Below are 72,089 nucleotides of genomic sequence, written 5' to 3' on the forward strand. Positions count from 1 at the left end.
TTTGATGACTTTCTTTTTAGTGGCATTTTGTCGAACACCTTCTCAACACAACTTTAATTCAACCCACTTCTCAAAATACAAGATTATTGCAATCCACCAAACTACTACTTCACAATATTCACACTTCAACAATGTACACAATAATCCATCAACAATATTCCCAAAATCAACAGTATGCTTCACAAAATGAATAATTTCCTTCCTTAACAACAAATTTCGAATTTAGCAACAAATTTGCTAGAATTTGCTCACCTTGGGTGTGTTGAATTGTTTCTTGAAGAACAAAAACAAAGTTGTGTTCAAATTCTTGAATAAATTTTGAATCCCCTTTTTCAACCCTAGGTTGGATTTTTGAATTTGATGGAAAGAAATGAGGTATTTGATGGAATGTGTGAAGATTTGTAAGTTGTAGTGATTAATTTGTTGAAAGAAGAACAAAGATTTGGTGTATGAGTTGTGTTCGGAGTAGGGATTTTCGAAAATATGGAAGTGGGTGTTCTTGAGAGTGTGTTTCGGTAATGGAAGAGAATGCCCGATTGTTTCTTAAAAAGGTATTACCGCGGGTGCGGTAGTGTAAGCACCGCGGGTGCGGTGTCATTTCGAACAAGCAGCGCGGGTGCGGTAGTGTAGGCAGCGCGGGTGCGCTCTTGTCTCGGCAGTTTAGAGCAGGGGCGGTAGCATAGGCAGCGCGGGTGCGCTGTGTGTTCGGCAGCTACGCGCATTTCTCCATAATGCACGACCGCGGGTGCGGTAGTGCTTCGGCACTCCTAGCGCGGGGGCGCTGTCTTTGTGCTGCGGGTGCACTCCTGCTTCGAATTTTCTTGAATTTGTAATGCACCTCAAGCATAGGTGCAGTGCACATGATACTGTAAGGGCGCTCCTGTTTTATCAAAATATTTTCTTCTCAACTTTTCAGTCCTGAAAAGAAAACAATTGAAAATCATTAAATTTGGGAAGATAAAGTCACACAGTATATCTAAAAAATACAAAAACACAAATAACATGATACAAAAATAAAATCAACCCCAAAATCAAAATGCAAAATAAACAAAAAATTTGGGTTGCCTCCCAATAAGCGCTTGGTTTAACGTCATCAGCCTGACTTTCATCAGTCTACTTTGGTTCTCGCAGTGGGATGTTGTCCATGTGTCGCACTTCATTGCCAAAGTAAAGTTTGACCCTCTGACCATTGACTTTGAATGTCTCGCCATTTTTGCATTTTAGTTCAATTGCACCATGTGGGTACACTTTTTCTACTGTGAATGGGCCAGACCATCTGGATTTTAACTTACCAGGAAACAACCTCAGTCGAGAATTGAATAATAACACCTGTTGTCCTGCTTCAAATTCTCGTCGAAGAATCTGCTTGTCGTGCCATCTCTTGGTATTTTCTTTGTATATCCTGGCATTCTCGTATGCATCATTCCTGAATTCTTCCATCTCATTCAACTGCAACAGTCGTTGCTCGCTCGATGCTCCCATATCAAAATTTAGCTTTTTGATAGCCCAAAATGCCTTGTGCTCCAGTTCCAAAGGTAAATGACAAGCTTTCCCAAAGACCAACCTATAAGGTGACATCCCGATAGGTGTCTTGTATGCAGTCCTGTATGCCCATAAAGCATCATCTAGCTTGATTGCCCAGTCCTTTCGGTTTGTCTTCACTGTCTTTTCTAATATTTGCTTTATCTCCCGGTTGGATATCTCTGCTTGCCCATTAGCTTGCGGGTGGTATGCCAGTGTCACCCTGTGCTTCACATCATACTTGGCCAATAGTGAGTTAAAAATTTTGTTACAGAAATGTGTACCTTCATCACTGATAATGGCCCTAGGCGTTCCAAATCTCGTGAAGATGTTCCTGTGGACAAACTTAACAACAACTCGAGCATCATTAGTACTGGTGGCGATTGCTTCCACCCATTTTGACACATAATCGACAGCAAGTAAAATGTATGATTGACCAAACGAAGATGGGAAGGGACCCATAAAGTCAATACCCCAGACATCAAAGAGTTCCACCTCCAAAATATTTGTTAGTGGTAATTCATGTCGTCTAGAAATATTGCCAATTCTTTGGCATTTATCACATGACTTGACTAAAGTATAACTGTCTTTAAATAAATTAGGCCAATAAAAACCTGACTGTAATACTTTAGCTGATGTTCTAGATGCTCCAAAGTGTCCACCGTAGGGTGCGGAATGACATTGCTCTAGAATTATACCCGCTTCTTCCTCAGCTACACATCGTCTGATTATCTGATCAGCGCATCTCTTAAACAAGAACGGATCGTCCCACATGTAAAACTTAGCATCATGAAGAAATTTCTTCTTTTGATGATACGTTAAATCTGAAGGCAATTCTCCTGCAGCAAGAAAATTAGCTATATCTGCAAACCACGGATATGTAACACTTACCTTGAAAAGTTGCTCATCTGGGAATGACTCGTTGATAGCTCCACCTTCAGTTCGTTCTTCCAGCTCTAGTCGTGACGGTGATCAGCCACCTGGTTCTCACAACCTTTCTTATCTTTGGCTTCAAAGTCAAATTCTTGAAGTAGGAGTATCCATCGTATCAATCTGGGCTTTGCATCTTTTTTTGCAAACAAGTATCGAAGAGCTGCATGATCAGTAAAAACGGTTACTTTGGTGCCAATGAGATATGTTCTGAACTTGTCAAATGCAAACACCACTGCTAGCATCTCTTTTTCAGTAGTTGTGTAATTCTGTTGGGCTGCATTGAGTGTACGACTTGCATAGTAGATAGCTTTAAACATCTTGTCTCGTCTTTGTCCCAATGCTGCTCCTACAGCATAGTCGCTATGTAGTGACCCGTTCCAGAATCACCTACTAATCAAAAACTAAGCATGCAATTAACCTAATTAACAATAATCAGAGATAACAGCGGAAAAGTCAACAACAATACCGATTATACAACCCAATCGAAGTCTAGAATAACTCAAAATAAAATATCCAATACAACCATATCGAATCAAAACAATACCGATAAACTAAACCAACCAGATACTCAACGTCCTCCTCCTGCTCCTCCTGAGCTGTCCAACCTGAGGCCTGCCCCGAGGGAATGGGGTGTCCAAGAATAAACAAAACCGAGGACGTGAGCGATAAGAACGCCCAGTACAAAAGTATGAGTATACAGACCTATATGAAATGCACATGCTATGATCATGATACCGGGGTAGTCAAGAAACAGGAATCACAAAAGGATCTCAACAATGCTCAGTCTAGAGGCGCCAAGTGGATAGTGCCGCGCGGTACACCTCTGGGTCACTGCATCCACTACAAGACAGACGTGGACCTAAAATGTCCCGGACCACCGAAGCCCTCCCGACCCGTCGGCCACTGTGTACTCTCGGTGTCCATGCGTCCACAAGACAGGGCTGAGCGGCCCCAAGATATAGCTTATCTCGAAAGAGATACAGCTCAACAGTAAAGGCTATCTCGAAGGAGATACGGCTCAACATGAAATGCAACGTGCAGTAATAACCGTGACATAATAACATGCATCATATGACATATATCAATGCACCACATAATCATGCAACACATATAAGAATGTATACTCAACCAGGATATCTCGGATAGTACTTTCGTACCTCTATCACAGTAATCCTAATCCACTGGAACCACCAGACAACAGGTCTAATCCAAGCCTATTCATCAAGTGAAAACCATCACTAAACTTATCTACCGGACTTGACTAGATAATCCTGAGATAAATACTGATAAAATTCCAAACCTTCGTCCGTCGCTAGCCCGCTGATGCCGCTAGCTCCCAACTAGAGCACAGCTCTGCTACAAGACCAGCAGCTCCCCGCTAGTGCCCAAATCTCGGAACAAGACTAGAACCTGTCAGAAACGACTGAAATGCTATGGAATTCTCTGAATTGGCGAGTCAAAATGAGGAAATCCGACCACTATTTATAGGCCATGTTCGGATCGTCCGAACCCTCTTCGGAACGTCCGAACTCTTACGTGTCCATCGGCTCTTGACAGCTCATGATCGGATCCTCCGATCATACACTTCGGACCGTCCGAACATGCACGTGTCCAGCTGCTCTTGACACCTCATGATCGGATCCACCGAACCCACTTCGGACCTTCCGAACTCCCACGTGTCGATCAACTCTTGACACCTAATGATCGGATCCACCGAACCCACTTCGGACCTTACGAACTCTTCGGTGCTTCCGAACCATCTTCGGTCCGTCCGATCATGACTCGGTCAAAATTACACATTAAACCTTCTTAATCACCATTACTCCGTTAATTACCCAATTTGGAATTCGGGCTACTACACGCTAGCATCAGACATGAGCTCAAAGGGCTCCTTCCAATCAGGTACTATCATGATGGGTGCAGAAATCAGTGCTTTCTTGATCCTGTTAAATGCCTGCAAGCAATCATCGTCGAAAATAAATGTTGAATCTTTCTCTAACAAATTACATAAAGGTCTAGTAATTTTAGAGAAATCTTTAATATAACGACGATAAAACCCGGCATGTCCCAAGAAACTTCGAATTCCTTTCACGTTCTTCGGCGGTGGAAGATTTTCAATTGCCACAACTTTGGCCCTGTCAACTTCTATTCCTTTAGCTGAAATTTTGTGCCCAAGCACAATACCTTCTGGAACCATGAAGTGACATTTTTCCCAATTCAGAACTAGATTCTTAGCCTGACATCTCTGCAAAACAAGCATTAAATTTTGCAAACAATGATCAAAAGATGTACCAAATACAGAAATGTCATCCATAAAAACCTCCATTATTTCCTCAACCATATCAGAAAATATGGCCATCATACACCTCTGAAAAGTAGCAGGTGCATTGCATAGTCCAAATGGCATTCTCCTAAAAGCAAATGTACCGTAAGGGCAAGTGAAAGTAGTCTTCTCCTGATCCTCCGGTGCTATGACAATCTGATTGTAACCTGAATAACCATCTAGGAAACAATAATAATGATAACCACCAACTCTATCAAGCATCTGGTCAATAAATGGAAGTGGGAAATGATCTTTCCTAGTCGCATCATTCAGTTTCCTGTAGTCTATGCATACTCGCCAACCAGTCACTGGACGAGTTGAAATCAATTCATTGTTCTCATTTTTCACTACAGTTATTCCTCCCTTCTTAGGCACTACTTGTACTGGTGAAACCCATGAGCTATCAGATATAGCATAAATAACACCAGCATTTAACAATTTTAACACCTCAGCCCTCACAACCTCTTTCATTGCAGGATTAAGCCTTCTCTGATGATCAACATAAGGTGAATATGATTCCTGCATCAAAATTTTATGCATACAAACAGTAGGGCTAATTCCCCTTATATCAGCAATTGTCCATCCCAGAGCAGATTTAAATTCTCTCAACACCCTCAACAATTTTTCTTTTTCAGTACAAGTAAGAAAAGAAGAGATGATTATCGGATATGTTGAATTTTCACCTAAAAATGCATAACAGAGGTGACTTGGAAGTTCCTTCAATTCAGGGGATACTTTTGGTACCTCTATAATTGCATCTTCAAGTAGTTCTACATTATGCACATCAATCTTTTCTTTAGGCAATGTATCGAGAGCAAGTAACTCCTCTTGCACGTCCCAATCATCTTCATCCAATATAGACGCCGATTCCAACAAGCATCTTTCCAAAGAATCTTTCGTCAATCTACCTGCACCAACATGAGATACACATGAATCAATTACATCAATACTATTACAAATACTTACCTCATTTGGTTCCTTGATTGTGTTGTAGATGTTGAACATGACTTCTTCTCCACCTACTCTCAATGTAAGCTCACCCTTGTGCACATCGATCAAAGCTTTTCCAGTGGCCAAAAATGGCCTTCCAAAGATAAGTGGGGTGTCCTGATCTTCTTCCATATCTAGAATGACAAAATCAGCAGGAAATATAAATTTGTCTACCTTTACCAGAACATCCTCCACTATACCCCGTGGATATGTAAGTGATCTATCTGTCAGCTGCAAGGTAATAGAGCTAGGCTTCACCTCGCCAAGCTCCAAAGTCCTGTAAATAGAAAAAGGCATTAAATTAATACTGGCACCTAAATCACATAAAGCTTTATTTATTCTAGAACCACCAATAACACAAGGAATAGTAAAACTCCCTGGATCTTTGAGTTTCTGTGGTAGTTTCCTTTGAAGTATGGCGCTACACTCTTCTGTCAACTTCACTGTCTCAAACTCATGCAACTTCCTCTTCTTTGACATCACATCTTTGATGAACTTTGCATAGTTTGGCATTTGTTCTAACGCATCAGCAAATGGAATGTTGATGTGAATCTTCTTGAAAATTTCCAAAAATTTGGCAAATTGCTCATCCAATTTCTTCTTTTTGAACCTCTGCGGATATGGAAGAATTGGCTTGAATACCGGCAGTTGTTCAACTTCAACTTCAACTTTGGATTCCTCCGTTTCGACTTCTTCAAGAATCACCTCCTTTTCATCCTTCTCATTGGAATTTTTACCATCAAGTTCTTTTCCACTTCTCAAAGTCACAGCTTTGCATTGCTCCTTTGGATTCACTTCAGTGTTACTTGGGAACTGAACTTTATTTTGATCTTTCAATGCATTAGCTAATTGACCAATCTGTGTCTCCAATGACTTCATTGTAGCTCCCATATTTCCCATGTGAGTTTCCATGCCATCAAGACGAGATTCAGTCCTAGCCATTCTTTTACTCCATTCTACAACAAATGTCCCAACTAAATCCTCAAGCGAAGGTTTTCCTTCCCCCTTTGATGCATTGAACCCCGGTGGAGGATTCAAAACATTCTTATTATTAGCATATGAAAAATTCTCGTGATTTCTCAAACCCGGATGATAAGTGTTAGGGGGAGGGTTACTTCGATATCCTCCATAACCACCAAAATTCCTATTGTTGATATAATGAGCCTCATCAGGAATATGTGGTTCCTCAGTGACAACAGATGCATTTTCAACCTCTGATGTACTAGCCTTGTTCATTGCTGCAATTTGAGTTGTTAAAGCTGAAACTTGAGCTGTGAGTGATGTAATAGGATCTATGGCATAAATCCCAGCTTGCTTCTTCACTCCTGATCTTTCAGTCGGCCACTGATAACTGTTAATGGTCATCTGTTCAAGCAAATCATATGCTTGATCGGGTGATTTGGCAAATATTGTGCCACCAGCTGCTGCATCAACAGTACCTCTTGTTTGTCCATTCAAACCATTGTAAAATAATTCAATCTGTACCCAATCTTCAAAACCATGGTTTGGACATCTCCTCAACAATTCCTTATACCGTTCTCATGCCTCATATAGTTGCTCAAAATCAGTCTGCCTAAAAGTACTTATCTCGATTTTCAACTGTGCAGACTTCGCAGGTGGGAAATATTTTGCAAGAAACTTAGTTGCTAAATCCTGCCAGGTAGTGATACTCCCCAAAGGAAGCGATTGGAGCCATCCTCTTGCTTGGTCCCTAAGAGAAAAAGGAAACAAACGCAATCGAATTATATCATCAGAAACACCATTTATTTTTACCGTATCAGTAATTTCAAGGAATGTTCTGAGATGTAAATGAGGATCTGCAGTAGCGGCTCCCCCAAACTGATTCTGTTGAACCATGTTTATCAACGCAGGATTGAGCTCAAAGTTGTTTGCATTAATCGTTCCTCGTGCTATACCAGAATAATGAGCATTCAATACTGGCCTAAAATGATCTCGGATGGGTATTGCAGGGGGTGGATTTTCATTGTCTCTGTTTTCAGCCATTGCTAGAATCTCTTCTCTTCTTGCCTTTCTTAACCTTCTTGCGGTTCTTTCGATCTCAGGATCAAAGATAAGCAAATCAAGATTTTGCGATCTTCGCATGCACTGTCAAACAAAAACAATAAACAAATCAGTGTTTAATGTGGTATAATAAAAATAGCTCTAAATTAAAATCTAGACTAATTGGTAACAATACTAATATAAATTCAAATTTTACACTCCCCGGCAACGGCGCCAAAAACTTGTTGCGTGTTTTCTTTAATGCTCGCAAGCGCACGGCGTCAAGTTATAGTAAAATGTAATTATGAGTACAAGTATCGATCCCACGAGGAATGTAATTTCTAAATTTATATTAATGCTTGTAATTAGAATAGTCTCAATTTTATTTAGAATAATCAAATAACAGATTTGTTCGTATCAATGACTGAATTGTAAATAAATTTAATTTTAATACCATTTAGAGTTGAACAACAATGGAATAAAAGATCTAGAGGTCCGATTTCACGCAACTATCCACCATGTGTTATTTTGTGTAGCTATATTATAATTGTCCTTCTTATTCATTAACCAAGAATTCCATAATTATCTACTCCCTCTCTCGAGTGCTAAGTAGATACTAATTATCTAACAAAGGATTGCAACGTCTCCGTCAACAATCGATAATTAAATAACACAACAAGCGCTAAATTCTTTTAATGGATTCCATAGCAATATATGTGCTCTCGAACTATATAAATACCATCGATGTATTTTTCCCTTTCTTGATTATAAATTCCCTTTTTCAAGTGATAATTTATAAATATACAAACCATTCAAGATATGGCCAATAAAATGAAAGCATTAAGATTGGAAAAACACAAATGAACAATAAAGACAAATTATATAGCATAAATCATGAGTCTCAACACATGGTTTCTAGTTTTGTTCCATCATTCCTCTAGAATTAAGATTTAGTTCATAATAATAAAAATAAAACAACAACACATAAACATTAAACAAGACATATCAAAATAAGAGTAAAAATAAAAAAAGAACTTAGAACAAGAGTTTTGGAGTGTATGAAGTTTTTGTCCAAAGATGTGCAAGAACTTGTTGATGATGATCTTCTTGATCTTCAATCTTCTTCCTTGTAGCCTCCACCCTTTTCCTAGCTTCTCTCCATACCCTAGATGATGAAAAAGAGATCCCTTTTATAGTCTAGACAAGATATCCCACGTAGCACACCATTCTCCCCTCCTTTTCCTCAAAGTCTACAAAGTTTCACAATTTCCGGAGGAATGTTTGTGCATGACCGCGGGTGCGGTAGTGTAAGCACCGCGGGTGCGGTGTCTTTTCGCCAAAAATTCTGTTGCTGCATAGGTGACACCGCGGGTGCGGCGCTTGCATGACCGCGGGTGCGGTCATGCCTCGGCAGTTGGCGCGGGTGCGGTAGCATAGGCAGCGCGGGTGCACTGTTGCTTCGTGTATCTTTGTCCTTTGCACCTTCTAATTCATCACTATATCACTCCAAACTCTCATTTCTAAGCTTCCAAACTACAATAACAAAAACAACAACATATCAAATAAAACCTGCTCAAGAATCACAAAATTCCAAGTTAAAAACAAGTAATAAAAGTACAATAAATTGCACTTATCAAATATTTACAAATTTTTGAGAGAATTTCATCCATTTTGAAAAAAAAAGAAATGATTTTTTTTTTGTATCAGCAATTGTGGGAAACTGATTTAACCGACTATAAGAGTCACGTAGTACCGTTATCCGCCATTTAACCGGGAAAATAAAAAGATTAAGGAAACCTGAAATAAAAACAAACAAAATTAAATGCAACATAAAAATTTAAGGATCAGAAAGGGAAATAAACTCTTCTTCAAAGATTTCATTTTCCAAAAATGGTTTAAGCCTTTGTCCATTCACTTTAAAAACATCACCATTTTTAGGATTTTCAATATCCACAGCTCCATAAGGATACACATGTTTTACAACATTTGGGCCTGTCCATCTTGATCGTAATTTTCCTGGGAATATGTGAAGTCGAGAATTATAAAGCAAAACTTTTTTACCAATCTCAAAAGATTTTCTAAGAATTTTTTTATCATGAAATGATTTGATTTTTGCTTTATAAATCCTTGAATTCTCATACGCATCATTTCTGAGTTCATCAAGTTCATTAAGTTGCAATTTACGCAATTTGTTGGCATCATCCATGCTTGAATTTAAAGTTTCGATCGCCCAATAAGCTTTATGTTCCAATTCCACAGGCAAATGACAATGTTTTCCATAAACCAACCTATAGGGAGACATATTCAATGATGTTTTAAAAGCTGTTCGATATGCCCAATGTGCATCATTAAGTCACAGAGACCAATCTTTTCTATTTGAGTTAACAGTTTTTTTCAAAATTTGCTTTATCTCCCTATTAGCTAATTCAACTTGTCCATTTGTTTGAGGATGATAAGGAGTAGTTACTTTGTGAGTAATACCATATTTTTTCATTAATGAAGCAAATGGTTTATTAACAAAGTGAGTTCCCCCATTACTTATCATGGCTCGAGGAACTCCAAATCTACTAAAAATATTTTCTTTTAAAATTTGATGACGATTTTATGATCATTTATTCGACATGGAATTGCCTCTATCCATTTGGAAACGTAATCAACTGCAACTAAAATATACAAGTATCCAAACGACGGTGGAAAAGGTCCCATAAAATCAATTCCCCAACAGTCAAAAATTTCGATTTCAATGATAGGATTCAAAGGCATCATGTTTCTTTTTGAAATCGCACCCAATTTTTGACAATTTTCACAGATCTTGCAGATTTCGTGGGTGTCTTTAAACAAAGTGGGCCAATAAAATCTACACTGCAAGATTTTTGCAGTCGTTTTCTTTGAAGAAAAATGTTCTCTGCATGCTTCTGAATGACAAAATTTAATGACACTACTTACCTCATTGTCGGGTATGCAACGTCGAAAAATTTGATCCGGACAATACTTGAACAGATACGGATCATCCCAATAAAAGTTTTTTACCTCATTCAAAAATTTTCTTTTATCTTGAGAACTCCATTGCGGTGGCATTTTTCCTGTCACAAGAAAATTTACTATGTTAGCAAACCAAGGTGTAGTAGTAACTGAAAATAGATGTTCATCAGGAAAATTATCGTTAATTGGTGTCATTTCACAAGATGATCCTGTTACTAGTCTCGATAAATGATCGGCTACAACATTCTCGGTTCCTTTTTTATCTTTGATCACAATGTCAAATTCTTGGAGCAATAAAATCCATCGTATCAATCGTGGCTTTGCATCCTGTTTGGTCAACAAATATCTAATAGCAGAATGATCAGTAAACACAATAGTCGTTGATCCAATCAAATAAGAACGAAATTTATCTAATGCAAATATTACAGCAAGTAGTTCTTTTTCAGTTGTGGAGTAATTCATTTGAGCATTGGTTAAAGTTCTACTTGCATAATATATCACATAAGGCTTACCGTTTCTTCTTTGACCCAATACTGCACCGACTGCATAATCACTCGCATCACACATGATTTCAAATGGTAAAGACCAATCAGGAGGTTGCATGACAGGAGCTGATATTAAATGTCGAATGATTTTATCAAAAGCATTTTGACATTCTTGAGTCCACTCAAATGCAGTGTCTTTTGTTAAGAGGTTACAAATGGGTTTAGAGATTAAACTAAAGTCCTTTATAAACCTCCTATAAAATCCAGCATGTCCCAAAAATGAGCGAATTTCTTTAATGGTTTTTGGAGGGGGTAAATTGGCAATGACATCTACTTTTGCTTTATCAACTTCAATTCCATGAGATGACACGACATGTCCCAAAACAATTCCAGAATTAATCATGTTATGACATTTTTCCCAATTTAAAATAAGACCTTTTTCCTCGCATCTTTTTAAAACTTTTTCCAAATTTTCAAGACAATTATCAAATGTATTCCCAAATACAGTTAAATCATCCATGAAAATTTCCAAACAATTTTCAACCATGTCGCAAAAAATGCTTAGCATACATCTTTGAAATGTTGCTGGGGCATTGCATAATCCAAATGGCATCCTTCTAAATGCAAATGTTCCAAAAGGACATGTGAATGTAGTTTTATCTTGATCTTCGAGTGCAATGGGAATTTGATAATAGCCTGAATATCCGTCAAGAAAACAGTAGTAGGGATGACCAGCTACTCTTTCTAAAATTTGATCCAAAAATGGTAATGGAAAATGATCTTTTCTAGTGGCATCATTTAATTTTCTATAATCAATACACATCCACCAACTAGATGGGACTCGACTTGTTAACAATTCACCTTTTTCATTTTTTATCATTGTGATGCCAGATTTTTTCGGAACTACTTGTGTTGGGCTTACCCACTTACTATCAGAAATAGGGTAGATAATCCCAACATCAAGTAGTATGAGAACTTCAGTTTTCACAACATCTTTCATGTGTGGATTTAATCTCCTTTGTGGTTGTTGAGATGTTTTAGCATTTTCTTCTAAATGAATTTTGTGTGTGCAAATTAGTGGATTAATGCCCTTGAGATCTTTTAGTGTCCACCCAATTGCATTTTTATGTCTTTTAAGCATATCAACTAATTTACCTTCTTGATCACTTTCTAGTTTGGAAGAAATTACCACCGGATATGTTTCATCTTCTCCAAGAAATGCATACTTCAATTCTTCTGGCAAGGGTTTTAACTCCAATATTGGTGGTTCGTCTTTGTTCTCATATTTCGCATCAAATTCTTTCTCTGATCCTGGTAACGAGTGATACCTGATAAAATCATCAAGATCAATTTCAATATTTTCTTTAACAGTTTCAATTGAACAAATATCTAATTGATCACGAGTACTCCAGCAAGAGTATCTTTCAAATCTGTCATGGTTTGAGCTGTTTGAGTATTGATAGACTCTTGCTTTGCAATGAAAGAATTCAATGTATCTTCCAAATTTCTTTTAGGTGGAGGAACATAAGGTGCATAATTTTGAAAATTTTGTTGATTTTGAAAATGTGGTTGCGGAAATTGTGCAACATTATCATTCCTCCAACTAAAATTTGGATGATTTCGCCAACCTGGATTGTAATTTTGAGAAAATGGTTCAAAATTTGGCCTTTTGAAATTGTTCAAAACATTGGCTTGTTCATGGAGACATTCTTTAAAAGAGGGCAAAGTGGGACAATCTTTTGTAAAATGATCACTTGTATCACAGATGTGACACGCAATTTCTTGAACAGATTTTAATTGACCATTCTTTTTCAATTCAAGTGCCTCAACTTTTCTTGCCAAAGAGGTAAATCTAGCTTAAAGATCATGTTCATCTTTGAGAGTGTACATATCTCCATCAGATGTAGGAGATTGAATCTTGTTTGATGGTTCGATTGTACCTATAGTGTCCCAATTTTGAGCATTTTCAGCTAATGAATCGAGATACTCAATTGCCTCGTTTGGATCTTTATCTTCAAATGTTCCATTACACATAAATTCAACCATTTGCCTATCTTTAGGTGTTAAGCCTTCATAAAATTGAGAAACAACTCTCCAAATTTCAAAACCATGATGTGGACAAAGATTAAGCAATTCTTTGTATCTATCCCAACACTGATTAAAAGTTTCTCCTTGTTTTTGAGTGAAAGTGATGATTTTCCTTTTGAAAGAATTTGTTCTATGAGATGGAAAAAAGTTTTTCAAAAATTGTTGTTGCAATTCACCCAAGTTCGAATGGATCCCGATCTAAGATTTTGTAGCCAAGTTTTAGCTATATCTTTTAAAGAAAAAGGAAAAAGCTTAAGTCGAATGGTGTTCATGCTACAATTTAGATCATTATATGTGTTGCATACTTCTTCAAACTCTCGTAAATGCATGTATGGATTTTCAGAATCTAAGCCATGAAAGTTGGGTAAAAGTTGGATAATACCAGGCTTAAAATTGAAATGAGATGCATCAGGGGGAAAAACTAGACATGAAGGTGCACTAGTACGTGTAGGATTCATGTGATCTCTAAGTGTTCTTCGTCTATCATGGTCATGTTGAGATTGAATTTCATCTAGATTTTCTTGGATGGGTTCTTCCGCCATGTTTTGTAAAAATAAAGGGTTGTTTCGAATGAGTCGACCACTAAGTGTACGTGACCAAATGCTCATGCAAATACAAATGCAAATGCAAAAGAATAAAAACACACAAAAGCAATAAAAATTCAAATAAAGAAAAATAAACTATAAACAAAATTAAATAGACTTGAAATTAAATTATACTTCCCCGGCAACGGCGCCAAAAACTTGTTGCGACTTTGATTGTTGCACTCCCAAGAGCAGGTTGTCCACAAGTAATATAATTCGGTGAGTCTAAATATCGTATCCACAGGGAAGCTAAAGTAATTACAAGTCCACTACAATGTCTTTTTGTTTTGTTTTTGTTTTTGTTTCTTTTTAATTTTAATTGTTTGAATATTTAATGGGTAAATTTTAATTGTTCAAATTTTAATTTAAGTAGTTGAGATTAAAGGATCCACTCTTGGTATTTTAATAAAGTTAACATTAACGAACAATATTGAAATCCACTTAATAAAATGGTTCCAATATATTAAATAATCATATTTATATTATGTTATAAATTATTATCTCATAAATATATAATATATACCAAAACTTATAAATGTGGTCAAGTATTTATTGTGCTATATATATATTTATTAACACTAAATCAAGGTTCCCACTTTAAATGGTTGGTAAAACCAAACTAACATTTAAATGGTACCAAGAAAATATTATTATGATATATTTATATATAGTAAATCAAGGAATCCAAGTTAAATGGTTGGTAAAACCAAACTAACATTTAAATGGTTCCAAGAATTTAATATTATAATATATTTATATATAATAAATCAAGGCATCCACTTTAAATGGTTGGTAATACCAAACTAACATTTAAATGGTTCCAAGAATTTAGTGTAACATATAGCAACAATAAATCAAAACTCCCACTTATAAGTAGGGTATAAAAATGCTTAAAGAAATAAATATAACATAAACAATAAATAATGATTAAATAATATAAAATATAGATTCTTACATTTTAATAACCTTATTATCATGCCAAGAGCTTCACCTTATCATCTCAACTTTAGGAAGTTAGCTATTCATCATTCAAAGTGTAAAACTTTGAATATGAAATTAAAATGCTAATTATATTTAAATGAAGAAATAAAAGAAAAATATAGAGAGAAATATTATGAACTCAAAGGTTTGTTCATAGAATGAGGGATATCTCAATACATTACAATGCACTCCTATTTATAGCCAAATTTGGGGAGACAAGCACAAATAAAATATTATTTTTTACACATAAGTCTTCATTGGTGTTCCAAGAAATTAATATTATATTACACATCACTTTTGAAAATCTTCTTCTCTGAATTTGATTCTTCACATAAAATGAAACATGTGGATAATTGAGTTGTCTAGTAGTGGTATTTTTTTCAGAATATTTGACCAAGTAATTTGAGAGATATGGTCAAAATACTAGAGCATGGTAAAACTGCCACTCCTTTGGTAACTTTAATTGTTGCTTAATTTGATCCCACTTGTGAGAGGATTTTTATCTCATGCTTGGCAACAATATTGTAGATCTTATAATCAACTTTCTACAGGTCCAAGAATCATCTTAATCCCATTTGCAACGTCAATGTTATTCTTGTTTTATCGAACCTGTAAAAATAGTAAAAACTTATAATTACACAACAACTTATATTTTATACAATTTATTATAAAACATATAATATTTAAACATTTAATAAAACAAAAACTATATATTTGTATTATAAAAGATTTAATTAATGTACAATTTTTATGTTTATCAATAGCTCGGTAACATACGACGGTAAAACATAAATTATGTTCAATTTTCATTCTGTGTTGTACTGATGGTGTTTATGATTTGTTGACTGTTATAAGTTGTTAAATGCCTTCGTTGTGATATGTGTTTAGTATCGTGACATATTATTGCCATTTAGCATAGGACATACTGTTATGACATTCATGTTGACCCATATCGTTCTTGTTAGCCCGTTGTTGATATTCAATATTATCTGGCACTGTTGTTTATCTCGGGATCATAGTGTGGCTGATAGGCCTATACACGTGAAATCATAGTTGTGATTGAACAATCCCGTGGTTAGTGCAGTCTTTTGAGGTGAGCGTTGAGATTGTGTCATCTAGTTCGTTCTGTTGCGCCATCCTGTTATACCGTATCAGCTGTATGGAGGGCCGAGTCAGGGGTGTTATTCAGCACAGCTTGGCATACCTCACATACTTAGCAAGGCGGTTTAGCTGCATGACGATGTAGCTGTTAGAGTAGATGCCTTGCAAGCCAACGGTTGGCTAGCGAATTTATTGACTCAAGTGAAATAAACAATCTTTATTTTAATATTATTTAACTTTTTACGGTCTTGTTATACTTTATCTGTATATCCATGCAAACAACATAGATAAAGTCCTTGATTATGCTTTAATACAAATGAATCGTAATTCGATGTTGAAACTCATTTGTAAACACTGCATATTCTAAATTCGTTCCTAGTCGATTCAGCCGCCTAAAATAGGTTAAAGGCCGCTTGAGCTCGACACTAGCATCTGTGATGTTGTGTACTGCGTTTCTTGGTAAGTACATAGAGATCTCCAAACTTGCAGATGGGTAGTCATATGATGATTATACCGAACAACCCTCCCTCGGACTTTCCAAGTGGTTATCATTCATCGAGAGGATAAGTCCATGGTTATGATTGTACACCATTAGTCCTTACGACCCGGGACAACATTGAGGCTCTATATGCTAGGCCTGTGCTTTGACTCGTTTACCGGCTCCAGAAGAGTCATTAGGTGGCGATGTTGGGAAGAGTTGCGACACATATATGAGCCAGTGCATTGTAATCGGGGATTCACTGCTCACCTACGGGTGTGGATATCCTTTGTGATCTGATGAAATAATAGTGCATGGAATCTCTGGCCAGAGTATGAGATGTACGTTAGAGAAGGAGTTCTCAAAATAGTACACGCGATGCCACTATTATAGTTATCACATAGTTATCGAATTAATATGCAACCTTCGATGAACCAATGGTTGCAGATTCGATCGGGATATATGAGATGAAGGGACCGTACTGTACGTTAATCATAATCGACTGGTTCTTACAGGCACTATCAGTGATACCTAGTGGATCATGGGGCGATGGTGCAATCAGAAATGAGTTCTGACATTCTTGATCAATGTGTTGATGAAAATAATGGGGCTAACTAGGGTAAGCCCGAATAAAAGATTATGTCCTGAATCACAAATAGTTGTTAGCCCACGGCTAGCTGTATCCCTGAACCATTGAGGGTAACACAATCACTGGATCGTTTGTTCCCGTTGAGAGAATAAATTCAAGGAGTTGAATTTATATTATGATATAGTAAATTCAAGGAGTATAATTTATGATAATTAAATTTTGAGAAAATAATTCAAGGAGTTGAATTTATGATATAGTAAATTCAAGAAGATGAATTTATGAAATTTGGAGAGAATAAAATCATGGAGTTGAATTTATAAAATTTGAGAATTTAATTTATTAAATATTAAATTTTGAAGGTGATAAAATTCAAGTAGTTGAATTTATAATTTAAATATTAAATTCAAATGTTGAATTTATAATGTATTTAATTTATTAAGCTCAAAGGTTGAGTTTATAAAAATATTAAATTAAATATAGTGGGAAGTATACTTAATGAGCTTGTAGGAGTACAAGTCAAACTTATTAAATAATTAAAGTTATTAATGGACTTTGATTAATTAATTAAACTAGTTGGACTAGCTCAATTAATTAATCAAGCTCATTAATATTAATTATAGAATTTAGGTTAATGATATTGTTTTTAAGGAACAAAAAAAAATAACCTAGCCTCCACTTCTCCCAATGGTGATTCACGTAAATCACTTTAAAAATTCCTCCAGATTTTTGGCCATCTTTTTCAAGAAAAAGAGATTTGAGTTCTTTTCAAATATTCTAGTGCAATTTGAAAGAGGAACAAATCTTCTAGTCGTGGATCTAATTAGAAGGATTGAAGGAAAGATTTTTTTGAAAATCGTTCGTAGGGATTCATCAAGAGCTTGATCCGCCTACACCGGATTAGTTTGAGCCAAGTGATTTAATTCACTAAAGGTATAATTCTAACACCCTATGAATGTTTATGATAAAATCATATGAGCGTCCAAACATATTTTGATTGTCAAAATAAATAAAAAAATTTTAAACTTCCGCTACGTTTGGGCGTGCAGAAAATCGGGATCCAACAGTAGTATTAGAGCCCAGGTTTTTCTAAATCGTATGGTTTTGATATTGAATAATTTATTTCTAACCACACAAGAAAATTTTTCAGAAAATTATAGCACCATGAAAAATTATTTCAGAAAAAAAAATTAATCTGCCCGGAACTGTTCCGGGCAGTCCGTTTGCGCAGGGACGCGCACGGCAGCGCGCAGCGTGCGCGTGCTAGGCGTCTAACGTCTGCGCGCAGCATGGAAGCGTTCTCGCACGCGCGGTGTGGGGACGCCAGCGCGCAGTGCGCAAGGCGTCCTGCACGCCAGTGCGAAGCGCCGCGCGCACCTGTGCGCGCTCTGTGTGCACAGGGTCTGCCGCCACTGTCATAAACATTCGGACAGCGGGCGGGAAGCGAGGGCGGCTGTCCGGGATCATCTCGGGAAGCGTGCTGAATGTTGGGCTTGAATTGTTTGGGCCCAGTGTGCAATTTTCTGATTTTTCAACTTTTTAGGCAAAATTGATTTTTTGAAAATTGGTTCAATTTTTATTTTGGAGAATTAAAAATTTTCTTGTAAAATAAATAATTAGAATATGATTTTAATTATTTATAGTAAAATTGAGTTTTACAAGAAATCAATTATTATTGATTTAATTGGAAGTTAAATAAAGATGTTTATTTAATTTATTAAATTATTTAGTAATTGTGGTGGTTAGTGATAAAATTATTAGATATAAGATTTATCAATTAATTAAATTGATGTTAATATTTGATATTAAATCCATGAAGGATGATCGAGAGCCTTGACCAATGTGTTAGGTGTATGTTAGGATATTTTACTGTTTTATTCATTTTGTTAATATTTGATATTTTAAAGTGGGCCTGGTTTATGGCTCGTTCCCATCTCATGAGATGTATCTCTTATGTGCCATGGCTATTTAAATATAATTATTAGAAATAGTGGGAGATCAAGGCTGGAAGATGGTGGACCCGATGCTCAAGATGAAAACATGTAAAATATTGGAAGCACTTGTAATAGTTGCATTTGCATCCCTGCATTCACCTAGGTTTTGGATCTGGATCCATGTATGGCTCACATGGATCTAATAGTGTTGGCGATCGATCATCCTTATTTATTGTTGAATGTCATATTATGATATATGCAATATATTTAGATAGTATAGTTGAATGAATTCTGCAAATAAACAAACTCGTGGCACGCGTTTTTTAAATTAAAATGATGAGACAATTTTAAAATTAAAATCCTCATTTTGAATAAGATTCAAAATTTGTATCAAACCGAAAAATTAAAAATTAAAAGAGTTTAATTTTTCTTGCCTTCCATGAACCGTGGTTGCATGTTGATCGCTACCCTGCGGACAGTGTCTGGCTCATATTATTGGGGAGGCATGTACGCCGGAAAGCATGTGACTTCCACCGGACATATGATGTGAATTGAGTGGAACTCCCATGACTTCGGCTCATATTATTGGGGGAACTCATGGCGACCAGTCTACTATAATTCAATATTGATGGGTCGGTTTGACACGCAAAAATAAACGACGTCATATTATTGAGTCCTTATTAAACGTGAGGCAAAACACACAGAGGTTGCATAGGATGCAATTGGAGTCTACCTTTTAGAAATTATAATTGGTTGATATTATTCGGGATTATAATTGACTAATTAGACTCTACGTGCCCACTAAGGAAATGCGTGGAAATGTCAAAATAGTGGGAGGGAGATTTATAAAATAAAATCCATATTTTATATCTTAAAATTATTTTAAAATAATCAGCCGCTATTATTCTGTTTTCATATCAGTATGTTTTTCGATTTCGTCACATAATCCCATTTTATTATTAACAAGCTAATTTTATCTAATTTTCAAGACTGGTTGGGAAAATTGTTCTAAATTCGGAGAAAATGATATACACACTAATGTCAATCCTACTGAACTGACAAAGCATGCAAGATGGTAGGACCATAGTATGCAAGCTAAAGTGTGATGTGCTCGCTTCTATGTCAAATGAACTGTAGGTACAGTTTGAGGAAATTTTGAATGCTGCTGACATTCAAATACACGTGCAAGAGTTGCATGGTGCATGAAACTCATACGATGATGCACACTACTTTCAAGGAGCTCATGACTACACACATGCAAGATGGGGCTCTAGCCCATGAGCATGGTGTACATATAAATGTGCTTATTGAGAATGTGTTGAGCCTGGAAAATGTGATTACTAACGAGTTAATTGATAACATCAATTTATTGTCTTTCTATTCCTCATTTGATGGTGTTATGGTGAACTTCAAGTTTAATGAGATATTTGATAGCTTGAAGAGCTAGTCAATATACTTATGACTTATGAGATCACCATAAAATAAGAAAAATTGTTGTTTTTATAATGGGCCTTTCGTCGGACTAAAATTGACCCACAAGATAAAGGAAAGAAATGTTTCGTCCCTCACAAGAAAAACAATTCCAATAAGAGGAAAAATCTGAAAGACACTTAAAAGGCCTACAAAGCCCGATAAGTTAGAACATATTTATTTCACTGCAAGAAGTATGGACATAAGAAATTATATGTTCCATAAATGATAAGTGAATGTCCAAGTAAACATGATTTCAACAACAAACAAAAGAAAGTTAGATGATCCAAATCCCACACAAATATGGCACGCTAGACTATGTCACATTTCCCAAAGAAGGATGCACAAACTAGTGAGAGAAAGCATGTTTGACTTGTCAAACATAAATTCTCTACTTACTTGTGAGTTCTGTCTAAAAGGAAAAATGACCAAGACTCCATTCGATGGAAATGTGGAACGTGCGCATGGTCTATTGGATTTGATCCACAAAGACATTTGTGGCCCGCTAAGTGTTAGCACAAAATATGGGCAATCCTACTTCATTATCTTTACTGATGACCATTTGAGGTATGTGTATGTTTATTTGATAAAAAACAAATCTAAAGCATTTGAAAGGTTCAAAGAATTGAGATCTGAAGTAGAAAAACAGATAGAAAGGAGTATTAAGACACTTCGATCTGATCGAGATGGTGAATACTTAAGTGCTGAATTTTTGGGTTAAGAGAATGAGATTCTATCACAGTGGACTCCACCAGCAACACCACAATTGAATGGTGTTTCTATACGTCGAAATCAAACATTGTTGGACATGGTTCGATCTATGATGGGATTTACTGAATTGCCTACATCGTTTTGGGGCTTTGCGCTTGAAACTGTGGCACTGTTGTTGAATAATGTCCATACTAAAGCAGTGGATAAAACACCATATGAGATATGGATGGGAAAAACTCCCAAATATTCTTACGAGAGAATATGGGGATGTCCTGCTTATGTGAAGCAGACAGTGGGAGAAAAATTGGATAGTAGAGAAATGCCACCTTTTGGGAAAAGGAATTTCTATTAGATAGAAAAAGCAAGATGATAAAACTTGAAGAAATTCAAGATACTCCCTCAACTGTAGAAGTTTAACCCATTTCCCAAGAGCCAGTAGTTGAAGTACAAGCTCCTAGGAGGTCTGATAGGGTTATTAGACCACCTGCAAGATATACGCTTCTTCATGAACAAATCCACGATGAGCATTGTGTTGGATGTGGTCTAATGAATTTCAAAGAAGCAATATCTGATCATGATTCAACCAAATGGCTTGAAGCCATGCAGTCAGAAATGGACTATATGTATTCAAACCAAGTCTGGACATTGGTGGATCAACCTGAGGGAATCGTTCTATAGGGTGGAAATGGATCTACAAAAGAAAACTTGGGGCTAATGGGAAGGTAGTGACCTTCAAAGCAAGGATGGTTGCAAAAGATTATACTCAAAGGCAAAGAGTTGACTATGAGGAAAGTTTTTCACCAGTTGCTATTTTTAAGTCCATTAGAATACTACTTGCCATAGCATCATGGTATGACTATGAGATATGACAAATGGATGTAAAGACTGCATTCCTCAATGTAGATATCAAAAAAGAAATTTATATGTCTCAACCTGAGGGATACACATCAGTAGGAAGTGAGCATAAGGTATGCAAACTTCAGAGATCAATATATGGTTTCAAGCAGGAGTCAAGGAGTTGGAACCTCAGATTTGATAGCACTGTCAAAGAGTTTGGTTTTGCTAAGAATCCTGAGGAACCATGTGTGTACAAAAAAGTTAGTGGGAGTGCAGTGATATTCCTGGTACTTTATGTTGATGATATCCTGCTCATTGAGAATGATGTATGATTCTTGCAATCAACTAAAGTATGGTTAGCAAGTAAATTCTCCATAAAAGACATGGGTGAAGCATCCTATGTATTGGGAATACAAATCTATAGAGATAGATCAAAAGGATGCTGGGGCTCACCCAAGAAATTTATATCGATACCATTCTAAATAGATTCTCTATGGAAGAGTTCAAGAGAGGATACTTACCAATGTGTCATGGTATTAATCTATCTAATGCAATGTGCCCCAAGACTGATGAAGAGATAGAGATGATGACACGTATCCATATGCGTCAGCTATTGGTAGTATCATGTATGGTATGGTATCGACACGTCTTGATATTGCTTACGCTCTGAGTGTTACAAGCAGATATCAGGCGAACCCTGGTGCAATGCATTGGAAGGCCGTGAAAGATATTCTTAAGTACTTGAGAAGAACTAAGAACTTGTTCATGGTTTAAGGGGGTGGAGAAATAAAATTGGAAGACTACACTGATTCTAGCTTCCAATGTGATGTAGATGGTTCGAAATCGACCTCTGGTTTTGTATTCATGCTATATGGTGCGGATGTCTCTTGGAAAGATTCCAAGCAAGACACCGTTGCGGATTCCACCACTGAAGCTGAATACATTGCTACATCTGGTGCAGCCAAAGAGGTAGTTTGGATGGGGAATTTTGTCCAAGAGTTGGACGTTATTCCTAATGTAGTTGATCCAGTCCCGTTGTACTGGGACAACACTAGTGCTATTATGCAAGCAAAGGAATTAAGGTCTCATCAGAGATCCAAACATGTACTAAGGAAGTTCCACATCATACTGGAGATAGTGGGAAGAGGAGACATATCAGTTGAAAGAGTCCCCTCTGCAGATAATGTTGATGATCCACTTACAAACCCCTTGACAGGACCATTGTTTGAAAAGCATCGCGAAGCAATGGGATTAAGGGTAGTTGGCTCTAGGGCAAGTGGGAGATTGTTAGAGTAGATACCCTGCAAGCCAACGGTTGGCTAGGGAATTTATTGACTCAAGTGAGATAAACAATTTTTATTTTAATATAATTTAACTTTTTATGGTCTTGTTATACTTTATCTGTATACCCATGCAAACAGCATAGATAAAGGTCCTTGATTATGCTTTAATACAAATGAATCCTAATTCGATGTTGAAACTCATTTGTAAACACTGCATATTCTAAATTCGTTCCTAGTCGGTTCAGCCGCATAAAACAGGGATACAGGCCACTTGAGCTCGAGACTAGCATCTGTGATGCTGTGTACTGTGTTTCTTGGTAAGGGCATATAGATGTCCAAACATGCAGATGGGTAGTCATATGATGATTATACCGACCAACCCTCCCTCGGACTTTCCAACTGGTTATCATTCATCGAGAGGATAAGTCCGTGGTTATGATTGTACACCATTAGTCCTTACGACCCGGGACAACACTGAGGCTCTATATGTTAGGCTCTGCTTTGAATCGTTTACCGGCTCCAGGAGAGTCATCAGGTGGCGAGGTTGGATAGAGTTGCGACACATATAGGAGCCAGTGCATTGTAGTCGGGGATTCACCGCTCAACTATGTCTGTGGATATCCTGTGTGATCTGATGAAATAATAGTGCATGGAATCTCTAGCTAGAGTATGAGATGTACTTTACAGAAGGAGTTCTCAAATAGTACACGCGATGCCACTATTTAGTTATCACATTGTTATCGAATTAATATGCAACTCTCGATGAACCAATGGTTGCAGATTCGATCGGCATATATGAGATGAAAGGACCGTATTGTACGTTAATCATAATCGACTAGTTCTTGCAGGCACTATCAGTGATCCTAGGGGATCATGGGGCGATGCTACTAGACGCTCTTACCATGATCCGATGGGTGCAAATAGAAATGAGTTCTGACATTCTTGATCAAGGTGTTGATGAAAAGAATGTGGCTAACTAGTGTAAGCCCAAATAAAGGATTATGTCCTGAATCACAAAGAGTTGTGAACCCAGGGCTAGCTGTATCCCTGAACCATTGAGGGTCACACAAGCACTTGATCGTTTGTTCCCGTGGAGAGAATAAATTCAAGGAGTTGAACTTATATTATTATATAGTAAATTCAAGGAGTTGAATTTATGATAATTAAATTTTGAAAAAATAAATTCAAGGAGTTGAATTTATGATATAGTAAATTCAAGAAGTTGAATTTATGAAATTTGGAGAGAATAAATTCAAGGAGTTGAATTTATAAAATTTGAAAATTTAATTTATTAAACTCAAAAGTTGGGTTTATTAAATATTAAATTTTGGAGGTGATAAATTTCAACGAGTTGAATTTATAATTTAAATATTAAATTCAAATTTTGAATTTATAATATATTTAATTTATTATGCTCAAAGGTTGAGTTTATAAAATATTAAATTAAATATAGTGAGAAGTATATTTAATGAGCTTGTAGGAGTACAAGTCAAACTTATTAAATAATTAAATTTATTAATGGACTTTGATTAATTAATTAAACTAGTTGGCCTAGCCCAATTAATTAATCAAGTCCATTAACGTTAATTATAGAATTTGGGTTAATGATATTGTTTTTAAGGAAACAAAAAAAAAAATAACCTAGCCTCCACTTCTCCCAATGGTGATTCACGTAAATCACTTTAAAAATTCCTCCAAATTTTTGGCCATCTTTTTCAAGAAAAAGAGATTTGAGTCATCTCTCAAATTTTGGATCTCAACGTAAAACTTCTTTCAAATATTCTAGTGCTATTTGAAAGAGGAACAAATCTTCTAGTTGTGGACCTAATTAGAAGGATTGAAGGAAAGAGTTTTTTGAAGATCGTTCGTAGGGATTCATCAAGAACTAGATCCGCCTATACTGGATTAGTTGGAGCCAAGTGATTTAATTCACTAAAGATATAATTCTAACACCCTACGAATGTTTATGATAAAATCATACGAGCGTCCAAACATATTTTTATTGTCAAAATAAATAAAAAAAATTAAACTTCCGTTGCGTTTGAGCGTGTAGAAAACCGGGATCCAACAGTAGCTCCCCTATGTTGTTGCTCGAGCATTATTCCAGTTGTTGTCGTACCGTTTGTTAGCTCATGTTATCCCGTTTATTCGTTGAGCCTTTCATGCATTGCACATTACATTTTATTATATGATTATACATGATTTATGATTATTGTTGTTATTATTGAACTGTTTCATACAAAAATCCTAACCTCAGTTGTTTTCCGGTGGGGGGTGGATGTGGTTGATAATGGGCACCATGGTAGATCTCCCGAGTTGTTTTGCAGCATCAGGCCGAGGTTCCGTCAGTGGAGCTTCGGATTGAGGTTGGATTGCTTGGTTCTGTTCAGTGGAGTCTACCAGTTAGTTTATATGTATGTCTTGAGTTTGTTTTAGTCTTGTATTGTATTTTATTTGCCGTAGAGATGCCCCGTGTATCTGTAGTGGTATTTGGTTGTTTTTGTGATGTTCTGAGTCGACTCTGAGATTCTTTTGATCTGGTGAGTATTTGGTAAGTTTTAATTTCTGTTTAGCCCTGGCCAGTGCTGCTATAGGTTGTTGACTTCGGTTTTTGGTTTTATGACTCTAATTGGAGTATATTTTGATATAAACTACTGCTTGAGTTTTCGGGATGTCCTATTTACGGAGAGGTAATGCTAAAATTTTTCTAGGCCCTGAGGTCCGTTTTAAAGTATTTTAAACCTTTTTCCGCCGCAGTTTTAAATCAAATCATTATTGTTTGATCATTGTCACTAGAGTAAATGGGCCTCACAAAAAATATTAGTTTCATAATTTAATGAATCAACAAAAAAAACTTATAATATGACTAAGCTAACAAAATTTATTATCTTAAGTAACACTAGAAATTTACCAGGAATTGAAGCGAAAAAATTTACCTTAAATCGAAAATAAAATCTTCTAAAAGAGAAAATTTTATTCTAGATGTGAAGCATTGTGGAGGAAATTGGACCGAAAACACGAATATGTATAGACAATTTGCGATAGTTGTTAATAAAACCATCGTTATTAGAGACGGTTTTTGCTTAACCATGCTATTTTAAACATTGCGACAGTTTTATTAAAACTGTCGCAATGTTTAAAATAGCGATGGTTTTTGATTAGCGATGTTTTTGTTTAAACCGTTGCTATTTTAAAAATTGCGATGATTTTGATAAAACCGTCGCTAAATATTCTCTAAAAATCATCGCCAATTAACAATGGTTACCTAAAACTGTTATCGTTTCTCCAAAAAATACGCTAATCAACAACGGTTAGCTAAAACCTTTATTGTTTGTCCAAAAAACATTTTAATCCACAACGATTTTCTAAAATCATTGTCATTTGTCCAAAAAACACGCTAATCCATAACGGTTCGTTTCCAAAAAACACACAAATCCACAACGGTTTTTGTCAAAATCGTTGTTAAAAGTAAAAACACAACGGTTTTCTAATAAAACCGTTATCTTTTGAGTATTGTTAAAGGCATATTTTCTTGTAGTGATTTGAGATTTGATAGAAAAATGAGCCATCTAACTTGTTCAGCAGCTAGAGTCATGTAATTATATGAAAATAACAGTTTGACATTAAACAGTTTGATGTTGTTTTTGTCATTGCCAAAACTCAAGGTCTTTTAAACATAACACGGCTCTTAGTTGTTCGCCACATCACCTAATCCTCACCATATGTATGCTGACTGTACTATGTGCCATGTTATCGAACCACCATTTTTCAGTTGCACAAGAAGAGGCTCCTCACATGCTTCTCGTGATGGCGTGACATAGCTTGACTTGAACTAAAAAATAAATCAACAAACTTAATTATATGTAATGAAGATTTATCTTTCTTATTTTTTCAGCGTGTGACAAATTCTCACCATTTCATTTAATATACTAATTACTAAGTTCAATTGTCAAACCTTAATAATTAATTTAAAAATCGGTTTGAGCAAATTAATATTCTAAAAATATTTACTTGAAATATAAATTCCAATTTCAGACGAATCATATTCGACTAACTTTTCGAATGTTAAGGGCTAAAAGCCTCAAACCCATTTTTCCAACTACATAAATCATGAAAATTATTAATTATTTTCAAAAGAAACGCCACGACCATCCGTTATCATCTATACCAACAAACCTCTCTTCAGATATATATAGTACGAAAATCCACCAAATTTTATTTTAGAAGTTGGGTACGTATATTATATTACACTTTTCTTCCAACAGAAAACATCTCGTTTATCTTCTTTTTTCAAAATAACTTTAAAATTATCTCAAATTGAAATATATTTTGCATAAAATATGGATAAATATGAATGCAACTATCATTGTCAACCTTCGTTTATGCATGGTAATTGGTAACCAAGCCAGGTCCCATCGAAGAATAGAGAACAATGCTTTTGGTCAAATTATTCTTGGACTTTTGCAAGTATTGGTCCCTCCATGTGTAAAATCAAATCATGCACGTTACAATCATCCATATGCAACAAATAGATATGGTCGTATTTTCGTGCATTCAAATGATTTTTTAATAATTATGTAGAGTTTCTTTTTATCTATAGTTTTATGCAAAATCAACGGTATATTTGCCTAATAATGATTATCTGATACAAAATAATTACCAAATATTAAGAGAATTATATTGAAATTATTTCAAATCTTTGAACTCATCTACAAATTAAGCAGATGTTGCTCTCTCTATTTGTTCAATCACAGCACATGGGTATAGTGTCCTAACATTTGCTTTAGTGACTGGCTACAAGAAAAATCACGTCATTTCTTCCTAGCTATGATATAAAAAATATGTATGACATTTTTAGAACCATTTAATTTGATTAAATGTTTGGGGACGATGGTGTGGAATAAATCATCTCTCTCATGATGAATCTGCAGGGATCCAGCTAAGATAACACTATACCGCATTTTCGTTGAATAAATGGTGAAACTGCAGACAAAAAAACTAGGTATAAAATCGCCCTTGCATTAAACTTTGCTGCTTTATTCAGATGGAAGAGGGCCTACATGCATGCGTCTATCAACGTAACAGCCATACCTTCATTCAGTCATTGGGACTATGTCGTACCATTCGATCGGATGCTCAATTATTAGGACATGCATGGCAGCATGTTTTCATTTTATAAGAAATTATTTACTAGTGCGTTATTTATAAATCATACCACTCTCTAGTCGTTCATCGTAAAGACTAGCTAGTTACATATATAGATACATTGGGACTCTCCGTTTAAACTGTTAGAGTAGATGTCTTGCAAGCCAACGGTTGGCTAGAAATTTTACTGACTCAGTTGTAATTAACAATCTTTATTTTAATATAATTTAACCTTTTGTGGTCTTGTTATACTTTATCTGTATACCCATGCAAACAACATAGATAAAGTCCTTGATTATGCTTTAATACAAATGAATCGTAATTCGATGTTGAAACTCATTTGTAAACACTGCATATTCTAAATTCGTTCCTAGTCGATTCAGCCGCCTAAAACACGGATAAAGGTCGCTTGAGCTTGAGAATAGCATCTGTGATGTTGTGTACTGCGTTTCTTGGTAAGGACATGGAGATGTCCAAACATACAGATGGGTAGTCATATGATGATTATACCGAACAACCCTCCCTCGGACTTTCCAAGTGGATATCATTCATCGAGAGGATAAGTCCATGGTTATGATTGTACACCATTAGTCCTTACGACCCGGGACAACACTGAGGCTCTATATGCTAGGGTTGTGCTTTGACTCGTTTACCGGCTCTAGGAGAGTCATCAGGTGGCGAGGTTGGGTACAGTTGCGACACATATAGGAGCTAGTGCATTGTAGTCGGGGATTCATCGCTCACCTACAGGTGTGGATATCCTATGTGATCTGATGAAATAATAGTGCATGGAATCTCTGGCCAGAATATGAGATGTACGTTGGAGAAGGAGTTCTCCAATTGTAAACGCGATGCCACTATTATATTTATCACATAGTTATTGAAATAATATGCAACCCTCGATGAACCAATGGTTGCAGATTCGATCGGGATATATGAGATGAAGGGACCGTACTGTACGCTAATCATAATCGACTGGTTCTTGCAGGCACTATCAGTGATACCTAGGGGATCATGTGGCGATGCTACTAGACGCTCTTACCATGATCCGATGGGTGCAATCAGAAATGAGTTCTGACATTCTTGGTCAAGGTGTTGATGAAAAGAATGGGGCTAACTAGGGTAAGCCCGAATAAAAGATTATGTCCTGAATCACAAAGAGTTGTGAACCCACGGCTAGCTGTATCCCTGAACCATTGAGGGTCACACAAGTACTGGATTGCTTGTTCCCGTTGAGAGAATAAATTCAAGAAATTGAATTTATATTATATAGTAAATTCAAGGAGTTGAATTTATGATAATTAAATTTTGAGAGAATAAATTCAAGGAGTTGAATTTATAAAATTTGAGAATTTAATTTAGTAAACTCAATTGTTGGGTTTATTAAATATTAAATGTTGGAGGTGATAAAATTCAAGGAGTTGAATTTATAATTTAAATAAAAATTCAAATGTTGAATTTATAATTTATTTAATTTATTAAGCTCAAAAGTTGAGTTTATTAATTAATAAATTAAATATGGTGGGTAATATGTTTAATGGGCTTGTAGGAGTACAAGTCCAACATAATAAATAATTAAAGTTTTAATGGGATTTGATTAAATTAATTAAACTAGTTGGACTAGCTCAATTAATTAAATCAAGTCCATTAATGTTAATTATGTAATTAGGTTATTATTTTATTATAAATAATACATGCAAAGCTCTAAACCTAGCCCACCACAACACAATTTACGTGAGCCTCCACTCAAAACAAGAAAAAAAATCGGCCACCACAATTTTGAGAAGGAAAAATTGAGCCGTCTCTCAATTTTCTCTCCTACGCAAAATCTCTTTCACATTCTCTAGAGCAATTTGAAAGAGGAACATATTATCTAGTCGTGGACTTGATAGGAGGATTTTATCGAAGAAAGTTCGAGGGAATCAACAAGAGCTAATCCGTTTTTATACCGGATTAGTTGGAGTCCAGTGATTTATTCACCAAAGTTATAATTTTCTAAACATCTTATGAATGTTTTTGTTAAATCATACGAGCGCCTAAAGCAAAATTATTTTGTTTTTCAAAATAAAATAAAAAAATTTTAAAACTTCCGCTACGTTTGGACGTGTAGAAAACCGAGATCCAACATAAACTTGATTATGGACGAATCCCTTTATATATATTGTTATCCATGCATGTGATTTATCCTCAACGCGACGTCAACAACGTCAACACATGAATATGTGATGCATTCTTCGATTTTAACTTTCCGTCTATAGATAAAAATACGGTAGAATAGGAAGAACAAGAGAATCTTTCAACGTGGACGAACTAGCTGGGTTATTAACTTAGAGTTACACTCTATAATTGGGATCATTTTGAATAGCTGCATTACTAGTGTTGAAACAAATTCATTGACAGAAGCAAGGTAGACTAAAATTAAACCACCATTTTCTATATAAGCTAGTAAATAAACCCTTTTATAAGTAGCCCAGCCCACTTAGTACGGATCGTAAAATGGAAAAATAATCCAGCGTCGTCTAGTTAATTATGTTAATTTTCAGCCCATCAAAGGATACGAATCGTCGGGCATAAAATTAAATGCTTCGAAAGCCTCCCACAAATTTGATCAGGCTTTGTAATCTTAAAGAAAAAGAGGAAGATTTTCACAAATAAGTCTTTCTTTCTTTATATATATAATTTTGATATATTGCACACCAACCACGCCACTACAAGAATAAATGCTTATGATGACATTCATAAATGTCATCATATTCAATATTTAGTGACATTTAAGTTTTAATGACACCTCCAACAAATGTCGTCTTAAACTTCATGACATTTTTTATTGTCATTATTAGATGTTAATGATAACTTCATACGTGTTACTAATTATTCATATAATGACAATTTTAAATGTCAGGAAAACTCATGTTTTAAAGACATTTATACATGCATTGTTATTATAGCAATAATGACACATTTATATGTCAATTAACATAATTTATAATGACAACTAAAAGTGTCGTGTATATTATTTATAGTGACAATAAAAAATTTCACTAATGATATGTTATAAGGTTAATTTAAAATGTCTCATTATGTAATCTGTAATGACACATAAAAATGTCTTATATACTAGTATATAAGGATATTGAAAATTGCCATTAATAGTTGTTTATAATGACTTTTTGAAATGTCTCCATATGAGTTTTAAAATGACATTTTTTAAGTACATGATTTAATCTTCTATTGTGACGTGAAAAATGTCATATTTTATGAAATGTCATCGATTTCAATATTTTCATGATATAATATTCAAGGATATAACAAATTAACATAAATACAAATACAAAATTTTAAAATAGAAATTAAATTGCTAATAAATAATTGTCATTAAGTTTGTAATCATTAATGTATAAGACTGACAAATTTGTTATATCGAAAAACATCTATATCCCAACAAATGTACCAAATGTATTTAGTTTAAGAACTAACAAATAATTAAGTCTTGTAAAGCAAAACATAAGCAAACTTGTGACGCATATTAATTATTCAACCATCTCATCTTAATCAAAATCCAATATTCTTGTCACCTACAATAAAAATTCATATATTTGTATGAATGAAATAAAATTAAAGAAGCACAAAATAAAGAGATTAAAATTTAATTCAAACTAGTGAATATCATACCAAATGATAAACTGAAAAATTATTTTTTATCCAAATGCACCTAGTAGAAATCTTCCTCATTAACTATCAACTGGAAATATAATTGATATTATTTTAAAAAGATACTAACATGACGAACATAACAATAAATACTAGTTAATTGAAAAGTTAAACATAAAAAATTATATATGCAAGAAAAACTCTCATTATTAACTAAATATCATCATGCATCAACATCAATTTCAACTCCTGCAACATCATCCCGAACCCAAACGACTTCTTCATGTTCATTCTCGTCTTCAGGATTACAAATACAACCTTGAAGATATGTTTCAGCATCTGCCATAGGTTGTATTTTATACTTTGCTCGTGCATCGGTGGTGATAATTACATACCAATTACAATCAACTGGATCTTCCACATAAAAAACTTGCATGGCTTGGGATGCTAATATATAAAGCTCGTTGTGACGCTTCACATTTGTAAAATTGGCCAACATAAAACCATCATCATCCAGTTTTAGTCGTTTGCCTTTGGAGACCCAATCACATTCAAATAAAACAACTCTTCGACCTCCCTCATAATCTAACTCAATCACATTTTGCAAAATCCCATAATAATCAAGTTCACTTGATACTGGATTCTGATCTCTTATACTCGAATAACTTGAAGTGGTAGCCCGAACAATTACACCACAATTCTGAGTTTTTCTCTTGCGTTCCACTTCTTTTGTATGAAACCAAATCCATTGGAAATGAATTTTTCATATCGTATCCCTATGAAATTTGGGCCTCTGGCAAGTGATTTCAAATCATTTGATACTGGATCATCTTGTGAAGGATTTGTATTTTCAATCTATCATACATGAAAAAAATTGATAAATTATGTAACAAAATCATAATATTTAACCTTAATGACAATTACAAAAGAAACTTACATGTTTGGCAAACCAAGAGGCAAAAGACTCACTATGCATGCGTTCAATTTGGTGTTGTGGAAGACCGGAATGAGTAAGATTCAAAATCTGACGGTGTTCACTGCAAATTAAGAAAGATGATTTGATAAACATCGATGATTATATATTTAAACACAATGAAATATATAATCACATACTATATATAAGATTGTACGTGATGACAGTTGAATAACACATACTGATGTGCCTTCTTTAATGTATCATCATCAAACTTAGTTGCAATGACCTTTCCAAGTGCATAACCAGAGGCCGTAAACACGTCCAATGCGAATGTTGAGCCGATAGTTGTCTCATCATTTCTTGTTGATTGATTGAATTTTGTCTCTACATAATCAGCTAAATAAAAAGAACAGAATGTCAAACACTCTTCAGCCAAATACCCCTCAGCAATGGATCCTTCTGGCCTACTTCTATTTCGAACATATGACTTCAATGTCCCCAAGTACATATACCAAAAACATAAATTTTGTATTATTTAGTGAAAATAATAATTTAAATAAAACAATATCAAAAATATTTGTTTTTACCTTTCAATTGGATACATCCAACGATAGTAAACTGGTCCAGCAAGTTGTACTTCAGTAGCCAAATGTACAGTCAAATGAATCATTATGTCAAAAAATGAGGGAGGAAAAATCTTCTCCAATTGACAGAGGATGACCGCAATATCTTTCCTTAGACGAACCACATCAGTAGGAGAAATTACTTTTACAACATAGCTCTCTGGAATACCTACTCAATCTAATCAAAGGAGTCCGAACTGATTTAGACCAAGTTCTACGTAGTGCCACCGACAACAACTGCTGCATCAAAATATGGTTGTCATGCCTTTTTAGACCAATTAATTTTGTCGGTTTCATTTGAACACACTGTGAAATGTTAGAAGCATACCCATCTGGAACTTTAACTTTTTTCAAAGCCTTGCAAAATGTGCCCTTCTCATTTTTGCCCATTGAATAACATGCTGGAGGCATATAAACTCTACTTGATCCTTTCTCAATAGGATGAAGTGCTGATCTTATTCCAATTTCTTGCAAATCAAGACGTGATTTAATATTATCTTTTGTTTTCCCTTCTATATTCAGCAATGTCCCACAAATTGATTCGCACACATTCTTCTCAATATGCATAAAATTAAGATTGCGGAGTACCACATTATCTTTCCAATATGGTAAATCGAAGAAAATACTCAACTTTTTCCAATTGAATGGTAGTTTTGGATTATCGTCAACTGTTTTTCCAAATTTCTAATTAAAATTTTTCAACGCATTGATCACTGTGTCTCCCGAAAGTATGGGTGATGGTCTTCCATACTCTTCTGTGCCATCAAAATGTTGAGCATCTTTGCGAAACTCATGATCACCGTTCAAAAATTTGCGGTGACCCATGTAACAATATTTTTTGCCATTTTTTAACCATCGTGAATGTGTAAATTTGTGGCACACTGGTCATGCAAATTTACCTTTGGTGCTCCATCCAGATAGGGTTGCATATCCAGGAAAATCACTTATAGTACATAATAATGCGGCATTGAATTGAAAATTCTTCTTGGTTGATGCATCATATGTTTGCACTCCTACCTCCCACAAATCCTTCAAATCTGCAACAAGGGGCTGCAAGTAGATGTCGATGTTATTTCCAGGAGCAGATGGACCAGGTATTAGCAATGATAATATAAAGTATGGTTGTTTCATACACATCCATGGTGGAAGATTATAAGGCACTAAAATGACTGGCCACGTACTATGCGCCACACTCATATTTTTGAATGGATTAAATCCATCTGAAGCTAATCCTAGCCTTATGTTTCGGGGATCCTTTGCGAATTCAGGGTGGTTATGGTCAAACGTTTGCCAAGCTGGGGAATCAGCTGGTTGTCGCATGTAACCGTCTTTCGTGCGAGATTCAGAATGCCATCTCATATGGATTGCTGTTTTGCAGGACATGAACAAACGTTGTAACCTAGGCTTTATTGGAAAATACCATAAAACCTTGCATGCAACTTTCCTCTTGTCACCAATAGGATCATTTTCAAATGTTTCCCATCTAGGATCGTTGCATGTTTTGCATCGAACTCTTTCTTCGTCCAACCGCCAGTATAAAGTGCAATCATTAGGAAAAGCATCGATCTTTTCATAACCAAGTCCTAATTGCTTCATCAATTTCTCTGCTTCATATTATGACTTTGGTAAATCTTTCATGGAATTTGGAAATGCTTCTCTCAACAAATCCAAAAGCATATTGAAGATTTTATTGGTAATTTTTCCAAGACATTCTAAGTGAAGCAAGTGAATGATGAATGAAAGTTTTGAGAATTTCTTGCATCCGGGATATAACTCTTTTTGTGAATCATCAATTAGTTTATAGAATTTCTCGGCCTCTCCGATTGGAATCTCTTCATTATCTTTTTCAAATCCTGCTGTATTGAATGTATCACCATCGTTTTGTGGGACCCAAAAGCATCGTGAACTAATCCCTCCATATCATCTACATCATCACGAGATGGAATAGAACTAGATATTGAAGATGCACTACATGCTATCTGTAGTGCCCAAATTCCGTCCACGTATAATCCATGCATTCATTTAATTATTAAATCATTTAATTAATTTTAAATGAGCTTTAGCCATGAATAATTTATGAAAATGCATTATTTTAAATTATTCATGTTTATTGTGATGCACATTAAAATGTTTTTCGAGTTTCATGTTTCAGGCGATTATTCGAGGCGAGATCGAGGAAAAGACCCGGCGACGATTTTTGGCAATTTCAAAAGATGGTATTTTATTTTAAGTTAAGGATGGAGCATTTTAAATGATTTATTTAGTTTTAGCATTTTAAAGCCTTATTTATGTGTTTAGTTATTTAAGAGTTTAAAATTTTAAAATTAGCATGTTTGTGTGCATTATTTTAATTGAGGGATTTTAGTAAAGTTTAAAGAGTGTAAGTATTTTAAATAGTTTTATTTATTATTTAATTAAGAAATTTTTCCCTAAATTACTAATCACACACACACACACTTTTACACACAATAAATAGCGACACACACACACACACACAAGTCTTTTCAGATTTTAAAATTTTTGAGAGGATAGAAAACCTAGGGTCTCCTTCCCTAGAGCAGCCGCCCCTTCCACTCGATCTTCCAGTAGGTTTTTGGTGATTTTATTGCAAGATTTTAGCGCCGCAATCGTCCCGGATCAACCTCGCTTCTTTCTCCGCTTCGGTATCGTCGCTACGGTATTTTGAATATCAAAAGGCACGTATATTCTGTTATTTCTGCATCGATCTCGTCATATTATGCGTTGCGTTGTTATTTATGTGTAAAAAAATTCATGGGTGACATTCATTGTTTGAGCGGAAAACGATTTGGATCAGTTTTGAAATAAGTTTAGATCTCAAATCCCGTTTTTGCTGTTCTTTTGAAAACTGAGATTTTTCGGTCATGATTCTGAGAAATATTTCAACGTGAAAAATGTAGAACTTTTTAATATCTTCGATTTGATATAAAATTAGAAATATTTGGATAAACATTGAGTGAGTTATGACGTTTTTTGTGGGACTGCTCAAATTGCGTTTCCTGAAAATTATGTTAGTGATATGTTCTTGAAGTTATTTGTTGCAGGCTCCGTTGGGCATCGACGGGCTTGTGCTACTGCATTTAGATACGTAATGAGATGTATTTAGGTGTTATTTGATGGTTCGTTTGGGTCGGGATTGGCTTGGGATGTAGTAGAAGTCGTAGGAAGCGAAACGATGCCGAATTGCGGGTTATCGTTGTATTGAAGTTACTTGTCGATGTTTGGGAACGTTCGGGGTGTTTTTATGGGTTTGAATCAATGTAATAACATCCTAGGATGAGTCTTGAGGTGTTGGTTCATGGTCCTTAGGCTTGGATTGAAAGGGTGAATGAATAAGTTAGTGAGTTTTCGTGAGTTTGCAAGTCCAGTGCCTACCCGGACCCCTACACGGAGTCCGTGTCCGTTTTCCTTCAAAAATACGAAATTCCAGAGCCTACCCGGACCTGTACACGGACCCCTACACGGGGTCCGTGTACCCCCTTTTGGAAAAAAAAATTAATTTTTTTTTAGTATTTGCTTCGGGGTTCTATATCATGGTTTAGCACCTTGGTTAAAATTTATTTATGTAAAAATATAGGATTTGTTTGGTGGTTTTATGTCATGGTTTAGTACGATGATTATGCGAGTTCAAGTCCTGAGCGAACTAGAATGTCATAAGCTACTTATTCACTTTGTTGGTGAGCTCGAGTACCTACGTCTAAGACATGCAAGTTAAGTATTTAAATTTCATGTTAGTATGTGCAGTAGCGGCCCCAAGTGAGATCCAACGAATCCCTCAACGTCAAGTAAGTATGATGACGTGCAAAAGAAAACATTTTAAAGTTTTGAGGTATGCTAATTTCTTTGTGACCAAATGTATGAATGGGTTTGGAAGTCGGTGAACGTGGCCGAGGACCTCTCCGCCCCGTTAAACTTATGAACGGGTTCAGATCGGGATTGGAAAGCGTTAAACTTATGAATAGGGACCAATCCACCCATTAACTTATGAACGGGGATCTTATGTATGCGGCAGTGGATACGTCCCTGTCAGTCCAGTACTGTGGTGTGTCTGATCAGGTCTTATTATGTTATGGGTCACTTACTTTGAAACATGCATCTACGCAAAATTATGCTTTATACGCTCAAGTTTATGTTACGAGAATGTTTAAGAAAGCTCATGTTGATGGCACGTCTAAGTTAAGCTCATGATTTTCAAGTTTCAAGAATGTTAAATTCAAGTTCAAGTATGTATGTTCTATTTTTAAAGTTGCATGCGGTTTTATTATGTAGTACTCGCTATTTCCAAGTTTATACGTGTTGAGTCTTTAGACTCACTAGACTTGATCGATGCAGGTGAGTATGTTGATGAGGAGACAGGAGGTGGCGACCAAAGGGCAGACTTGAACTGAGCGGGAGGCTTACCCGAGGACCGCAATGTTTATGTTTTTATGCAAATGTTAATTTACTCTGATTTCATGTTTTGAGGGAAACACTTTGAGCAAACCTTTTGTGAGCAAATTTTATTGAAGTTATTTTGAGCAACCATGTCTTATGGGGGACTTGGTTGAGATATTTTATGGCAAACTTTGAAGGTTATGTTACGTTTAAGTAAATTTTAAATTTTTCCGCAAATTTTGAACGGTAAAAGTACGGTACGCTACAGTTGGTATTAGAGCGGTGTTCTTGTAAAGGGTTACGCCTACCGCCAGCCGCAAGAAGCTCACGAAGTCACACCTCAAGTTTGTAAGTTTTAAAGTTTTAAATTTATGTTATGTAGTAAGCATGAAGCTAGTATTTCAGCATGTGCATATTTTAAGTTCAAGTACGTGCATCTTATGTTGTCTATATCATGTTCATGCATGTTGGGTTTACGTGTTGGGTAAATCTGGGAAAAGTAAACCTCCAAGATGTAGGATTGTGCGTGAAGCAGGAGATGAGAATAGGGAAGCCCAGGATGGGGAGAGGGCCACTCCTCCTCGTCCACCGCCAGATATGCGGTATTAGAAGCTTTTAGGGATGACTCAGTTCGTCGTATAGTTTGCGGGGAACCAAGCTACAATGGAATGCAGGGGCGAGGCCCAGACCGGAAGCAGTTTACGAGAGGTTTAGGAGGATGGATGCTAAGGAGTTCTCGGGGACTACTGACCCGATGAAAGCAGAAGGATGGATTAAGTTTATCGAGGTAATCTTTGCGTTTATGGAGCTGCAGGATGCAGACAGAGTTAGATGTGCAACCTTTTTGTTGACAGAGGACGCCAGGCTATGGGGGGGAGAGCGCGTCCATGTCGGTGAATCTGCAGACTCTGTCATGGGATGAATTTAAGGAGGTCTTTTACTCCAATTACTTCAATGAGGAAGTACGATCCAGACTGACTAGGGAGTTTGTGACGTTGCGTTAGGGGGATAGCAGCGTTGCGTAGTTTGAGAGGGGCTGTCAATAGGTACCCCTGATTGTGAATGATGCGCGGGAGAAGTTGAGGCATTTTATTGTAGGTTACGGCCGATCTAGCGTCGTGATGTGAGGGTTCTGGTCCGAAGACTTATGCAGTTGCCGTGTTGAGAATTTTCGCGACAGTGTAGGACTAGAAGGACATTGAGGTCGATAGGCAGAGCAAGAGGCCCTATCAGGCACCTTGTCTTGAGGAATCTTCGTAAGTCATTAAGAAACTCAGGATTAAGTGGATATGAGTGCTGGAATTAGGTTATCTAAAACTACTTTGGTTGTGTAAGCTTTAATTTCAAGTTTATGAAATAGGTGATTATACGGGGATATTTGATGAAATAAAAACAAAAGAAAATTAGTTGTATTCAACATAGGTTAGCAATGGTCGAATATTAAGATTTTTATCGAGTAAGAAATTTAAAATATTATATGAGGATTCTAGAATTTTGTGGGTTATAAGCGAAGTTGATTTATTAGAATTAAGCCATCATTAACATGGGGAAACTTATTAAGCTTTATACGTTAGAATAAATTAAGTACTGAGGATACGTCAAAGTGTGACATTCGTTCGAATGAGGAAGATTTAAGTGTCTTAGGCCTTAACTATAATATAATTGGGAAGAAATAGTTTAAGCATGTGTTTGATGCTAGGAAGGTTTTATTATCTAAGCAGAATATCGATATTGTATATTTTGGGATTTTATGGATTAGCATTACTCGAAATTTAAGATTAGCAGCAATCTTTATTTGGGATGTACTTGTAAACAGCTAAGTTACGTAAGTTAGTGTCGTATGGTAAATACCTGATTCAAGGATCGTAGGTCAATATTACTACGGGGTTAAGATAAGGCTTAACTTTTGAGTGTAGTACCAAGGATAGAAGTTGATCAGTAACTTTTGGTGCTAAGATTTTTTAGATTGAACTGCATAAATGCTAATGTAATAGATCGATGAACATTACGGGTATAGTATAAGGAAGGTAAGATAAGATAAGTTTGAACCTTCATTTCTAATATTAGGAATTGTGAGAAAAATCAGAATTCGAGGTCATAGTAAAGTAAAACTAAGACAACCTTCAACACTAGATATGAACATTACGAGTTTTTAGCGACTAATGCTCCATCTATTTTTAAGGACTTGATGAACCGACTATTCCGCCCTACCTAGATCAGTTCGTCATGGTGCTCATTGACTACATTATTATCTACTCGAAGAGCCATGAGGAGCACGTTCAGCATTTGAGTACAATGTTGCAGATTTTGCAAAGACACAAGTTGTTTGCAAAACTTAGTAAGTGTGAATTTTAGTTGGAGAAGGTAGCGTTTTTGGGTCGTGTAATATCTAATAGTGGTATCGAAGTGGATCCAGATAAGGTAGCAGACGTTGATGAATGGGTTGAATTGAAGAACGCTTCAGAGATCCGCAGCTTTTTGGTTTAGCCGGTTACTACCGTAAGTTGATTCAGGGGTTTTCTTCGATAGCAGTGCCACTCACTTCACGGACCAAGAAGAATGCTAAGTTTTTTGTGAAGTGATAAATGTCAGAAGAGCTTTGATACTCTGAAGCAATCTCTTATTTCAACGCCATTGCTAGCCATGCCGACAGGACAAGGTATTTTGTGCTTTATACCGATGCATCTAAGCTCGGTTTAGGCACAGTCTTGATGCAGTAGGGTCGGGTGATAGCTTATGCTTCCAGACAATTAAAGGTGCATGAGAAGAATTACCCGACGCATGATTTAGAATTAGCCGCCGTTGTCTTTGCTTTGAAGATTTGGAGACATTACTTGTACGGCGAGAAATATCAGATATTTACCGATCACAAGAGTCTCAAGTATTTCTTCACGCAGAAGGACTGAACATGAGACATAGACGGTGGTTAGAGTTGGTGAAAGACTACGATTGCGAGATTAGCTACCATCCGGGAAAGGCTAATGTCGTCGCAGACGCCTTGAGCAGAAAAGTGGCAGTTGTAGCACAGTTGTCAGCCCAGAGACCTCTTCAGTCCGAGATTCAGAGGTTTGATTTAGAAGTTTATCGCAAGGGGAGAGCTCCAAGACTGTCTAATCTGACAGTCCAATCCTCTCTGCTAGACCGCATTCGTGCAGGTCAGTGTTCAGATGAGCAATTACAGAAATGGAGACTGAGGGATGAAGCTAAGGGCAGTGTTCTCTACACCGTGTCAGATGGTATTGTGAGGTACATAGATAGAATGTGGGTGCCTAGTGTTGATTCGATCAGAGAGGATATTCTGACAGAGGCGCACACATCTCCGTATTCTATTCACCCAAGAGGTACCAAGATGTATAAGGACCTACAGATTCTGTATTGGTGGCCAGGGATGAAGAGAGACATCCGCAGATTTGTGTCTGAATGCCTCACTTGTCAGCAGATGAAGGCAGAGCATCAGAGGCCAGCAGGATTGGTTGAGCCACTCCCAATCCCAGAGTGGAAATGGGAGAACATCACGATGGACTTCGTCGTTGGATTGCCTGGATCAGTCAGAGGCTTTAATGCCATTTGGGTTATTGTGGATCGGCTCACGAAGTCAGCGCACTTTTTGCCAGTGAAGACGACTTTCTCCATGACGCAGTGTGCGGAGCTTTATATCAGGGAGATAGTTCGTTTATTTGGGTTCCCAGTTTCGATTGTGTCCGATAGGGACCCGAGGTTTACGTCGTCCTTCTGGAAGAGCTTACATGCAGCCATGGGGACAAAGTTGTTGTTCAGCACAGCTTTTCACCCGCAGACAGATGGCCAGTCTGAGCGAGTGATTCAGATTTTAGAGGATTTGCTGAGAGCCTGTATGATTGATTTTCAGGGGACTTGGGAGTCTAAGATACCTCTAGTGGAGTTTACTTACAACAACAGCTTCCAATCATCTATAGGTATGGCTCCCTACGAGGCTTTGTATGAAAGAAAGTGCAGATCACCGGTTCATTGGGATGAAGTTGGTGAGAGAGTAGATCTTGGCTCAGAGATAGTTCAGCAGACTGCAGAGGTTGTGGTCAAGATTAGAGATTGAATGAAGACCGCCCAAAGTCGCCAAAAGATTTATGCTGATAAGAGAAGGAGAGATCTCGAGTTTGCCGTTGGTGATCTTGTTTTTGTAAAGATAGCACCCATGAAGGCTGTTATGAGATTTGGGAAGAGAGGCAAGCTGAGTCCGAGGTTTATTGGACCGTTCGAAATTTTGGACAGAGTTGGGACACTAGCTTATCGTGTAGCCCTTCCGCCGAATCTGGCTGGGGTACACAATGTGTTCCACGTCTCTATGATGAGGAAGTATCTAGCCAATCCTTCGCATATTCTGAATTATGAGCTGTTGCAGCTTGCTCCAGACCTGTCGTATGAGGAGCGACCGATTCAGATCCTAAACAGACAGGAGCGCAGACTCTGGAACAAAGTGACTAAGCTAGTCAAAGTCGGTGGTTAAACCAATCAGTGGAAGAGGCCACTTGGGAGTCCGATGCAAATATGAGACTTCGCTACCCGGAGTTGTTCGGTAAGATTTAATTTCGAGGACGAAATTTTTATAAGTGGGGGAGGAACTGTAGTGCCCAAATTTCGTCCACGTATAATCCATGCATTCATTTAATTATTAAATCATTTAATTAATTTTAAATGAGCTTTAGCCATGCATAATTTATGAAAATGCATTATTTTAAATTATTCATGTTTATTGTGATGCACGTTAAAATGTTTTTCAAGTTCCATGTTTCAGGCGATTATTCGAGGCGGGATCGAGAAAACGACCCGGCGACGATTTTTGGCAATTTCAAAAGATGGTATTTTATTTTAAGTTAAGGATGGAGCATTTTAAATGATTTATTTAGTTTTAGCATTTTAAAGCCTTATTTATATGTTTATTTGTTTAAGAGTTTAAAACTTTTAAAATTAGCATTTTTGTGTACATTATTTTAATTGAGGGATTTTAGCAAAGTTTAAAGAGTGTAAGTATTTTAAATAGTTTTATATATTATTTAATTAAGCAATTTTTCCCTAAATTACTAATCACACACACACACTTTTACATACACTCAATAGCGACACACACACACACACACAAGTCTTTTCAGATTTTAAAATTTTTGAGAGGATAGAAAACCTAGGGTCTCCTTCCCTAGAGCAGCCGCCCCATCCACTCGATCTTCCAGTAGGTTTTCGGTGATTTTATTGCAAGATTTGAGCGCCGCGATCGTCCCGGATCAACCTCGCTTCTTTCTCCGCTTCAGTATCGTCGCTACGGTATTTTGAATATCAAAAGGCACAAATATTTTGTTATTTCTGCATCGATCTCGTCATATTATGCGTTGCGTTGTTATTTATGTGTAAAAAAAATTCATGGGTGACGTTCGTTGTTTGAGCGGAAAACGATTTGGATCAGTTTTGACATAAGTTTAGATCTCAAATCCCGTTTTTGCTGTTCTTTTGAAAACTGAGATTTTTCGTTCATGATTCTGAGAAAAATTTCAACGTGAAAATTGTAGACCTTTTTGATACCTTCGATTTGATATAAAATTCTAAATATTTGGATAAAAATTGAGTGAGTTATGACCGTTTTTTGTGGAACTGCTCAAATTACGTTTCCTGAAAATTATGTTAGTGATATGTTCTTGAAGTTATTCGTTGCAGGCTCCGTTGGGCATCGACGGGCTTGTGCTACTGCATTTAGATATGTTATGAGATGTATTTAGGTGTTATTTGGTGGTTCGTTTGGCTCGGGATTGGCTTGTGATGTAATAGAAGTCGTAGGAAGCGAAACGATGCCGAATTGCGGGTTATCGTTGTATTGAAGTTACTTGTCGATGTTTGGGAACGTTCGGAGTGTTTGTATGGGTTTGAATCAATGTAATAACATCCTAGGATGAGTCTTGAGGTGTTGGTTCATGGCCCTTAGGCTTGGATTGAAATGGTGAATGAATAAGTTAGTGAATTTTCGTGAGTTTGCAAGTCCAGTCCCTACCCGGACCCCTACACGGAGTCCGTGTCCATTTTCCTTCAAATATACGAAATTCCAGAGCCTACCCGGACCCGTACACGAACCCCTACACGAGGTTCGTGTACCCCCTTTTGGAAAAAAAAAATTAAATTTTTTTTTTAGTATTTGCTTCGGGGTTCTATATCATGGTTTAACACCTTGGTTAAAATTTATTTATGTAAAAATATAGGATTTGTTTGGTGGTTTTATGTCATGGTTTAGTACGATGATTATGCGAGGTCAAGTCCTGACCGAACTAGAATGTCATAAGCTACTTATTCACTTTGGTGGTGAGCTCGAGTACCTACGTCTAAGACATGCAAGTTAAGTATTTAAATTTCATGTTAGTATGTGCAGTAGCGGCCCCAAGTGAGATCCAACGAATCCATCAATGTCAAGTAAGTATGATGACGTGCAAAAGAAAACATTTTAAAGTTTCGAGGTATGCTAATTGCTTTGTGACCAAATGTATGAATGGGTTTAGAAATCGGTGAACGTGGCCGAGGACCTCTCCGCCCCGTTAAACTTATGAACGGGTTCAGATCGGGATTGGAAAGCGTTAAACTTATGAACAGGGACCAATCCACCCGTTAAACTTATGAACGGGGATCTTATGTATGCGGCAGTGGATATGTCCCTGTCAACCCAGTACCGTGGTGTGTCTGATCATGCCTTATTATGTTATGGGTCACTTACTTTGAAACATGCCTCTACGCAAAATTATGATTTATACGCTCAAGTTTATGTTACGAGAATGTTTAAGAAAGCTCATGTTGATGGCACGTCTAAGTTAAGCTCACGATGTTCAAGTTTAAAGCATGTTAAATTCAAGTTCAAGTATGTATATTCTATTTTTAAAGTTGCATGCTGTTTTATTATGTAGTACTCGCTATTTCCCAGTTTATGTACGTGTTGAGTCTTTAGATTCACTAGACTTGATCGATGCAGGTGAGTATGTTGATGAGGAGACAGGAGGTGGCGACCAAGGGGCATGCTTGGACTGAGCGGGAGGCTAACCGGAGGACCGCAATGTTTATGTTTTTATGCAAATGCTAATTTACTCTGATTTCATGTTTTGAGGGAAACACTTTGAGCAAACTTTTTGTGAGCAAATTTTATTGAAGTTATTTTGAGCAACCATGTCTTATGAGGGACTTGGTTGAGATATTTTATGGCAAACTTTGAAGGTTATGTTACGTTTAAGAAAATTTTAAATTTTTCCGCAAATTTTGAACGGTAAAAGTACGGTACGCTATACTATCTCTCCATGAGCCACCTAGTGAGTATAACCTTTGATAAATCCATCAGCTGTCAAATGATCACAAGCATCCTCTCTTGAAACACATATGCCAATCTTACATTTTGCACAAGGACACACAATCATTCCATTTATGTTTGCATTAGAAAATGCAAAATCTAAGAAACTCTCAAGTCCTTTCCTGTATTCCTTGGTTGTCTCGGCAAAAACATCCAACTTTTATCCATCACAATTCTGGTAAAAAGATATACTTAAACTAGTTCAGCAAACAAATATATAATTTGTGTATATGGGGAGTAAATATCGAACAAGATATATACAATTAGTGTCTGAAAACCCAACAATAATCTAATAACAAAAAAAATACCCGAACATAAGAAAATGTTTCATAATTCCTCACACTCTGCAAATAACATCAAACCCACGGAGATTTTTTCTTTTTAAAAAATTCAATTCAACTCACATATAAATTATAGTAAATTACTGAACAAATGTTTCATAATTTGTTTACTACATATCACAGAACACAATGTCAAGTATTAAAAAGGTGCTATCAAACAAAGGGCATGAGTCTGTGTGCTGCACTTATAGTTTTTAAAGGTAGGTACAAAAACAAAATCTTATACATTTTGTGTTATGTATAATGTTTTAAACGTCAAAGGGAGGGAAGAGCTAAATTCTATATGTATACAATAAGATAAATATATATATACGTGTAATATACATTGTGAATAGAAATGACCCCAAAAATGGAAAACAAGGCTCGAAGATCAGGATTGGTAAGCACGTAATTTAGAGCAGGTAAATCAAACGTGGATCCCTAGCATAAACTAAAGATTCTGATGGAATAAAATTGGAAATGAGTGCAAGTAAAACAATGGAGAAACGGATTTGAGAATACTCAATCAAACTTCAATTCAGCGACAAAAAATGATCTACAACAATCTACAAGATTATCAGGTATCACTTCACACCTACAGCAGCGATCTCATGCTGTGACAATAAAACTAATATCAGATTATAGCTGTGTCATTTCTCAGCAAATAGCAACGAACAAAATCCAAATAGAACACCAGCAATGGAGGGAAATCAGTTAATATCTTACCACCATCCTCAAGTATCTTTGACAAAAATGAATGCCAGGGATTCTTTTAGAGAGGTTCTCAAACAGGGTATTGAAATTGCAAACTTAAAAAGGAGGATATGAGACCAGTAAACCTTCTAGTAATCGTTGTTACAAGGAACGGGATATCAAGCGAACCACATAAACAAATCGTTGTTACAAGAAACATGATATCATAAACAAAATGTCCAGAAACTTAGGGAAAAAGAATAACACAGAACAATAAATCATGAACCAATTCACAACAAACCGTGAACCAATCTAATTGTGATTCGGCTATGACCGTGTTTTTGACCGTTCAATCGATAAACCGTGACCCAAATTTCCTACAAGATAAATGAAATCCAGTCCCACGAATTTGAAACTTACCGGAGATGAGAAGCGCCGTGTAAATCTGAACCGTGACTCCAAAATCTTTCACAACTCTAAATGGAAAAAAGATATTAAGAAGGAAGGATTGTAGATGGAAAGAAATTTATCGCCGGTTGAAGGAAAGAAAAGGAGGATGAGTGCCGAATCTGTTATTGAAGACTAAGCCCAATCCACATATAAGTTTATTGCTCCAAAAAGTGAAATCGCTCACCTTAGATGTCTTTCACTCCCGACTCGACAGGATTGTGAGAGGAGGTAAATCATGGTGACTCAGCCAACCAACAGTAGCTAGACCTTATGCTACGCCGCGCACAAGGAGCTCCCCCTCATTGGAGGGAATTTAACTCACACACTGCCGCTTGCGAGACTCGATCTCTGGTCATTGCTCCAAGATTCACTGCTGCTGACTAACTGAGCTAAGCCCATGCGGGCACATATAAGTTTATTTTCTTGATGGAAATACGTTTCTTATTTCTTGATTGAAATACATTTCTTAATTCGGCTTATTTGATTATTAACATAAATTAGAAAAAGGTCTCGAATGTTTAAAAATCTCCTAACTAATTGGGGTGTGATAAATTTTGGAGGGGGGGAAATATTTTTTTCCTCCGTATAAAATAATGACATAAATTAAAAATGTTATAATAACCAATCTAATATTTTTTTTATTTTACATATTAGTAATTTTTTACAAGTATCATTATTAAGTATTTGTAACAACACTTAATTAAAAGTATCTACAAAAAAGTGTCACTATAGCTATTTATTCTTGTAGTGGCGCGCGCACACTTATGTGAACACCAATTATGTGTCACTCACTAATTAGATGTACAATTTTAATATGTTTTATTACATCTATCATGTGAGTGTCACCTCATCGTGCTCAGCTATATATATATATATATATATATATATATATATGTATATATATATGTATATATATATATATGTATATATATATATATATATGTATATCATTGAGCTGACACTCACCTATTGGATGTGTTGAAGCATATCAAAGTTGTAGGTCCAATAAGTGAGTAAAATCTCAATGATGGGCACAAAGATGAACACGATTGGTGGACGACAGCATAGCAAAATTGTGCATGTATCAATAATGTTACCTTGCACAATAGTGTGTAGGGTAACATGACTAGTGTGCTAACATGACTATTGTGGGGGGTAACATTGGAGCTGGCTGGGTGTAAATATTTTTTGTAACTTTTTTTTTTTTTGGAAAAAAATGTGAGATCCAAGTCTCACATTGCCATTTCACGATCTGAAGAGGTTTGTTTGTGCGCTTCCAGGATGACAGAGCACCAGACTACCTAGCCTACGCACGACATTCCCCGGACGGCAGAACTCTGGACGCCCGCTCTCAGTCGTGCGCTTCCTAGAGGACCCACTCATCGGCGATATTTATTTTTCAGTATTTCCACATATGTTGTCTTTATATATTATATTGCACTCACTTTTCTCCAAATATTATATACCACTCGTCATGAATCTAATATATCTCGTCGTGAACACTTTTAAACTTTTGCCATGGAGAGTACGGATTTTTCAAAGATATTTCTTTGTTCGGAGAAATTTCTGGATTTCGAGATTTGTTAGATTCTTAGAAAATGTTAGATCTTAGGAAGGTATCTTCCATCTTAGAATTTTTGAAAATTGTTATGTACCAGCAAATGCAGTCACTTGAAATTTATAAATTGAGTTGACTTCCTCGGTGATCCTGTCAAGAAATTCGAGCAAAAATCCTAGTTCTGATGGCAGTGAGATTCCATCGAACACTCACAAATGATGCTGCCACGATCTTTTAGTGTGTGCAAGCTCGCCATGTTTCCGGGCCCAAGATTTCATGTATTCAACTGTTCATTCAAAAAAATACTCAATTTTCTGGTACAAAACGTCTCATGCTTAATTAGATATGCACCAGAAAGAATTCACCCACCTTTCTTGGATAATTGAGTCGAGTAAGTGCGATGAATTTTTGGGCAAGTGAAACCAACGAAAAAACTGAAAGATTCACAAAAACCACAATCAAGGTGTTTGTCCTCCATATTCAGCTCCCACAAGCAAGAAACGAACTACCGAAATTAGCAAAAAAATAACGCAATTTAACTCATTCTCATGTACATTTTTTTGTAAGAATTTATATATATATGGGTTAATGGTGATGTGTTGCCCATGAGGGCCGACCCGACCCTACTCAAACAATTCAAATTGGTAATTTGAATTTATTGGACGGAGTAGTTATTTTTCTAGATAAGTTCCTTAATCTAACTCCAATACAAGCATTATCAATACAAAGAGTACGTCTCATGTGAGACCGTCTCACGGATCTCAATCTGTGAGACGGGTCAACTCTACCCATATTCACAATAAAGATATGGGATTATCCAAATAAAGATCTGTCTCATGTACTTTTTCATGGATTATCCAAATAAAGATCCATCTCACAAAATACGACCCGTGAGACCGTCTCACACAAGTTTTTGTCCAATACAAAATAAGAAAGGAGAGGGCCGAGACTTGTTCTTCAAAAAAGATTTCAACAAACATATCACTATTTTATTGAGTATTTGGATTGTGAAAACTTGATTCCTTTCTTTCGTGATCGGTGTCGGACCGTCGAAAAACATTGTCATCTCCGAAACAAAGGTTAGTAAATCAACTATAAAGATCCTAAATCAAAGTATGAATTATACGATATTCAAGTTAGATTTTCCGTCAGTGGTATCAGATCATGTGTTAGTTGATATTCTAAACTGTACTTGATATTTTTTCCGGTGAACTCATTTGATCCTAAAGTTTTTTTTTGTTTATTTTCATTAAATGTGAAAACTGTGTGAATTTTTTTTTTTTCGAAAGATAGAAATATAATATGCACTAAGGGAGAACATATACATGAAGAAAACAAAATTGATATTCATGACTCTTGTACATGTGTCGAAAAACTAGAGAAAAGCAAGATATTCATTCGCGTATAAATTTTTTTAAGCAGTATATTTAATAAATAAAAAAAATTCGTGAGAAATATAAAGGAAATCAAGTGTTAAATATGATCGTGATAAAATCTAGGAATGATGTCTAGCCCTCATGTGCAAGTGAAAGTTGTAAAAATTTATATATATATATATATATATATATATATATATATATATATATATGGGTTAATGGTGTTGGGTCGCCCATGAGGGGCAACCCGACCCTACTCAAACAATTTGAATTTATTGAAGGGAGTAGTTATTTTTATAGATAAGTTCCCTAATCCTACTCCAATACAAGCACTATCAAATATCAATACAAAATAAGAAAGGAGTGGGCCGAGGCTTGTTCTTCAAAAAACATTGCAACAAACATATCACTATTTATTGAGTATTTGGATTGTGAAAACTTGATTCGTTTCCTTCCGTGATCGGTATCATACCATCGAAAAACATTATCATCTCTGGAACAAAGGTTAGTAAATCAACTACAAAGATTCTAAATCAAAGTATGAATTATACGATATTCGAGTTAGATTTTCCGCATTTTTACAAAGTTGAAAACATCATATACTCACTTTGAGGTCATGGTAGTTCTTCTGAGAACACTTCTCTTGTTTTTTAGATAGAATAATTTGCAGCGGGAAGTATTAGTCTACCAAGTTCCACTATATCTTCTTCCTTCGACGTGAAATTACGCTTCATATCATTGGCATTCCTACGATATCCTCACAAAAGCAATACAATTAACGACATAGAAAAGATACTACAAAATATAGTTTTTCACAATATAGGGGAAAAGTATGTTGTTTTCATTGGCCATGAACGAGGTGTTTATGACACATTTGTAGAAGCATCTTCTATACGCCCTGAGACCGAGGTGTAGATTAAATCCGACATTATTTAACAATTTTATGGAAAACAATAAGTCTCATAGCAAATTTTCAAAGTCAATCTAATTGATAAAAGACCATTGTATTTACATATGTGAAATGCGAATAATGTGGAAGTTGTTCTTACAAAGAAAAGTACAAAATGTGGAAGCTAACAAACTACAAACTTGAAATCAGGGATTTGGTCTTCGTAACTTTAGATTTCTTCACTAACCCCAAAATTGATCTTGTTATGTCTCTTCCACTTGTTCTTCATTATTATCTCAGGAGGAACGTAAGAGGTTGAGTATAAACTTGATCGAAACATGGATGGATCCTTGGAAAATTCCGGACAGAGACAAGGGTTAGGGCGGTACTTGAATGTGATTTACAGACAGAAAAACACCTTCGAATGTTGAGTATATGCTGCACGATCCTTGCTGGAACTCATGAATGATAGCTACACAATTGAACTAGTACAGTTCGAATTTTCTTGGACTTTGGACGAACCTTGGCCATACTTGGGGGATGCTTGAGCAAGATTTAAAAAGTGCCTTGAGCTAGTATTTGGATGTGAACCACTCACGTTTTTTTTTGGCTGGAAATTTGGAATCGAGGAAATAGAATGGCTCCTAAAAATTTTCTTGGATGGATGGTTGAAACGCCAGGACGAGGGTCGATTTTCTTGGCTTCCCTGGTTCGAAATCAGGCGAGTTTTTTGAGGTGCTATTTTTTAACAGCACTTTGAACAAGTTCTAAAAAAATCATTGGAAGGGTAAATCTTCATAGTATTAGCTAGGAGCTGCTCGAAAACAACTTGGATTCACTCGAGAATGGTGTCTTTATTTTCATGAAAAGGGCCAAGATTTGGTGAGGTTTTGGGGGATACTTTTTTGCAACATTTTATCATCAAATAATTGGCCTATTTATAGAGGCCAAAGTTTTGTTTCTGTGCCCATTTCAGTTTACAAATTGGAGCCCAACTATTGCCATAATTATGGTCAAATTTCATCCATTATCAAATGCCAATTTTGGTTTACTCAAAAGCTATTTCCTGTACAATAAATATGTTCAGTCCCCTAGCTCTTCCATAGTTGTATTTTTGGTTTATTTAGTACATGATAAGGAGCTTCTTTGAGCTAAAGTTTCGAGTTCATGAGCGAGGGGTTTTCTTCTCCAAGCGACAACACTTAGGTCCTTGCGGTTTTGCATCGCATCAATTTCTTTTAAGTCAGCTCCTCAAGCTTTTTGAGGTGATTTGCTTCAAAAATCCGAGTCCTCACATCTCCTAAGGATAACAGATATAAGAGTGTTGACAACCAGTCTTTCAAAAATATACAAGATGCAGAGAAAACATATTATACATATATGGTGAAATAGTCCGAGGATAAAAAAAAAGCTATCGGAGCTATTTATTTGACCTGTAGGCATGGTTTGCCACCGCTCCTACAAATATTGCAACGTTTTACCAATCACACTTGTTGCCAGCGTTGCTAGGACCTATTCAAGCGGAAGAACAAACAAGTGGTAAATTTTGTCATCACCACTCTAATAAGTTAGTCGTTGCCTCGGTTCAACACCGCAGTAACATATGTTCCATTGGCACGGATGTTTAAACCGATCCGAATGCTTTATACCAAGTACAGGCAATACCGATCTTGCAAGTGAGGATGTTGAATCAATTGCCAACTGATTTTGAAACATGGATATTGCCATGGTGTTTAAGCCGATGTAGAAGGTGAATCCTAGGATCAGTTTGAAAAAACACATCTGTTTGCATGTATCAGGCGCATATACTAACCACTCCTCAATGTGGGATTCAAGAGCGCTTCTCTTCACCGATTCTATATGTGTGCATGGGGAGCGGTTTCAAAACGGCTCTTGAAAATCATACTCCGAAGCGGTTTTTTGGACCACATTTGAATGTAATAATTTAGGAATTCCGCCCAAAATCGCTGAGAGATTCCGGATTCTACTAGCATAGTCCTAGCTTCTTCCTTGAGAGTGCGTTTTTTTTTTTTGCGACTCCATTCTATTGCGGTGATCTGGCAGCTGAGAGCTCATGCTTGATGACGTTATCTTCAACATAGGATGACAGGGATTGGTTTAGAAAATTCAGTTCCTCTATAACTTCTGATCTTGTCCACTGCTAAAGTTTTCTCATTTGGAGTCTCTTAAGAAGTTTGATGAGCTGAGTAGCGGTATGGTATTTGGAACTTAGGATTATTACCCATGTGAAGCGGGAGAATTCATCAATTACAACAAGGGTGTATTTTTTCTCCCTATGCTTATTACCGATATGGGTCCAAACAGATCCATCTGGAGTAGTTCTAGACATCTAGCTGACGAGTTTCTTCCTTTATTCTTGAAGGTTGAGCGAACTTGTTTACCTAGTTGACAGGCATTGCAGATTCTATCTTTTGCAAAGTCAATGTTAGACAAACCAGATACCAACTTAAACTTGCTAAGAGTAACAATAGATTTGAAATTAAGATGATTAATTCATTTGTGCAAAGCAATTCTTATAACCATTTAATGCGATTAAACAAGTAGGTGCATTTAAATTGTCATCATTCCATTTTACCTTATATGTATTCTGCTCTCTAGGCCCAATCAACACAGTATTGCCTACAGTAGATTTAATAGTGCATGTGTGCTTGTGAAACTCAACGGTATAACTGTTGTCACATAATTGGCTTATGCTAATCAGGTTATAACACAAATTTTCGACTAAAAACACATCTTTAATGATAAATTTGCCATGGATAATCTTACCTATACCCACAGTTTTACCTTTAGAGTTATCACCAAAGGTGATTCATGGTCCTTTGTAATTAACAACTTCTGATAGAAGTTTTTTGTTTCCGGTCATATGTCTGGAGCAACCGCTGTCCAGAAACCAGATGGATTCTTCCAAGTTCTGAGTTCATTAGTACCTGAAATCATTAAGGTAGGAACCTGGTACCCTTTCTTATTTGGGTCCTGAAGTGATTAGACCCTTAGGACCCACACCTGGATTATCCTGAGGGATTTTCCTTGGTGTATCCCAAGATGGATGCGGTTAAGTGCATAATCCGGTTGTAACGTACCGTAATTTTTCAACTTAAAATTTGTGGAAAAATTAAAAAAATTCTTAAATAAACGTGAACATTCAAAATTCGATAAAAGAAGTAATCTGTACGTCTCACGAGTTGTTGCAACAAAAGATTTGAAAGTTGAAGTTTTACAAAAATATTAAATGTTTGCATAAAACGTAAAACATGACGGTCCTCAGGTTAGCCTCCCGCTCAGCACAAGCCTGCTCCTCGGTCCCCACCGTCAGTCTCCTCATAAACATCCTCACCTGCATCGATCAAGTCTAGTGAGTCTAAAGACTCAACACGTATAAACTGGGGGTAACAAATACTACATAATAAAATCACATGCAACTTTAAAATAGGACCTACATACTAAAACTTGAACTTGTAATATAAAACTTGAACATACGTATATACATACTTAGACGTGCCATAAACTTTTCTTAAACATGCTTTCATACTTGAACATACATAACTTCATCATTTTACGTAGAGATATATTTCAAAGCAAGGACCCATAACGTAATCGCCTGATCCGACTAAACCACAGTAATGGTATGACAGGGACGTATCCACTGCCACATAAATGATATCCTCGTTCATAATTTAACGGGCTGATTGGTCCACGTTCATGATTTAACGCTTTCCAATCTCGATCTAAACCCGTTCATAATTTAAAGGGCGGATTGGTCCATGTTCATAATTTAACGATTTCCAATCTTAAACATAATTTGGTCACAAGACATTTAGCATACCTCAAAAACTTAAAAATATTTTCTTGCACGTCAAACATACTTACTTGGCTTTGAGGGACTCGTTGAACTTCGATTGAGGCCGTTGCTGCACATACTAACTTAATCTAAAATACTTAACTTGCATTGCTTAGACGTAGGTACACATGCTCGCCACCAAACTCCATAAATAACTTAAGACGTTCTAAAACACTCCAGAATTGACCTCATTTAAATCAATGTACTAAACCATCACTTGAAATCCCAAAGCAAACAATTAAATTTCCCAAAAACATGAAGTACACGGACCCCGGGTCTGGGTCCGTGTATGGGTCCGTGTGTGTGCGCAAAGAAAGTACCAACAAAAGGAAGGGACATGGACCACGTGCCGAGGTCCGGCTCCGGGTCCGTGTAGACTCGGTAAAATTTGTCGTGCAGAAGGGGAAAGGCACGGACCCTATGCATGGGTCCGTGTAGAGGTCCGTGTAGGCTCGGTAAAAATACACTTCGAAGGATATAAAGGCACGGAGGGTCCGTGAGAGGGTCCATGTACCTGCGCAAATCGGAAACTCACGAAAATTTAATACATACGATGCTGATCATTCTAGACTCGATTGTACGGACCATGAACCGACACTCTGAGACCTATCCTAGCATGTCATAACATCAAACCAACTTCGTACAAACACCCAAAGCAACGACGTCCACCCTACGACACATACAATTCAAAAACGTGGAAATTGACACCAACTCGTTTCCTACGACTCCAAATGCATTCGAGTGGCTATCGACACTAAACTACATATCAAATAACATCCCAACATCATACTAAGCATACCTAGACGCAGCAACGATCACCCGTCGATCCCCAACGAAGCCTGCAACAATGAAATCTCAAAAACAAATCAATACATAATTTTCTGAAAATGTAGTTTGAGCAGTCCCACGAAAAACGTCATAACTCACTGAATTGTTATCCAAATATTTCGAATTTCAGTCAAATCGAAGGTATCAAAAATTTCTAAAATTTTTGTGTTGAAAGTTTTCTCAGAATCACGACCGAAAAGTTTCAGTATTTAAAAAGACAGTAAAAACGAGTTTTCAGATCTAAAAACTATTTCAAAACTGATCCAACCCACTTTCGCTCAAACGACGAACGTCACACATGAATTTTTACGCATAAAAATAACACAACACATAATATGACGAGATCGATGCAGAAATAACAGAATATACGTGCCTTTTGATAATTTGAAATATCGTAACGACGATACCGAAGCGGAGAGAGATGTGAGTTTAATCCGGGACGATCGCGGCGCTAAAATCTTTGAAGAAAACACACGAAAATACGCTGGAAAATCAGAGGGGTAGGGGCGTCTGCTGAAAAATGGAAGAACCCTAGGTTTTTCTCTCTTTTAAAAATATGAAAATAAGACGTGTAGGATGTGTTGTTTGTTTTAGTGTGTGTAAAAACGTGTAAGTGTATGTAGGTTTTTAATTAGGAGAAATTAGTGTAAATTATCTAATTAAAATACTAATTAGAGGTTAACTGTGGGGACCCGGACGCTAATCATTTTTCTTAATCATCTTTGGAATTTAATTATCAATTAAGATAAAACAGGGTCTAAATTTTTTTTTTTTTAAACTACAAGTGCGGAAGGTAATGACATCAATCTAATATACATCTCAGTATAAAAGTACAATAATGTACAATACTCACTCAAACTAATCTAAGGTTTAACTACTAAATCTCAAGTATTAAACCAAGTCTACAATAAGTCCGGAATCACCACTCTAAACTCGTCTTCTCTCGTCATCTTCTTGACCCCGATCTTTTCCCACCTGTTTTCATGCACACATACAAACAAGACAACAGCCGGATAACTCCAGTGAGAATAAATCCCAGTATAAACAATGCATACATGCAATTAACTGAAATAACATAAAAGCATGCATTATATCTTTGCACATGTATCTAAAATCAAACAACATGTATCAATATTAATCTGTAAATAAAACATGAATCGTAATCTACGAAACATAAATCAATACAGGTCTGTGAATCAAATCTAGTCTCAATATCTAAGACTCGACTCATCTCTCATTCTAATCTAGGGATCCCAGTGAATAGGAATGTAACAAATCTCCCACCTATCTCTTACATTCGCAGTGGTTGAAATTGATATGTTCCTATTTACGGACTTGGCCCTCGCTGTATCGAATATCTATGATAAGAGCGACTCTAATCATAATCACATCGATACGACCAAACGTCCGGTGTCTTGGAGTATCTACCAAGACTATGCCTAGTATGACAATGTGCAATGGGTCAGTGACGTCTATGTCATAGTCTGGCCCCTCTGTCAGTGACTCTTATTCACTAGCTCTCTGCTTTCTACTTCATATCTCAGTAGAATAAACATAATCATTAAAACATAAAAGGTATAAAAACAATACCATACAAGTATGTGGTTTAGGAAAACTCGAGTAGAATCTAACTCAAGTCGATCTCCCAATAAACATCAATTTATACCTTTCTCTTCGCGATCTGATGAATACGAAGTCTCGTATTCCAATCTGTCCATATCCAAATCTGATAATGAAAATCATATAAATACCATATCAGTATATAACTCAATTCGAGACATGTTCTGATCAATACTCCAATCGGTATACAATCTGAACAATGTCAACGATATAACAATGAATCTCAATCAATCTAAATCAACTGATGTTTCGACGGCATAACAATACAAATCTGAATACCCCGTCAATCTGAACATCACAGATAAAATACCAGAATTCATACTCAATACCATAACATCACCCTTCTAATTCCAGCATGTCAATATCTATGCAATTCAACTCAATAGATGCTGAATTTCATAACAAAGGCATACGGTATAATTTCTTCGATCTGATTTCACATATATACTGATTAGTCTGTCTAGAATACGTAATAATAATAATCAACTCTCTATTCTTGAATCAAGAACAATACAAATCTTGTATTAAATCTCAGTCCATCTCTTTCAAAAATCATAACAATTGTATAAACAGTCTATTCTTTAATCTGACTTCAATTATACAATTTCTACGATAGCCGAAACATCATATCTGATTCATATTCAATTCTGTCAATAACATAAATTCAAATCATGTTTAAACGTAACAAAACTTACGTCCAGTTGTAGCCTGCGTTAATAGGAACTCAGTACCGAAGTCGGATTTCAATTCTAACGGACGGATCTTTCACAATCGCAAGTCAAAAAGGCGTAAGGAAAATTCTCTCCAAAGCTTCGACCCTTTTCTGAATATTGTGAGGAAACTGACGTGCAATTCGTATATATATACTGCATGCAACACCAGGAAACGTGGCTTATTTTTCATGCAACACGCATGACCGCAGGTGCGGTAGCTCAGGGACCGCGGGTGCGCTCAAGCTTCGGCAGCCCTTTTGTTTTCTGAAATTCGACGACCGCGGGTGCGCTCTGATTATTACCGCAGGTGCGCTCTATCTACTGTAGCCACACTGCGGGTGCGCTCTGTTTGGCACCGCGGGTGCGGTGTTGCTACTGTAAAAATCCTTCACCTTACTGCCACTCCACCGCGGGTGCGGTCCATCACTTTTCAAAATTCAAATTTCTGTCCATGCAACATCTCATAATCTTGTCTTATCAATTCTATAATTCTTGGGCATTACATTTCTCCCCCTCTTAGATCTGAGTTCGTCCTCGAACTCATAAGTAATCAATTCAGATATACTAGAAGAAATGTATAATAGAGTTTAAATCAAAACTCAAATATCTGATTCCAGTCTGGAATAAGAATTTACTAAGTATAATATCATAATACCCCTCAAAATAACTCTGACATAATCAATCTCGCAATACTGGCTATATAACATCCGTATATACCAATCCACAGCTCATAACAAATCAAAACTATCAGTTGTTATCCAATCTGTTTATCCCATTCAAGGATATATTAAATCTTCAGCCTCGAATACCAATCGTCACCATCCGACGTTGGCATATTCAGTCAGTCTGATCTGAGCTAGCTTCATCCTTTTCTGAATTAGCTACCTTTTCTTTGTCGTATCTCTGACCGTATCAGATCCTATCTCACATATCTGCGAGATATTATTCTAGTACCAAAAGAAATCTGCAGTACTCACTATGCAATGTCTCGTCTGTAGCTATCCCATTACTTCTCTGATGGCTATTATCATACCACAATTCATAGAATGACCATATGTCATATCAACTAGTGCTAGCATCCAGCACTACAATTCCCCCAATATCGTCCAATATCTGGATAATACCCTCTGGCCATCTGTCATTCTGTGGATGATATATGACAGGACTCCAGGTATATTCTGCCACCAGTTCATAATCGAGCAAAATCACAATATGATATACTCTACTGTGGCATTCTGGTTACTCTGGCCACTTCTCTGACATCGATTTGTGTCATTTGGTCATGTTTGTACGTTATCTGGTACAAACTAATAGATATAGATTGAACAATCTATCAATCACAATCATATCATATCACAATCTGGAAAGTATTACAGTGATCTCATTACGAAATTCATCGAAATATACTCCCCATGTATTAGCCAGAAATATAACAATTCTGTAATAAATCTTCTGATTTCTATCTTTTTATCTTCATTTATTGGCGATTCAGACATTTCAGTACAATTCTGCCAATATTTCAGCATAAATTCTACCATAACTGATTTAATCTGTCTATATCAAAGCTGTCTGTTCGAATTAGCATACACTTTCTGTTACCCGAACGAATACTGCACCCATTTCTGTGAGCTTCTAACACTATCTTTCATTTCAGATTCGAACTATTTGGTATAAACAATTCACTTAATAATATAAATAAAAGAAAAATACCTACCTAGTATTCGGTTCTGACCATCGATATCAAATTCTGCTGTACAATTCTGAAACATATGACATCACCAGATACTCATCCTCATACAATACAAATCACATATATGTCCCTCTAATCGATGATCTGCTCTGATTAACGAAATCTAGTTCTGAATATTCTGATCACATTTCTGAATCACTGAAATTCTCGAATTCAATTCTGATTCGGTTTGAACGGTATATAATCTCAACGGTTCATAATAATCTGTATTAAACATTGATTCAAAATAACAGTAATATCAAATCAGATTCAGACAATAAATAATCTATACTAATTTAGTAAATTCAATAAACTTATAAAACTACAATTTCTGGCAATAATATCAATTCTGATTAACTGATCACATCTTCTGACTGTCTATATCAACTGTTATATCATCTGTAAATATAATATGCTCCAAGCAATACAATCTGTATCAATACTGATCTATAAGCAAAAGACTCTTAAGCAGTTCAAAGCACAATCAGATCATATAATCTGCCAACTCAGACAAAAATAAATTTCTGACATTTCTGACATTTCTAAAATTTCTGATCATTCTGATATCGGTATCACTCTCAGTCGCTGGTCATGATCCCAACTGTGGCAAAATCAATCAGTATACCAACTTCAGACATCACATACTCTGAATACAATCTGTTTCAATCGGATTCATATCTGACAAATTTCTGTATACAATAATCACAGTTCTCAAAGTATTCAATAAAATCTTCAGATGTTCGATTCAATCAATCAGATGCTGCAAATATATCAAAATCTCATAGATACAACGAGCATAAATCATCAGGATACTTCTGAACATACTGAAACATGCCAAGGAGAAACACTAAATCATATGTAACTCCTGGTCGGTACTCTTCTACTGATCTTTCAATTCTTTCTGTATCATTCTGTACATTCAATGTCATTCTGTGTTAAATTCTAAAGCACAAGCAATACCTGACCTCAATTCAATTCTGAAATCTATCTTTCTGATATAAAGCAAATTTGAAATCTTATCTGGGCAACATCAGTCAATTCGTATATCATTGGCAAATCTGCCAATGCTAGGCTCGATTTCAGCATATCTACTGAATACATAAGGATACCATCTGCTCCTTTCTGTATCAATCGAGTCATAAACAATACAAATATCAAAGGAATTCTAAATCTAGAATCCTTACCGTGAAATCTCTACTCATCAGCCATATCTGGTGTGAATCTTATACTCTCTTGAAAGGAATCTATAATAGTTATGTACTTGTTCAGCATATTAATATCAATAATGCGATCAAATCAGAAAGCACAAGTACATCATAATCTAACTCGATCTCGTTCTCATCTTACTGTAGTATACAATATGTCACAGAAATCTCTGATATCAATCTTTCTTTCCCCAAAAGGTACAATGATTAATACTACAGCCATACAGACCCAACAGGTACCATATATATCAATGCAACTCAGTCATAGATAATCATAAAGAATGCATTAGCATATATCAATACATATGCGATGTACTCATAAAAAAAAAATAGTACCTGTGGTGTGTTCTGGGTCTGTTCCTCAGTCGTTGTCCTCAGACAATTCTGTTCCCTAAAATCTTCGAGAACCTTTCTGGTGACAGGCTCTAGCAAAGTGTCCCGGCTGTTTACAAATATTGCATCTACCAGTAACTCCCTGGCATCGCTCTGTGGAATGTCTCCCTCCACAAGTCCTGCAATATACCCCAATATAGCTCGGGCTGGAACCACTAGAGCTAGATGAACCGCTCAGTTCGCTTGCTAACTTCTTGAATGGCTTCTTTCGAGCTTTCAGCAAATCTTGCTTTCCACTCGTGCTGCTGCGATCAAATCGAAGAGGGGATTGCTGTGTTTGGGTTTGTATCGCACACACCCTTGTTAATTGTCTAATCAGACTCGCCTTCGCTCCCTTCGCTCTACTCAAGGCATCCGCAAAATGGTGAGCTCGCTGCATACTCATCAATGCAACTATCTCCGAGTTCAATCCTCTGATGAACTGATCCGCTACAGCTTCATCATTCCCAATTAAATGAGGAGCAAAACGCAGTAGAGTAGAGAATTTAGCCACATATCCTTCAATATTCAGTTGACCTTGTCTCAAATTATCAAACTCTGCTTTCTTGTCCTCTCGGTACGAAACTGAGAAAAATCTTCGATAAAATTCAGTTCTGAATATTTCCCACGAAATCACTGTACCTTTCTGTACTAACATTCTTTTACTGGTAATCCACCAAATCCTAGCGGCTTCTCGTAACTGGTTAGGCACCATTTTAACTCTCTGTTCATCTGTACAATCAAATAAATCGAACAGTATTTCTATATCATCAAACCAGTTCTCACAATCTTCAGACGTCTGGATACCACTCAGAATCGGCGGCTGCAATAACTAAAACTCTTTCAACTTTGTTTCCATCTGAGTCTCTGATACATCTATCTGTTCAGTCGAAGTACTACCCCTTTCTGGAATTGTCCGTGGAGGTATATCTGCTTATCAAAACATTAGTACCCAAATACTACAAATCTGTTCCAATCTTTCTTTGATCATCTTACTGCTGATCAAGAATCAAATCTGATTCATACTTAATAATACATATTACCAATTCAAATCAGATAATTAGATAACATGTATTTCAAAACAGTAAAGCATAATGTCATGCTAGCACACACAATGTAAGTCAACATTACAAATAAATCTCATGCTAGCAATCACATGCAAGGAAAGAAAACTCAATCTACCCCGCTCATTCTCTTCTATCTCAGTCTAAAAGATCTATCGCTCTGATACCACCTGTTGTGGGGACCCGGACACTAATCATTTTTCTTAATCATCTTTGGGATTTAATTATCAATTAAGATAAAACAGGGTCTAAAAATTTTTCTTTTTAAACTACAAGTGCGGAAGGTAATGGCATCAATCTAATATACATCTCAGTATAAAAGTACAATAATGTACAATACTCACTCAAACTAATCTAAGGTTTAACTACTAAATCTCAAGTATTAACCAAGTCTACAATAAGTCCGGAATCACCACTCTAAACTCGTCTTCTCTTGTCATCTTCTTGACCCCGATCTTGTCCCACATGTTGTCATGCACACATACAAACAAGACAACAGCCGGATAACTCCGGTGAGAATAAATCTCAGTATAAACAATGTATACATGCAATTAACTGAAATAACATAAAAGCATGCATTATATCTTTGCACATGTATCTAAAATCAAACAACATGTATCAATATTAATCTGTAAATAAAACATGAATCGTAATCTACGAAACATAAATCAATACAGGTCTGTAAATCAAATATAGTCTCAATATCTAAGACTCGACTCATCTCTCATTCTAATCTAGGGATCCCAGTGAATAGGAATGTAACAAATCTCCCACCTTTCTCTTACATTCGCAGTGGTTGAAATTGATATGTTCCTATTTACGAACTTGGCCCTCGCTGTATCAAATATCTATGATAAGAGCGACTCTAATCATAATCACATTGATACGACCAAACGTCCGGTGTCTTGGAGTATCTACCAAGACTATGCCTAGTATGACAATGTGCAATGGGTCAGTGACGTCTCTGTCATAGTCTGGCCCCTCTGTCAGTGACTCTTATTCACTAGCTCTCTGCTTTCTACTTCATATCTCAGTAGAATAAGCATAATCATTAAAACATAAAAGGTATAAAAACAATACCATACAAGTATGTGGTTTAGGGAAACTCGAGTAGAATCTAACTCAAGTCGATCTCTCAATAAACATCAATTTATACCTTTCTCTTCGCGATCTGATGAAGACGAAGTCTCGTATTCCAATCTGTCCATATCCAAATCTGATAATGAAAATCATATAAATACCATATTAGTATATAACTCAATTCGAGACATGTTCTGATCAATACTCCAATCGGTATACAATCTGATCAATGTCAACGATATAACAATGAATCTCAATCAATCTAAATCAACTGATGTTTCGACGGCATAACAATACAAATCTGAATACCCCGTCAATCTGAACATCACATATAAAATACCAGAATTCATACTCAATACCATAACATCACCCTTCTAATTCCAGCATGTCAATATCTATGCAATTCAACTCAATAGATGCTGAATTTCATAACAAAGGCATACGGTACAATTTCTTCGATCTGATTTCACATATATACTGATTAGTCTGTCTAGAATACGTAATAATAATAATCAACTCTCTATTCTTGAATCAAGAACAATACAAATCTTGTATTAAATCTCAGTCCATCTCTTTCAAAAATCATAACAATTGTATAAACAGTCTATTCTTTAATCTGACTTCAATTATACAATGTATACGGTAGCCGAAACATCATATCTGATTCATATTCAATTCTGTCAATAACATAAATTCAAATCATGTTTAAACGTAACAAAACTTACGTCCATTTGTTGCTTGCGTTAATAGGAACTCAGTACCGAAGTCGAATTTCAATTCTAACGGACGGATCTTTCACAATCGCAAGTCTAAAAGGCGTAAGGAAAATTCTCTCCAAAGCTTCGACCCTTTTCTGAATATTGTGAGGAAACTGACGTGCAATTCGTATATATATACTGCATGCAACACCAGCAAACATGGCTTATTTTTCATGAAACACGCATGACCGCGGGTGCGGTAGCTCAGGGACCGCGGGTGCGCTCAAGCTTCGGCAGCCCTTTTGTTTTCTGAAATTCGACGACCGCGGGTGCGCTCTTTCTACTGTAGCCACACCGCGGGTGCGGTCTGTCTGGCACCGCGGGTGCGGTGTTGCTACTGTAAGAATCCTTCACCTTACTGCCACTCCACAGCGGGTGCGGTCTCTTCCTCACCGCGGATGCGGTCCATCACTTTTCAAATTCAAATTTCTGTCCATGCAACATCTCATAATCTTGTCTTATCAATTCTATAATTCTTGGGCATTACATTAACACACAATAATAAAATCAAACTCTTCAATTAAAATAATTACATACTAATTTTAAAGGTTCTAAACTCTTAAATTACTAAATACATAAATAAGGCATTTAAAATACTAAAAACTAAATAAATTATTTAAAATGCTCCATCCTTAACTTAAAATAAAATACCACATTTTAAATTGCTAAAAATCGTAACAGGTCTTTTCCTCGATCCCGCCTTGAATAATCGCCTGAACATGAAACTCGAAAAACATTTTAACGTGCATCACATAAACATAATTAATTAAAAACAATGCATTTAAAAAAATCATGCACTACTAAGACTCGTTTTAAAATTAAATAAATACTTTAATAATTAAATAAATGCATGAGTTATACGTGTACTGAATTTGGGCACTACAGTTCCTCCCCCACTTATTAATATTTCGTCCTCGAAATTAAATCTTACTGAACAACTCGGGGTAGCGAAGTCTCATCTCTACCTCTGACTCCCAAGTGGCCTCTTCCACTGATTGGTTTAGCCACCGGACTTTGACTAGCTTAGTCACCTTGTTGCGAAGTCTACGCTCCTGTCTGTCTAGGATTTAGACGGGTCTTTCCTCATATGACAGGTCTGGAGCCAAATGCAACGGCTCGTAGCTCAGAACATGCGAAGGATTAGCTAGATACTTCCTTAACATCGAGACGTGGAACACATTGTGTACCCCGGCCAGATTCGGTGGAAGGGCAACACGATAGGCTAGTGTCCCAATTCTGTCAAGAATCTCAAAAGATCCAATAAACATCGGACTCAGCTTGCCTCTTTTCCCAAATCTCATAATATCCTTCATGGGTGCTATCTTTACGAAGACGTGATCACCCACGGCAAACTCCAGATCTCTTTTCCTCTTATCGGCATAGCTCTTTTGACGTCTTTGGGCGGTCTTCATTCTGTCTCGAATCTTGACCACCACATCTGCAGTCTGTTGAACTATTACTGGACCAAGTTCTGCTCTCTCACCAACCTCGTCCCAATGAATTGGTGATCTGCACTTCCTTCCATATAAAGCCTCATAGGGAGCCATACCTATAGATGATTGGAAACTGTTGTTGTAGGTAAACTCCACTAGAGGTAAATTCGATTCCCAAGTCCCTTGGAAATCGATCATACAGGCTCGCAATAAATCTTCCAAAATCTGAATCACTCGCTCAGACTGGCCATCTGTCTGTGGGTGAAAAGCTGTATTGAAAAGCAATTTCGTCCCCATGGCCACATGTAAGCTCTTCCAAAAGGACGATGTAAACCTCGGGTCTCTGTCGGACACAATAGAAACTGAGATTCCATGCAACCGAACTATCTCCTTGATATAGAGCTCCGCATACTGCGTCACGGAGAAATTATTCTTCAGTGGCAAGAAGTGTGCCGACTTAGTGAGTCGATCCACTATAACCCAAATAGAACTGGATCCCATGACTGACCTTGGCAACCCAACCACAAAGTCCATTGTAACATTCTCCCATTTCCACTCTGGGATGGGGAGTGGCTTAACCAATCCTGCTGGCCTCTGATTCTCTGCCTTCACCTGCTGACAAGTGAGGCTTTCAGACACAAATCTGCGGATGTCTCTCTTCATCCCTGGCCACCAATACAAAATTTGTAGGTCCTTGTACATCTTGCTACCTCCTGGGTGAATAGAATACGGAGATGCGTGTGCCTCTGTCAGAAGATCCTCTCTGATCGAATGAACACTAGGCACCCACATTCTACATCTGTATCTCACAATACCATCTGACACTGTGTAGAGTACACTACCCTTGGCTTCATCCTTCAGCCTCCACTTCTGCAATTGCTCGTCTGAAGGCTGGCCCACACGAATACGGTCTAGCAAGGAAGATTGGATTGTCAGATTAGACAGCCTTGGAGCTCTGCCCTTGCGCTAAACTTCTAAATCAGACCTCTGAATCTCAGACCGAAGAGCTTTCTGCACTGACAACTGTGCTACAAATGTCACTTTCCTGCTCAAGGCGTCTGCGACGACATTAGCCTTTCCTGGATGGTAGCTAATCTCGCAGTCGTAGTCTTTCACCAACTCTAACCACTGTCTCTGTCTCATGTTCAGTTCCTTCTACGTGAAGAAATACTTCAGACTCTTGTGATCGGTAAATATCTGACTCTTCTCGCCATACAAGTAGTGTCTCCAAATCTTAAACGCAAAGACGACAGCGGCTAATTCTAAGTCATGCGTAGGGTAATTCTTCTCCTGTACTTTCAGCTGCCTGGAAGCATAAGCTATAACCCGACCCTGCTGCATCAACACTGCGCCTAACCCGAGCTTAGATGCATCGGTGTATAACACAAATTCATCTTGCCCTGTTGGTATGGTTAACACTGGTGTTGAAATAAGAGCTTGCTTCAAAGTATCGAAGCTCTTCTGACACTCGTCACTCCACACAAACTTAGCATTCTTCTTGGTCAGTGAAGTGAGTGGCACTGCTATGGACGAAAACCCCTGAATAAACTTACGGTAGTAACCGGCTCAACCCAGAAAACTGCGGATTTCTGTTGCATTCTTTGGCTCAACCCATTCCTTAACGGCTGCTACCTTGGCTAGATCCACCTCGATTCCACTGCTAGATATTATGTGACCCAAGAATGCCACCTTTTCCAACCAAAACTCGCAGTTACTGAACTTCGCAAATAACTTGCAATTCTGCAAGGTCTGCAAAACTGTCTTCAAGTGCTGATTGTGCTCCTCATGACTCTTCGAGTAGATAAGAATATCGTCAATGAACACTATGACGAATTGATCTAAGTAAGGCTTGAATACTCGGTTCATCAAGTCCATGAAAATTGATGGAGCATTCGTCAGTCCAAACGGCATCACTAAGAACTCGTAATGCACATACCTGGTCCTGAAGGCTGTTTTGTGAACATCTGCGTCTTTCACTTTCAACTGATGATACCCTGATCGAAGATCTATCTTAGAAAACACAGTGGCTTCCTGCAATTGATCAAACAAGTCTTCGATCCTAGGAAGTGGGTATTTGTTTTTTATCGTTACCTTGTTCAACTCTCGGTAATCGATGCACATCCTCATACTCCCATCCTTCTTCTTCACAAAAAGCACTGGTGCGCCCCACGGTGAGAAACTAGGGCGAATGAATTCCTTGTCGAGAAGCTCCTGAATCTGCTGCTTGAGTTCTAACATCTCAGCTGGAGCTAATCGGTACGGTGCCTTAGAGATTGGCGATGTGCCTGGCATGAACTCAATTGCAAACTCCGTCTCTCTCTATGGTGGAAGACCTGTGACGTCGTCAGGAAAGACGTCAGGGAAATCTCTGACTACTGGCACCTCTGATAGTTATGGAGTGGGCACGTCAGGTGCAGAAATAACGCTGGCCAAGAAGGCCTGACAGCCCTTAGATATAAGTTTCCGAGCCTGCATGCAAGAGATCATGCGAGGGAAACTTCTCCATCTGGCTGGTTCAAACAGAAATTGCTCCATACCCAATGGTCTTACTAGCACTGATCTCTTCTGGAAGTCAATCAAGACCCTATTCTTCGTCAGCCAGTCCATTCCTAAAATAATGTTGAATTCTTGCATTGGTAAGACGATCAAGTCGGCATACACTAGGTGGCCGTGTAATTCCAGATCAATGTCCCTGACAACACTAATAGCTTATAATTCTTCCCCTGATGGGACTCTCACTGAGTAATTCACGTCGAGACTAATTGTCTTGATATCCAAGTGACTAGCGAACGTCTCTGATATGAAAGAATGGGTGGCTCTTGAGTCTATCAGGGTCTGAGTGGCTATTCTCTTAATGAAAATATTTCCTGAGGGACGTTAGCACAACACAAACTTATGTCCCAAAATTTCTAACATTATCCTCAAGCATAGAAGAAATTAGTATTCCAAGTCACTCAAAAGTATTACTAGTACCTTAATAATCCCAAATAAAATTCCACATGCAAGGAAAAATAATACTGAGTTTAGGTAGAAAAGTTTACCTGTCAGTAAAGTCGTGTCTGGGTTCGCCTCTTGTGCATGCATGGCGAACACTCTGCCCTGAGTTGGCTGCTTCCACTATGGGCACTCTTTTAGCATGTGGTCGGTAGCTCCACATTTAAAACACTTGTCCGACCCATACAAACACTATCCCGGATGCTGGCGGTTGCATTTAGGACACACTGGGAAGTTCCCTGGCTTCTGAAGCGCCTCCTGCTGCTGGATTGGACTCTTGCCTCTTGGCGGCCCGGATAAGGCTTCTTCCCCGGCGGCCCCTGATACGGTTTCTTAAACTGGGGCCTCTGATGCTGCTGCTGCTGGTGTTGCGGTGGTGCCTGATAGGGCCTCTTGCTCTGCCTGTCCAACTCGATATCCCTCTGATCCTGCTCCGCCGCCAATGCTCTAGATACGGCGATTGCATAAGTAGTAGGACCAGCAACTCGGACATCACGGCGCAAGATCGGCCGCAATCCATCCATGAAATGCCTCAGCTTACTCTGGGCATCATTAGCTATCAGGGGTACAAAGTGACAACCCCTCTCAAATTTCCGGACAAAGTCTGCCACGTTGCTGTCTCCTTGCCGCATCGACATGAACTCCCTAGTCAATCTGGAGCGTACTTCCTCAGTGAAGTTGTGGGGACCCGGACGCTAATTCATGTCTTAATCATTATTAATGTCAAATATAACAATTAAGAAAAGTTAGGACTAAATTTTTTTTAAAAAATATAAATGCGGAAACGTAATAGTAATCTATCTGATATACGTGTGAATATAAAAGTACAAGTCATGTACTACATGTCTCTATCTCAACTAGGTTCAACATCTATACATCCAGTGCTGAATCCTATTCTGCTTCTGGGCCCGGATCTCCACGCTAACTATAATCTCTCATCCTCTTCCTGATCTTGATCACGTCCCACCTGTTGTCAAGCACACATACAAACAAGACAACAGCCGGATAACTCCGGTGAGAATTATATTCCAAGTATAAACAATGTAAGCATGCAATCATATAAAAAATATATAAAAGCATGAAACACATATCAATAACATGTATCCAATCTGATAGACATGAATCGATATAAAGTTGTAAATCAAACTCTAGACTCATCATCTCAGACTCGACTCATTTCTAATCTAGGGATCCAGATCTGAATAAGAACGCAACGTTCTCCCATCTACTTTACCCCAGCTAGATGGTGGTACGTTCTTAGTCCCAGACTTTGGCGGTCTATATTGAAGATCTGCAATAGGAGTCGGTCTTCTCCTCAGTCTATCAATATATATCCAAAAGTCCAATGACTTGGCGGTTCTGCCAGAGACTAGGCAGATCTACCCAACTCTAACTCGTACTTTGCAATAGATCAATAGACTAAACATATCAATATCAAGACTTGCAAATATCAATGCAACAATCATTCAGTATGTGATTTTGGGAAACTCAAGTTAAATCTAACTCGAGTTGTGCAATCTTGAATCAACATTGATTTATACCTTTCTCTTCTCGGTCTGACAAAGTCGAAGTCTCGAAGTCAAATCTGTCTATATCCAATCTGACATGAAAATATCGAATAGACACAATATCAATATATAACTCATTCAAGACATAATTTGATCAATGTCAAAAATATAATGATACAATCTCAATCAATACTGAATCTGATCAAAGTCAATCTACTGATGTTTCGACGGCATAACAATACAATCTTGATAACCCAGTCAATCTCAACATCACAGATATAATAATACAACTCATAATCGATATCAATACGAATCATAATCTCAATTCTGTACAGTCTCGCAATACCGGCAATACAATATTAGTATATTCGAATCAACAACTCATCTGATCCAAATCCGAATAATATCAATATACCCAGCAATACAATATCAATCAAATATCAATCCCCACACCTAATAATCGATAACAACACAATTCTGATATCACATCGGTCTAATCACAATCAAATCAACTCTGAAAATTCATAACAATTGTATAATCATTCTATTCTTCGATCCGATTTCAATTATACAATATCTGATATCACAAGAACAACATATATGGATCACATCTGATTATGGTAGTATCATAATTTCAAATCATATCAAAACTTAATAAAACTTACGTCATGTTGTAGCTGTCGTCGCTAGGAACTCGGTGTCGTACTCGGATTCAAAATCTGACGGACGGATTCCACAAAATCATAAATTGAAATCAAGGTGAAACTTCTGAGGATTTCTTCGATTCTTCTTCGTGCAAATGTTGAATAATACAATATATATATATATATATGTATATATATATATATATATCCCAATGCATGACAAGAAAACGTGGCTCGATATTCATGATGTACGTCTCGGGCTCGGGCGGTCACAAGTTACCGCTCGGGCGCAGAAGTTTCTGTCCAGATACTCAGCTAATCATCTACTGGCGCTCGGGCGGTAATATTCTACCGCTCGGGCCACAGATGTTCGGTCCAACATCTTGGATTATAATGTAACGATGCCCTGCTTCTTCATTTGAGTTCCTATAACCTCAATTCTGTCAATTAATCCACGTCTGATTACAGTAATTAAATCTCGGGCATTACAGAAGTACTTGGAGTGGAACACCTCCTTGAAACCATTCCAAGGCAGCACTTGCAAGTTGACTGCCACGGACGCACTCTCCCACCATAGTCTAGCGTCCCCTGTCAGAAGGAACGTGGCACACCTGACCCTATCCGCATCGGTCAGTTCCATAAATTCAAAGTTTACCTCGATGGACTTAATCCATCACTCAGCTATCATCGGGTCAGTGGTACCCAAAATCTCCTTTGGATTCATCCTCCTAAATCTTTCATACACCGCCTCAGGTCGGGGCCTCGCCCCTGCATCAATTGCAGACTGGTTCCCCGCAAACTGTGCGAAGAACTGAGTCATTCCTGCAAGCATATGTGCCTGCATGTCTGGAGGTGGAGGCGGAGGAGTGTCTCTTCTCTCCTCTCGAGGCTCTCTGTCCTCATCCCTTGCTTCACGGTCGATCACACGTCTAAGAGTCATACTGTTCCAATAATTTACCCAACACGTAAACCCCAAATGCATGAACATGATATAGACAATATAAGATGCACGTACTTAAAATTAAAATATGCACATGCTGAAATCAGAACTTTATGCTTACTACATATCATAAATTTGAAACCTTAAAACTTACAGACTTGGGATGTGACTTTGTGAGCTTCTTGCGACTGGCAGTAGGCATAACCCTTTACAAGAACACGGCTCTGATACCAACTGTAACGTACCATAATTTTGCTACTTAAAATTTGCGGAAAAATTAAAAATTTTCTTAAATAAACGTGAACATTCAAAATTCGATAAAAGAAGTAATCTGTACGTCTCACGAGTTGTTACAACAAAAGATTTGAAAGTTGAAGTTTGGCAAAAATATTAAATGTTTGCATAAAACGTAAAACATGACGGTCCTCGGGTTAGCCTCCCGCTCAGCCCAAGCCCGCTCCTCGGTCCCCTCCGTCAGTCTCCTCATAAACATCCTCACCTGCATCGATCAAGTCTAGTGAGTCTAAAGACTCAACACGTATAAACTGGGGGTAACAAGTACTACATAACAAAATCACATGCAACTTTAAAATAGGACCTACAAAATAAAACTTGAACTTGCAAGATAAAACTTGAACAACGTACATACATACTTAGACGTGTCATAAACTTTTCTTAAACATGCTTGCATACTTG

At 36.9% G+C, this 72,089-nt stretch overlaps 1 protein-coding gene and 2 long non-coding RNA genes across 4 annotated transcripts; all 3 read right to left on the reverse strand.

The window, feature by feature from the left end:
• Positions 1–31,783: 31,783 nt before the first annotated feature.
• On the reverse strand, positions 31,784–32,176 carry LOC140820534 (uncharacterized). The gene is made up of 2 exons (XR_012115519.1): positions 32,106–32,176; positions 31,784–32,008 (listed from the first exon to the last, which is right to left on the reverse strand). It is a non-coding gene; the product is annotated as an uncharacterized lncRNA (long non-coding RNA).
• A 125-nt stretch (positions 32,177–32,301) lies between these two features.
• On the reverse strand, positions 32,302–33,492 carry LOC140820532 (uncharacterized). Of its 2 annotated transcripts, none has more exons than XR_012115517.1 (3): positions 33,240–33,492; positions 33,022–33,121; positions 32,302–32,939 (listed from the first exon to the last, which is right to left on the reverse strand). It is a non-coding gene; the product is annotated as an uncharacterized lncRNA (long non-coding RNA). The 2 variants fall into 2 exon arrangements; XR_012115518.1 differs by having other exon boundaries at positions 33,198–33,492.
• Positions 33,493–33,749: 257 nt separating this feature from the next.
• LOC140820533 (uncharacterized) lies at positions 33,750–35,219 on the reverse strand. Its single transcript, XM_073180826.1, has 2 exons — positions 34,523–35,219; positions 33,750–34,291 (listed from the first exon to the last, which is right to left on the reverse strand). The coding sequence occupies exons 1-2, from the start codon at positions 35,217–35,219 to the stop codon at positions 33,750–33,752; spliced, it is 1,239 nt and encodes a 412-aa protein (XP_073036927.1).
• Between the last annotated feature and the right edge of the window lie 36,870 nt (positions 35,220–72,089).

This window comes from Primulina eburnea, unplaced genomic scaffold (assembly GCF_022965805.1).
Source record: "Primulina eburnea isolate SZY01 unplaced genomic scaffold, ASM2296580v1 ctg1167_ERROPOS1872328, whole genome shotgun sequence".
Classification (NCBI taxonomy): domain Eukaryota; kingdom Viridiplantae; phylum Streptophyta; class Magnoliopsida; order Lamiales; family Gesneriaceae; genus Primulina; species Primulina eburnea.

Coding starts and splice junctions, on each gene's coding strand:
- LOC140820533 (XM_073180826.1), bottom strand. CDS start 35,219: ATGAAGCAATTAGGACTTGGTTATGAAAAGATCGATGCTTTTCCTAAT. Junction 34,292..34,522: donor ATCTGGATGGAGCACCAAAG/GTAAATTTGCAT, acceptor TTGGAAAAACAG/TTGACGATAATCCAAAACTA.